The sequence below is a fragment of the Rattus rattus genome, chromosome 11, assembly GCF_011064425.1.
Source record: "Rattus rattus isolate New Zealand chromosome 11, Rrattus_CSIRO_v1, whole genome shotgun sequence".
NCBI lineage: Eukaryota > Metazoa > Chordata > Mammalia > Rodentia > Muridae > Rattus > Rattus rattus.
The window spans coordinates 57,296,558-57,368,646 of record NC_046164.1 but is presented as its reverse complement, the minus strand read 5'-3'; the positions used below and the strand labels follow the sequence as shown (position 1 = coordinate 57,368,646).

General features: G+C 37.9%; 1 pseudogene; it reads left to right on the top strand.

Moving 5' to 3' along the window:
• Positions 1–27,933: 27,933 nt before the first annotated feature.
• Positions 27,934–53,361, top strand: LOC116912010 (annotated as a pseudogene).
• The last annotated feature ends 18,728 nt before the right edge of the window (positions 53,362–72,089 follow it).

Below are 72,089 nucleotides of genomic sequence, written 5' to 3'. Positions count from 1 at the left end.
CTCATGTAACAGTAATAACTGAGGTGACAAGGATGAATGCAGAGTTCAGAGAAAAGATGTACCTATGAAGGAAGCAAATAAATGTCGCTCTAGAAGCAAAAGCAGACAAGTGGGCCCAGGTAGAAGCTATGGGAGAGGTCCATGGGGACTTTAGCAAATGCTGTCTCAGAAGAATCAAGGTAAAGAGGTTAATGGCTCATTGTACCAAACACAGAAAGATTACCATCCACTGGCTTATATTTGGGCCCTATGGCCAATTTGTCGTATTGGTTAATGCATGGGTCTGGATACATATAGAGAGACCCAATAGGAATCTGGTTTTTTTTTAGTATTTTTTTTCCTTAAAAACCAGTAGGGAAGAGAAAACAATACTTAACGGCATTTTCAAGTGCAACACAGGACCTCCATTGAAAGCTTATAGTCACAACATAAATATCATATTAGGTTTGTTGTCTCAGATCACCATTGCTTACATTTACATGACTAAAGGGAAAAAAATAAGAAGTTTATCTTAATTAGTCTGTTGGGGTAGCCTTCAAGTTTTAATTAGGAGAAGGACAGACTGGTCGCCTACATCTCATATTTTCCCAACATTCTGTTTTCTCTCAGTGCATTTTCAGTGACAGAAGATGAGGCCATGGCCTTAGATATGAATATAATTAGGGTATTTAACAAATAGATAGCCAATAGAGAATGACTTACTAGCTTAGCTAGTATATTTAGCCACATAGTCTGTGGAATAAGTTATAAACTTCCTATACTGTTACATCCTACCCAAGGCAATTCAACAAGTGCTAGTGGTGTGGCAGTGTATAATTGAGGTGGCTCCTGTTTTCTTGGCATCAATGAGCCCCTAGGATTTGCAGAAAGTAGAAAAACAGTTATCAGATCTCACACTGAGTGGAAAAGCTGTTCATCATTGGAATGCAATTAAAAAAATCAGGCACAAGTGAAACCAGTCAGATTATCTAGCACAGAGTCTCATCACAGCTGCATCTGAAGGAAGAGCAAAGGAAGAAAAACATATGAAACTATGTTATGCTGGGGATGGGAAGAGGGAAAACGGCTCATCACCAAGGGAGAGAACACACTTCATCTAGGACACGGTAACAGCTTAGTGTCCCATGCAGGTTTTTTTGGGGGAAAGATAAGAGAGAAAATGAATTGGCTCAGAAAATATTCTACCACAAGGTACTGGGCTGTTATGGAGGCAGGACCCACTTCACAAAGGCTATCTGAAAGCCACTGAGAGAGTTGGCTTTTCTTTCTTAACACTGGGGAGACTGTGGAAATCATTGAACAGTTGTATACAGAACATCAAATTGTAGTTTAGAGACGCCATTGCGACTGTTGCATAGAAAATAGGTTGGGGTAGAATATTTCCACCTCCTCCAACTTTCTCAGGATGATGGCTTCCGCAGGTAGGCAAACAGCAACTATTCTAGATATTCAGAAGAACCTGCAGCTACCATATAAACCATGAATAAACATATTTGCCCAATGCCCAATACCTCACTGTCATGCCTCAGATCAAAACCAACACCCTGATCTTCCTGCCTGATGCATTCACAGTCAGCCTTTGTTCTTGCCTTGCTTCAATCTATTATGTAGAGACAATGGTCAGAGCAAATCCTTTTAAAATGCCATCAAATCATAAGCTTTATTTGCTGTAAACTCTCCAATAGGTCTTAATGTTTAAGAAATGTTTTATTTTGCTCTGTTTTGACCTTTTTATCATCTTATTGGTATTTAGTCTCTTTTTACTTTTCATCTTTCTGTGGAGGTATTTTTGTTTTGTTTTGTTTTTTTTTGGAGAGAGAGAGAGAGAGAGAGAGAGAGAGAGAGAGAGAGAGAGAGAGAGAGAGAGAGAGAGAGAGAGAGAGAGAGAAAGTTGTGTATAGAGAGGTAGGTGAGAAGATCTGGATGGATTGAGAGAAGGGAAAACATCAAAGCATATTGTAAAACACCAATTAATAAAAAGAAGCAGCAAAAACAAATCCAAGAGTCACTTTCAATGGGTTGTGAGATTTGTTTTTTTAATGACAACTGTCTGGTTTCATTTCCTATTACTCTGCATTCCTCACTCTGGCCACACAGATTTCTTTCCTCACTGGGACTTGCTCATACTGGGCAGGCTTATATTTCAGGTCTTTAGACATATTAATCTATTTACTTTGAATTTAGTAAGCCTAGAAGGTACATTATTCAAAATTACAGTCTTCTATTTCTAAGACATCTCTGTCAAATTTCTCCTCTTTTCTCCCTTACCACAGTGATATAGAGGTCACCTCATTTCCCCTCATTGGCTTCTTTTCATGTGACTGTAAATGTCATTAGAAAAAAATGTCATCTTCATTCAAAGTTTCCTGCATCAGAGGACAAACCTGACATGCAGCAAGGTTTGTTTGTTTGTTTGTTTGTTTGTTTGTTTTTTCCGCTGATGATGGTGAAAAAGTATCTCCTCAAAGTATTAAATATTAATTTTCAAAATTACACACCTTTCTACCTGTAATTAACAACAATAGAGGTAATGAGTTACTCTTAAATATTCTATATCAAAATGTAAATAAATAAAGTAATTCCAAATTACCTCTAAGGGGGGGCATAATTTAATTTCATGAGAAATTGATTTAGAGGAAACTAGACTAAGTATGAAGTAACTGAAGTTTTTGCACTGCTAAAATCATGATTAATTTGTCCTGCCCGGAGGGTGGGTGCTGAAGTGGAGAACACCTGACGTTTCTAAGTTCTGAGAGATAGGAGAGGAATTTCCCATTGTTGCTGATGGAGCTGCGTTGCTCTGCCTAACTGAGGGATGAGAAAGGTAGGGGTTAAAATGCCATCTTTCCAGCTGCTCGCTCCCTCTTTGCCTTTCAGGGGCTGTGAGCAAAAAGGGAATGAAGTAGGGAAATAAGAGCCTGCGAATACACAGAAACCTTAAGAAATGATGACAAGAATTTATGCAATGCCTTCTTTGTTCAAGATAAAGTGGTGACGAAAGCCCTCATGTAGATCCCTTTATCTGTGAGGATTGCTCTTTGTGTAGGGTATTATCTTTGCCTACCAGTAATAAGGAAACTGAGAGATTTAAAGATGCTTTTTTTCCCCCGAAAAGCACTTGTTGGAGTTGGGATCTAATTGAATCTGAAGTCTGGGACATGTCTTACTTGCCTGTTTGTTTTATCACTTCCCTTTCCTTTGGCCACCAAGTGAAAGGCTCTCCTCAGAAGTGATTTGACCAATGCTAATTTTGCTTCCAAGTTCCTTAAAACCCTTGATAACAGGCTGTCTGCATGTGAGAGTTAGAAGCAGGAGCAAGGGGCTCTCACAGCACATTTAACAAATGAAGTCGGAGAGAGGATAGGTTTCTGTCTTCTCTGAAGAGATGAATAGATGGTATTGTTGGTTCCTTCCACTTATTTTGTGTTGCATCTTTGCAGAAGGTACGGGGCTGTAGTTTTCCTCTACTCGGAAGAGCAACAGCAGCACAGCTTTCCTTCACACAGAGTAGATGCTGAGTCCCACGGCCAATTTCTCATCTCACACACTACAGCCTTCACAGAGCGCTCTGTAAGCTCAAAGTATGACTGTAAACACACCATGCAAAGCAAACTACAATTTTTATGAGATAAATCTGGGGCTATGGGTTTTCAGAAATTTGTATTCTTGTCTAAGGATAGGCTGGCAAAGCCAGCAAGGGGATTGGAGGGTATGTACTGATGTTTGCAGTGTTCTTCAAGAAGAAGAAGAAGAAGAAGAAGAAGAAGAAGAAGAAGAAGAAGAAGAAGAAGAAGAAGAAGAAGAAGAAGAAGAAGAAGAAGAAGAAGAAGAAGAAGAAGAAGAAGAAGAAGAAATGCATTCGCTATTAGACAAGACATGATGCTTCAGAATGCATTTATCTACAGGAGTACATTGCAAATTATAACATCAGCAACACATGCACACGTTCACAGTGCGAATCACTGGTCATTCCAGACTTGCAAATCAAACTTTCAGGGACCAGCATAGCAATTCGTGCTTCAGTAGAGATATGGGTGACAGCAGCGCAAGGTGAGTTACAGAAATGTAAAGAAAAGCGATAGGACTACACTTATCCCCAGAGGCACAGGCATCAGGTGGTAGGGACATATCTTGGGATAAATCATTTGACATCTTCGGCTTTCATGTTGTTGTCTGTAAAATAAATCAGTAAATCTAACTTATTCCTGAATTTTTCAAGCTAACACAAGAACATACCATTCACTTACATTACTTACACTGCTATAAATGCCCCCTTCCTGTGAAAGACTCAGTGGTCACTGACTTGACTATTCCCTCCTAATTAGTGAAATAACAACTGACTGTCACCTCTGTTCATACATACTGTCCTGAGTTTGAAATATTTTCAATCTACTGATGTCCAATAGTTGCAATTGTGCCTACTTTAATACTAAAGAAGCTAATGCACAAAGATAGTTAATGATAGTTATAAGGTAGGAATCTGGGGTGGATTATTAGTCCATGTCCTTTCTGGTCTGCAGTCTCTTTTCAGGGCTGGTAGCTCTTATAATGAAAACAGAAAATAACCCTGTGGTCCACAAGGTGGGGCTAGGAAGGACTCATTTCTAAGCTCATTGTGTTTGTGTGTTTGCTTTTTAAGTATAGAAAGCAATTACTTTGAATACATTTAACACATGCATTGATTTCGTATAAAAGCCACTTTACCTGGGAAGGATCAATAAACAACAAGGCTTGTATATGTACTACACCGCTGTTTTATTGACAACTCTGAAATGTGCTGTTCCTAGAGAAAGGACGCAGAACACAGAAGCAGGAGAGAATTTGGAGAATATTTAGCTTAAAGATCTTGTTGGCAAACAGAAATTTAGAACCACAGTAGCGGAGTGAATTTTACAAGGACATACAGTTTTTACTAGGTTAGTGGTAGAAAAGTGATTCCAAGGTATGCGATTTCCCATAGAAATGGGTGCTGCTGCTGTTGCTATCTGACTAAATAAAACATGCATTGCTTTTCACAAGCAGCCACATCTAGGACTATATGAATGCATCCTCTAGGGACATAGTGTGCCCCGGAGTCCTAAATGGTAAACAAGGATCATTCCCTTAATAAAGTTAAGACTGGAATTCCGATAGAGGTGATACCTAATGAAAGACATGGACTTCAGAGGTCTATGATGTATTTGGGGGAGCTGTTAGAAATTCCATAACACTGAGAATGAATCAGTTCAAGTGAGTGAGTGGTTACAAATGAGGCTGCTTAGATAATGAGATGCCAATCATACCTGCCAGATGTGTCATTCACTGGCATCTAAAACTCAGCAGACATTACTAAAGAATTCATGAAGTCAAGTGACATGTGTATTTGGTTCCTCTGGCTACAGGATCCATTTAAAAAGTGAGGTACATCATCACAAACTAAAGACATGACAAGGTTTAGATTTGTAACATTCTGGGTAACAGAAGATAATGCCTGTTCTCATAGTCAACTAAACCAAAAAGAGTAAAGAGGGGAAACTCAAGAAAAAAATTTTTGAAGTCTGAAATAACTACAACTTAGTTAAACAACAAAAGGTCTAAAGATGACTCCAAAACTCATTGCTTGGTTGGTTAACTGATGGACAAACTAGAAGAAGGAAGAAAGCATTTGGGCATACAGAAACAGTGAGCCTAGCATGATGTTTATCTCATCATAATTGTTGGGATATCTAGAGAGTTTACCACGGCATTGTGTCCACATCATGAGAAAGTCCATAATGGCCCAAGGCAGGAATGTAGTTGACCAAAAGTAGAATACTGCACAGCTACCAAAGAGAAACCCACAAGTAAAAGTGAAGGGGAACTGAGAAGTTGAGAAGAGAGGGAGAACATGTGTCAAAAAACTGGGGAAGAAGAGCAACTCCTCCACATTTGCTGAGAACAAGAAAAGAGGGGGACCCCCTGCAAGTGAAAAGTCAACATCAGGCTTCCAACATGAGTACTGTGGGTGCAAACAAACAGGGAGATGCAAACTATTACACGGGATGCCAGATGTAAAATTTAAATTGGGAGTTTCTGTTTGATGGAATTTTAGAATGTTAAGTATTAATGGTGGACTATGTAAAAGTGAATGGCATAAGCATAAATGTGAAAACATTGGAGAGGAATCACGGATTAAATGAATGGAGAACACTATAACAACTTTGGAAATAGAGGGATCACCGAAGTGTTACTTGTCTCTGGCTTAGCAATATGTTATTGGCACATATTAAAGACAAATACACAAATCCTCCCATATTAACTGTAGCTCTTTTGTGGAAATTAATCATATACTATAGTGGACTGTTCCATGCACAACACCAGCAGCTCTGTGATTTCATTAACTACAGATCAGCTATCTTGAATGATTTGATGATTTTCTTCGGATATCAATCTGGTCATATGAAGTGGTTCAGTGTGTAGCCATTAGAAGCCATATGCTCCCAGTCATTTGTCTGGTAATTTATTCTTTCCTAAAATATCCAGGAGAATATGCCCATTACTGATACATACATGATTTACATGAAGCTAATAAATGCCTTGAGATTATCCAGTTTTCCACTTATCAAAGTATATTCTGAATAAATACCGGGATGACTAATCCCAGCAAGCATGAATTCTTTCAATCCTGACTACTGAATTGATAAATGGTTGGTAATTTATTAATATTTACTAAATAAAGTTCATGACACATTGTATCTCTAGTTATCTGTCTAGTCCTTTTTTTTAAGTATATAACCTACTAGAAGGATCAGATCAAATAATCTCTCAAATTACTAGAATTGGATGAGTTTGGTGAATTTCTCAACAAATATTATTTGGCAAACTTTCTTTCAAAATGAAGTGATCAAATTTGGGGAAGCTGGCATCTGGAAATTTTTGTGTGACTTCATGTGTGAAGGAGTAACAGGTCCTGTGATGGGTGCCCTGGGTACTGTCTTATTTGACCATGACAGCTTTTTCAGAATACTATATATTTCTCCTGATGCTTTAATTTTCCTGAAATTTTCATGCAGCCTTTAATGACCTACATTTGAATATAATGCTCATACCCACCCACCCTGTCAAAAGTGTTGATATCGATATGATTGCAGAAGAAAGCCTTAGAAGGGGATAACCAAGGTATAGAGAAGTGAAGTATCTCTTAATGGTTCATAAAGGTGAATTAGGAATGGCAATATTTAAGTCCAGAGCAACAGACTTGAAAGTTAGTCAGGGGTGAACCTTTGTTTAGCAGAACTTAACACAGAACTATTCAAGATTCTGGAATATTGCAGTAGGGCAAACAGTCAGGCCTCTGAATGCACGAAGCTTGGCTTCCAAGCAACATGCACATTTAGAAGTCAACTGGAAGACAAATACAGATGCTCTACTAAAGCTTTAACCAATAGATAGAGTAACACAGTAGAGACGAGTTGAGGAGCTGCTTCTTTGAGAACAAGCCTGCCCCAGGAAATAACATGTCTATTTATCCAACACTTATAAAATATGGCTATAGCAAATACCATGTGAGGGAAGAGGAGGAGCTGGAAAAGCCCTGTGATGGGGAAAGGAGAAGAACTTGCTCTTTCTTTTCTAGTCATGAATCAGACACTCCTCAGGTTAGCTGGAAATATTTCCCTCCAGGAGTTCCTAATCTACACAAACGCTACAGAGATGTTCAATGGTGAGGGTGCGTGGATGGAGATGGGCGATGGAGATGGGTAATGGATTATACAATAGATTGAAGATGGGGTGATTGATGTGGGCAGAATGAGCATGTGGACCAAGGAGGTACAAGCTGGCCTGGGTCTGAAAAGAAAGTGGGATTTTGCCTGGGACATGGTGAGCCAAGTACTAAGGGTGAGTGAGGAGCGTGAGGCATGGTGTGGTGTGGGGGCTGAAGAAGCCTAGTGTAGTCAGATGGTGCAGGGGCAAGTCTAAGCTAGTTAGAGTTCAGAAGGCAGAGAAACAGCGAGCACTCTCAATGATACATAACGAGAGTCAGCTTGAAGAGTCCTCACAACCAAGTCTTCTTCCCATTTCCATGCTAACATCAAAGTGAATACTCCATGTGATTTTCCTGGGAGTGCCATCAAAGGCTTCTTGATACAAAGGGTGAATATTCCTCTGATTTAAGGCCAGGACTTTGGAAGAAAGTACTAGAATGAATAGTAAAATTTCTAATAAATATAAATAACAAGAGTAACAATTCTGCCTTTTAAAAACATTCTTCCCCCTTTTTTTTTTTTTTTGGACTTTTTTTTATTGGATTATTTTATTTACATTTCAAATGTTATCCCCTTTCCCAGTTTCTTCTCCAGAAACCCACTATCTCCTTCTGCTTCTATGAGGGTGCTCCCCACCCACCCACCACCCCTCCCTCCCACCCATTCCTCCCACCTCCCCACCCTGACATCCCCTACAATGGGGCATTGAGCCTTTACAGGACAAAGGGCCTCTCCTCCCACTGATGCCCGACAAGGTCATCCTCTGCTAGATATGTGGCTGGAGCCATGGGTCTGTCCATGTGTACTCTTTGGATGGTAGTTTAGTCCCTGGGAGCTACGGTTGGTTGATATTGTTGTTCTTATAGGTTGCAAACCCCTTCAGCTCCTTCAGTCCTGTAATTCTTTCATTCTTAAGTGATTAAAACTTTCTAGTGATGAGGATTTGAGAATTTGGCTTCCAAAGATGCCTGGCTGGAACCAATGAACAAATGTTCTTGCTATAGAAGACTCAAAAGGTTAAGTGAGTTTTCTGGAAGACCACATATATCTCATAGGAAAAAAATTCCATGAAAGAACAATGAACTGATAAGAACTCGTCTTAGAAGTAACAGTTGCCATATCCCAGGTTTTGGGGAAGGTCATTGTGCAAGGGTAACTGTTGAAAGAAACACATCATTATGTATCCTGGATCTAAACCGTGATGGAAAGACTTGAACTTACTGGTACCTTGAACACGCTTCAGTAATTATCTCAGAAGGAAACAGTAGTGCCAAAGGGAGGTCGTGATTCTCTACAGCCCTTGGAAACAGTAAATGGGAAGTAATCTAACCATGAAACCAACCGTGAGTCATCCTTGACTGGCTATTCCAAAATGACACCTGAAACTGGCTTGTTTGTTCCATAAACCTTAGTTGAGCAAAGCTGCCCTCCAAGGGACCAGGGGTTTGCCAGCGAGCAGTTGGTTTAATTGGAGCTCTTCTGTTTTTGTTCCTAATGAGTCTCTCACTTCATAGCCTGCTCCTAGTCTGAAATAAATGTGCCCCCCTGTCTAGAATGATTAAGAACCCGTTTAAGCATATTGTGGCTGTCAAAATATTTCCACCAAGCAGTACTGCTCAGAAATGAGGCTTCGAGGTAAGATTAGAATGCAACAAACTGTTGATCACTTTAGCATAAATAGAAAAATAGTCATGTCTAGATATCCTCCTGCTACTTAGGATTGCTTCTCTCCAGCACCTACGATCCTTTTTATTTTCCATGTCGAACATTGAAAGATGGTTTGGGGAGTCCCTTACATCTTAAGAGCATTTGGTTGTAAGAAGGGTATTGCATTTGCCAGCGAGTTTGTCAGTGTTGTAAAAAGTCTTGGTTAGAACACAGGTTATTTACAAAATTAATAATAGTATGGATTATAATAAGTATAAAATGATCTTGTAGTTATGGGAGTTTCCCCCTTTATAAACTATAATAGTCAGAGAATACTGCGTGAAGGAACACTAAATGACTTAGTATTTCTGCGGCACTTTGGATTCAGACATTAACATTCCTTTCATCTTTTCCCCAAAACCAGAATCTCAAGATGTCCGATATCTGCCTTGTACATTTTGCCAAATATCTACTATATTGCATGCACAGACATGTACATGTACACACACACACACACACACACACACACACACACGAACATGGATACACACGGACACAGACACACATGGACACAAACAGTAGCATCTTTCAGAAGGGATGGAGGAGTAGATCATAATAAACCAGGCTAGGTAAGGTAATTCATTCCCTGATCTGATTTGCACAATTGAAAATCTGACCAGGGCTGGAGAGATGGCTCAGGGGTTAAGAGCACTGACTGCTCTTCCAGAGGTCCTGAGTTCAAATCCCAGCAACCACATGGTGGCTCACAACCATCAATAATGGGATCTGATACCCTCTTCTGGTTTGTCTAAAGAGAGTTACAGTATACTTATAATAATAAATAAATAAATAAATAAATCTTTTAACAAAAGAAACAAAGAAAATCTGACCAAACATATGGAATGTTGTAGAAGACACAAGCTGTTACTTTTACATATATCATGATCTAAGAGGTGGGTTTCGGATACATGTGGATCAATTAATAGCAAATTGGCAAATACTGGGTAACATGTATTTGTTAAACAAACGACCGAAGTTCTGAGACAGTTGCACTGTTCTGTGGGTTAGTTTCAATGCATTCTACCCTGAGCCCAACTATGCATGAAAACAGCTATCGAGCAGAATTTTCCAGATTTTACTTGTCCTTGGAGAATTTCCTTATTTTCCTGTGTGAGACACTGATCTCTACTTATTTACTGTACACATAGAGAATCACAATCACATATATTCCCTTTTGTAGATTTGCAAGATGCATTTCTCTGTATTATATTTCACTGAAGTCTATGTGCTTCTTGCTATATGCCTTCCCAAATGTATTTTACTCCAGCTTCATCCCCAGAAGGCACCGCTGTTTCTGTCTGCTTTTCTTCCTATGAGTGGAAATACATCTTTATGGATAGTTAGCAAAACTGTAGACAAAATCGCTGGACTATATATTTTGAGAAACCTACAGTGCATTCTAACTCTGGCCTCTTTAGCAACTGCTTTGCCTCGGTATGATCTCAAGCCAAGGGAATACTAAGGGTTGCTTTTCAAACGAAATAATAATCTTTGATGTTCAAAGAAAGACACGATTCTCTGGCTCACGGCTGGATTCCTAGGAAGTTACAGGTATATACCAACTACAGACTTTGACACAGAAGGGCAATCATAGTCACTTCCCTGCTGCTTCTTATACACATCTGTGTCACTTATGAAGAATACAGGTCTTGAAGAAATCAGAAACCCTAAGGGACACAGAGCTCACTATTACTACAAAGAAAAGGCAATGGACATTTCTATGATGGGCTATTATAGGAATATGTCTACACTGCCCTGCTCTTTACAGGAAGCATATACGTGTGGCTATAAATGGATGTGCGTGATTTAAAATTTTGTAATGCAAGAGACATTACACTTGCAAGTGAAAAACAGTGCACTTCGCATCAATTCCTGGAGGAGCTGTACACTTAATCCAATGATCCTACTGAAGTGCATAGCATCCTGTGAAATTCCCAATGGCAAGTGATACAGAATTCGCAGTGCATTCTTTTCAATGTTCACTGTCAGGAAAATCCCTGACCTTTACATGATAGATTTGGTTTGGGGAAATAGTAAAAATTGAATTTGGAAAAAAGTTTTGCAAGCTTATCACACAAGAGAATTCTGCTTTTGGAGCAAAACTGGGAAAGATCATGGACTAATGAGATTGCCAGGTTTACAAAACACCATGTTCTGAGGTCAATTACAATGCAGATGAGGTGGACCGCTCTACACTGGCTACCAGCATAAAGCACACTGTGTGCACATTAGAATGAGAACATGTGAAACATAGCCTTTGTATACTTTTTTTCTTTTAAGTTTACGTGCTTTTGTTTTTATTTTATGTCTGTATATATGACCGGTTTTATTTTAACTTTTTTGTTTATAATATTTACTTTCTTAATGTAGTTATAGTTTACTTTATGCATCTTATAGCACTCATTTTTATTTTTCTTACAATTCAGGTTATGACTTTATTATTTACTTGTGTGTTTGACTGCTTCTCCTCTTCTTTTGTTTACTGGAGATTACAGTGTATAATCTAACAGTTCCTCTCACATCAATGTTTCCATGTTTTTCTTTTTTCTTTAACTTACATTTACTTTTTTTGTCTTCTGCTAGCCTATTGTCTTTGAAAAACACTGTCTGAAAAAAACAAGTTAAACTAGACGATGCAAAGTTAATAAATTAGAAGATAAATATGGTCAGTCTTAGACAGATTTTTATTTAAAAATAACAAGAATTTTAGATTTGTATTAATTCTATCCTTTTCAACATTCTTGAAAACAGTATTAAAATGCCTTTTGCTTATATCATATTGTATTTCATACAACCTTAGCTTAATATGTAACTAATTTATTTTAATAACCATCTTTAAATGAAATGTGTAGCAACAATAAATACACAGAAAGGAATAATTGGGCAAAAGATGAATAATAACTTTGATTATAATTAGGAATATCTAAGGGAACAGGAATAATATTCAGTCACTTCAGTAAATGAAAATAATTGGTTTCTCTGCTCTCTTGTAAAGCACATTAACTCCGCACTGCTATTCTTCCTCATTAACTGTAGAAAGGCCACTTCTACCATATGTATGTCTGTCCTGGTTCCATTACAAGAGATGTGTTTGCTCTCCTTAGGAGTCTCAAGATGTCAGTAGATTCTTGTTCTTGAAATGTCTTCTGATCTGTCTTAATTGTAACCATGCTGTTCTCAAATTGCCATTGTTCTGCCAGCCTTTTAAATGCTTAGGATACTCAGACCACGGGAGCGCTTCCATCAGAACTTTTCCTATTCTCATGTATGGCATTATTTTGGGCCAACTTTGGGAAAACAACACTTCTCATCACAACAGCTTGGCATACTTGCATTGCACCTGCTTCTGAATTATAAATGGTCATTTATAATTCAAATTTATAGAAAATGTTCTCAGTCACCAAATCTATATACACACATGTGCCTCTGCTGAATGCTTGTATTTCTTGGTTAGGTACTAAAGCATATTTATAATGTGAAGTTCGTTTTCCCTCTGTCTTCAAGCCTACAAAACTCAGCCTAATGAGGCCTTAAAGAAGAATCACTGGTCACATTAAAATCTTCTTTCCAAAGCATTGTTGAGTATTCCCTTCCTAGTCTATCTCTTGATTCAGCAGATGTCCCTTTGGATGTGTTAACACGTTTGCTTATTACATTGAGAATCTAATTTAAGAATTTTGCTTCAATGGTATAACTGTAAAAAAATAAAATTAAATTAAAAAAAAACACTGAATGAATTGTCACCTAGCTAGTTTATCATGAAAGAAGTCTAAATTGGTCTCAACATTGTTTTCAGACACAATGATAAATAGTATAATATAAGCAAAGGAGGCTATTATTCAGTCTCTAAAATGGATTTCATTCTAAAAGTATTATAATAAGGAAGAATGACTAAAATGTACACTAAGTGAATATGTTAGAAACTTAACGCCAAATATACTAAATATGGACTTTTTAAAAATGTCTGGGATTCTTAGAATAAACACCCATCAAGGCAGAGAGAAGAATTGTAGTTATCATGGGGTAGAAATAGTGAAAATGAACTTTACTTTGAGTTATTTTAATGAGAGCTACTCGATATTGTCACTCTGTCTGTACTTAATGTCACTAAATATGCTTAAAATGACTAAAATGATCCATTTTATGTTGTAGGTAGTTTTCCAAATAAAAATAATTGAAATGATACACTATTTCCTGCTTCATCTACTGTGCTCCAGGAGCATGCCACCCATAACACTTGCATTTGCTCCACAGAGCACATCCACAATTACCTGACACCTCACTGCCTCTCTAATCCTTTGTACCAGAAGAAAATGTATGCTCAGTATTTCTAGCTCTCCATCCACATGATGCCCCCTCTGTATATCCCCAAACCGATCTGAGTTGATTGTCCTATAAACAAAAGCCAAGTCTCAAAATCCCTACTGTTTGACTATGGCATCTGACGTGCCATAGGCTTTTCAAAATTACTAAAGATATGAGATCATGACAATCAGACATCTTTAATGTGTAAAATATTAAGTTTGGAAAGGATATTAACATTTACTTAAATTAATAAGGAAAATGCTGTCTTAACAGGATAGCCAAAAAGGTGCCTTGTAGAGGTCTAGTTTCCACTTCAATTCACTAAGGGTTATTTGTTTTAGGTTTTATGGCATTGATTTTGTTGTTTTATAAAGCCATGGGACAGTGAGAGCTGAGTCACACCATTCATCACGCTGGTCTTTTCTAGACTTCCAACAGTCTTAAAACATGTCATCATGCCTTAAAAAAAAAAAAACATGTCATCGCTTTTGCTCTGCCATGGACTACTTTCTTAAAATTCTACCTCTAAATGGCTAACCTACATGATTTTCTCCGTTAGGTCACAGTTCCAATGCATTGGCTATAGGTTACTTTAGTACACTAAAAACAACAAATTCTGGCTTGGTAGGATGGTTCAGACTGTAAAGTGTTTGCAGCCCAAGACTGAAGAGTTGATGTCACATTACCCAGCATCTATACTAAAGGCTGGGTGAGGCAGAGCACACATGTGACTCCAGTGCTAGGGATGACATCGGGATGGGTGACAAATATAGTCAGATCCCTGGAAATCTATGGCTACTCAGTTGAATTTGTGAGCTTCAGATTCAATGATATGAACGTGTGTGCATATTGTTATTTTAACGTGTTAAGCTGTGTTAGATTGATATCCCTGAGGGTCCTGCTCTTTTCTGAAGAAGTAGAGGAGTGAGTGAATCTGGGGAGCGGGAGGTTGTGGGAGTGGTGACTGGGAGCAGTGGAGGGAGGGAAAGCTAAAGTTGCGTTGTAATATATGAAAGAAGAATACATTTTTAAAAATTAGATGGGGAATGTCAGAGTAACACACTTGTGGATGACAGTCTCTGGTTTCCACATGTATATGCACCTATACATACAAAAACATATGTGTATACATTATTAAAGCAAAAAACCCTCTAAGGTTTTTATATACATATATATAATATTAATAATATATGTAATATTTAACATCCTCTCAGAGATTATTTTTAATGGTATAACTGACCTTCTGCAAACAGAACTCTGGCTCTTTTGCAATGTGTAGGGGAAAGGGGTGTGGCTGTTTATCTACCCTCATTTATATTCCCTTACTTCTTAATGGTTCTCAAGCATCAGCACACTCACATACTCATAGAGTATTGTATGACTGCATATGCTGACTCCTTCTGTGGTGGTCTATACAGTTTACCCTTGGAAACTCAATGTATTTCATACAGTCATAAAATTAGAAGATGAGATGCTTGTAAATATGCAACAGCATATGTCCCTGCACAAACATGTTGCTGATTAAAACATAGCTGCTATATTTGTTTTTTAACTGTGGCCATGTCCCCTACAAATTCATCTGGGGAGCGAACAAACAAAAGGCTTATCTGAAGAGAAGATAGGATTCGTCTTAGGGTTAGCTTGGTTCCTAAGCTCCTGGCAGGACTGTCATTATACTACATAGTGGTTGAAATCACATCCACCAACTTCCCATTCTCATCTTTCACTTAAGATGAGATTTATGTCATAGTTCGGATACTTGAATCCAGACCTACATCCAATTCCCTTTGATGTCTACTTCTTTGAGAAATGCTTGTACCACTTAAGTTGCTTTGGGACTTTCTTCTTGCAAGACTTCAAGGGACAGATGGTATAAAAAGAATTACCTAAATTATTCTAAATATTAGACCTATATCAAACAGAACTTGTTCATAGAAGTTTAAGAGATAGTTAGTTCTTAACCCAGACATCATTAAATCAATTTATGAATCATTAGCTTATTAGGGCTTCCAAAAGTATCCCAGACTGAGTTTCCCAAAATCTAAACTTATTACTCTCCTGTTCCTTACTCTACTGAAAAGCAGAATTCTAAAATCAAGGTGTTGCCATGATGGTTGATTTCATGTGAGGCCTCTTTTCTTGGCTTATGGATGTCTATCTTCCCTTTGTATCGATGCAGTCTTAATTGCTTCTTCCCTTCCCTGCATTCGCCCTCCATCCATCACTTTCTATCCTTCTTTGTCCTTAAGTTTCTATTTTGTAAGGATTCCAGCCACATTGGATTAGTACGTAGTTTGTAGGTACTATTTTATTTTGTAGTTATTATTTTACCTTCATGTCCTTTAAAGACCTCTTTTCTTCAAAATATAGTTACACTTTAAATTGCTGAAAACTAGGACTTCATTTTTTGGCTTTGTGATAGCATATCTCAGCCCAATAATGCTGACCAAACACCTGATGACCAGGAGCTTGACCTATTTAAACTTTACCTATTTAGGCAATACTTTCTGTCATAACTTTGTCCAAGTTAAATAAAATTACATACACAATTACATGTACTTGAGAAGCAATGATTATAACATTTTAACACTATCTTCACAATCTATAATAATAATTGCTCATTAATTTGTTTAATACTAACAAGTATATGAGTTTTACTTCCAGATATATACTCCACAAGTATATAAAGTGGACTTATATGATCAAGTTGAGTCAGAAATGGAGAAGGACTTTAAAATTCATGCTTATGAAGTGCTTATTATGTGCTCCTGAGCCCATTATACATACTTACACATATAAGGTACAAATGTATAATTCTGAGGTAAATTTGACATTAATACGTGTGGTTCACCATTGAGATAATTTTAAAAATCATAATAGAGATGCTTTGTATTTTTTATTAGTAGTATGCAAGGTTGTGTGCATCTGTTCAAGCACATGTATGCCGTGGTGAGTGAAGGATGATTAGAGGACCACCTTGAGTGGTACTTATCCCTTTCCATCTTGTTTGATAGAAGATATGTTACAGGTGTGTGTGTGTGTGTGTGTGTGTGTGTGTGTGTGTGTGTGTGTGTGTGTGTGTGTTATGGTGGCCACCTCTACATGGGTTTGGGGATTCAAATTCAGAGTGTTGTGGTTGTCCTACAAATACTTTTCTACGTGAGCCAGCCATCATCTACCTTGCCCTCGAAGTGTTTTGAAGCACATCCCGCCTTGCTGTTTTGCATACACAGCTCTAGCACAGGGTCTAACGCACTCAGGTAGAATATGGGCTTGACCCTTGTGGATTGTTGACCTGGAAAATGATGAAGTTCAGGACATGGGATGAAAGTGTACGGATTCTGCTTTCCCGACTCTTCAAAAAGCACACTGTCTGATTCTAAATTCACTGAAGGACACGTAGGTTTCTTTATCTTTTCCTCCTTGAGAAACACTGCCCTTTCCTGCTTCCCCTGACCCAAATCGCTTTCCCTTACAATCATCTAAGGCTGCTCTGCATTCCACCACATGACAGGAAGTAAGGAAATAACGTCTTACATGACGTGACATACATATTGTGCAGTCATTTTTGAACATGTACTAGATAATATTCCCTGATCTATCCATAAGTAGAGAAGTAACCCTGAACTCTGAATTTACCAAAACACTCGTTATTGACCCACCCCCAAAGGATGTGAGCTCTAGTGTGCACGGAGAGGTTCCATAGTGTTATGACCCCTCGCCCAAGGGAGTTGTTGAGATTTTAAAGGAAATGTCAGTAATCTGGTATTTCAGAAAGTAAAGCAGGTTTCAAACTTGCATTGATTTATTTTTTATCTTCAAGACTTGGTTGAGCGGAAACAATTATGATTAATCCTTCCACTTGGTTATGAAAAGACTGAGTGAATACAATCAAATTTTAAAAACGAATAAAATGTCCTTTGTGATTGAGTGGCAAATCCAGAGGAACTGGGAAGAACTCACAACTTGTCTTCCAGGGAACTGCATTATTGGAGTCTGTCAGGGTCTGTGATCACTAAGACATTTTAACTTGTTAAAATCTGCTTAAGTTTCTCAATTAACAGAAATTGGGCTTCTCATTTTCTCAGTCTTATGAAATCTCTGTCCATGGAGGAATACAGCACAATCCCTCACTCTGGTATTTTCATATAAGCATGTTCAGGCAATGAACTTTTTACTTCTACATGCATCTCAAAACAGCATATGTTTTCATATTAAATATTATATAACACTTAGTCACAATTAACCATTCACCTGATGCTTTAAAAATCTGTCTGTGAAAAGTCATATTTAGGAAGCTAAGACTTGTGTATTTTCAAGGTAGTGTTGATCTTTTGGTTCAAAGAGGTGGATGACTCACATATATTTGTACATCTAACCACTGAGCAATCTCCTGAGATGACAGTCTTTATTTTCATGTATGCATCTTGGCAACCTTTTACTTCACTGTGACCTATCATAATCTTGTGTTACAGGATCCATAGGTCATGTTAGATAGGAAATACACCTTACAAAAGCATTCAGTTGGAAATAATGTTCAAACCTTTAGCACTTCCAAAACAGTTTTTAATTTTTAAACATACATGTATAATGAATGAACAGAAACATCTATTGCTGAAAAAGATATCCACAGAAGCATAAGTCTGTGGTTAAACCATTTGAGCAGCAAAGTTGGATTCAGTTTTTGACGCACACCAACACTTCACATATGTAATAATGCACTAAACAAAATGTAATGGATAGTACATTAGATCCTTCTGAAGTTATCATACATGAATTCTAATATTTACTTTTCCATGGAAAAGTTAAAAGCTATAAGGTTTGAGTGAACATTGATAGCCTTTAGTGTCTTGTATTTATTCCTTGATTTCCTTTTCATACAATTATGATAAAAATGTGAATAGGTAAATGAATGTCTCAGGAACTGTAAGTCTAAAATAGTTACTCGGACATTAATGAGCAGCATTATAATTACGTACAAAGATCTAAAGGGAATCATGCTCATAGGATGAAAGGAAGAAAAGAGTCCAGAACGTTGGCATAGCAGCATTTCAGCATTCATTACTAAGATGAACACATTGGATTAAAGAGCGCCACAGAGAAATAGGTTGAAACATATAATCAAACATGTACCCCAAACAGCGAAAGATTCTCTAACATGAAAAGACAAACACACCAAATGGCTGTATTCCTTTTAAAATTATGTATGCGATAAGAGATTTGTATCAAAAATATATAAAAGTTTTCTGTTGCAATAATAAAAAGATACATAGCTCAACTTAAAAATGGAGAAAAGTAAGCCTGGAGATTCGGCTCAAGAGTTAAGACAATCTTGTGCTGTCAGGAGCACTAAATCATGTAGTTCACGACTGCTTGCAACTCCAGCTTCAGAGAGATTAAGTACCTCTCCATATACACAACAATGTAGGCATACCCCTAAACAAACACACAGGAGTACACAGGACTAAATAAAATGAAGATAAATATTAAAAGACATGGAGACATGATTTCTTTTTAAACTATATAAAGCGAAAGGCAAGCGTGTGGGAAGGTGTTCACCATATTTATAAGTAACTAGGCAATCACTAGTCAAAACAAGCAAGTGCTGCACACCCACAAAGATGTCTTGAAGTAATTCCAGGAAAACAAGTGCTCAAGATGAGGCTTGTGGAGGAAAATAGACCTCATGTGCTGTTCCCGGGTGGTAGACTGCCTTAGGAAGGAGCTTGGTTGTCAATTCCCAATTAAACATAGATAGAAATAGGGGTACCAAGCATATATGATGTTGTATCATGATTTCTGTTTTACAGTTTCAATTCAAGCAAAAAATAATGTTTTTATTTTCCTTTGCAATGTCATTAAACAGTGCGATGACCTTTTAACTATCAATCTGTAAGCTCTGTAGCCAGTCAACTGTCAGACAGATTCTCTGTTCACCTGATAAATGTTTACGGGTCTGAGAAAAGTCATACCCGACTCCTGATTTCCTTCCAAACCATCTATGAGACACTGAATTATGTACAGTACTATGTTTTACAAAGCCATTTTATTCTTGGAAATTTGGCAAACCTTGAATAATATTTTGTCATTCTCAGTCAACTTAGTCATCTAGGAAAAGTTTTGGCAGATAGGATATATTTCTAATGAAAGCTCTGTATGTGAACACATTTTCTAAAGATGTTGCTTAAGTTCTGATCACAATTTTGTTATTATTTTCACCAACTGTCTATACTTAGGCAAAGTAGACAGTTTTCTTTAGTGGTTCTTCAAATTTTCACCCTTAACCTCTGATATTTAGTGAATGTCAAGCTACTTAATGCAAGGTTGTTTTCTGGTCTCTGCAATAAGATTCTATTGTTACTGACCTTAGACTGGCATAAAGAAAAAATTTTATCTCAAATCATATTAAACATAGTCTTAGATTCAGCAAGCAGTTATTTTTCTTAAAGTGCCCACCTTGCATAGTTTCTTTAATCTATTTTTCATGAATGTTCAAGGACCATGCTATAATTTATATACCCTTATGTAAACATTTTATTTGTTCCAAGATTTTTTATTTAAATTTTATACATGAGAATTTGCTGAGTATTGCACTCACATAATTTCCATCCTCCCTTAATCTAACTCCAACTCCAACTCCTCTAACATTACTCTATCTCTCTCCATCTCTATCAAATTTATAACCTCGTGATCATTACTCCTTCTGTCTCTCCTTTCTCTTTTTCCATCTCTCTGTCTGTCTATCCCTCTGACTCTCTGTTTCTGTCACACAAACACACACACACACACACACACACACACACACACACATACACACACAGAAACACACCAAGTCCATTTGTCATTGTTCTTACATACATATGTTTTAGGCTGAACACTTGGGTCTGGGAAATTGTTCAGAATATCAGAATGTTTGTCCCCTGGAGAGGCTGATGTACCTCTCTCAAAAGCTACTGACTACTACCTACAGCTCTTCACCTAGGAATGGAGCCTTGTGGAAATTTCTCCACCCATATTTCATCTCATCTGGTGTTGTCATTACTTAAATCTTGTTTAGGTAACAATACTTGATATTCCATGGGTTCACAGTTCCTTCCAAGACTAGAAGACATCATCTAACAACAGGTGTCTTTTTACAATCTATCCATCCAGATTTTAAGAGTGAAAATAATAGCGATTTAATTTTATTATGAAACATTATTTTGCTTTAACATTTAGAGCTCAATTAGTGACCATAATGAGAACCAAGTGTAAACTAAAAAGAGATTCATTGGGGATTCCAAAGAACTTTTACATTAAGAATGTAAGCAATGGAGTAGCTCAAGAGTTAGTGCTACAATTATAGGATAAGACAATCACCAACTTTGCCAGGAACAGATTCTACATCTAAATATAAGGGTTCAGTGAGGAACTTAAACCAACGTAGACAGAATTGCTGAGGAAATCAAGGGGACACCTTTATGACATAGTACACACAGACTAAAAATAAAATATAGTTATTTCTGATCAGTTTCTTCTTTCCTCCCATCATTTAATATCTGTTCTTATGTTTCTTCTTTAAGCCTGGCCTAGGATAACAGATACAACTCTAGATAAAAAATAGTATGATCTTTGACATCATAAAGTTAGGCCCTAAAAGGTGAGAAAGTATTAGTAATGGGCTTAAAAAGAAAGGAAGTTGCCTTCTGGTCTGAACCAGTACCTGAGCAGACACACCCAGTCCCAAAATACCAAGAGGATGCCCAACTCCAGGCTCTAACACTCCCAGGATCAGAAGTGAGGAAGCCACAACATCTGCTCCAACACCCAGAATAACTGGGTCCCCCAGGATCCAGGGATGCAGGAACCCCTGCCCAGCCAGGGGCACAGGTCCCTTCCAGTCTGAGCTAGTGCCCTGAGCAGACCTTGGGCATTGTTTTTCACCCACTCCCACAACACTCAGAGGAAACCTGACTCCCAGGTGCTCTGAAACACCCAGGATCAGAGTAGAGGCCACAACTTCTGCCGCAACACCGGGAGTAACTGGGAGCCTCAGGATCCAGGGATGCAGGAATCCTCAACCAGCCAGTGGCATGCATTCCTTCCTGTCTAAGCAGTACCCTGAGCAGACCTTGGATACTGGCTCTGCATCAAGTACCACAACATCTAGAGGAAGTTGGACTCCCAGGTGCCCTAACACACCCAGGATCAGAGGTGCTCTGAAATGTCCAGCATCACAGGGTCACAGAGGAAGCTCAACTGCTAGGAGATTGGACTTAACCAGGACCTCAGGATCACAGGGTCACAGAATCATAGGTTCACAGAGACAGCTGGACACTGAGGAGATCAGACACAACCAGGATCACAGGAAGGACAGGCTGCCATCAGAGACAGCAAGGGTAGATAACACTAGAGATAACCAGATGGCTAGAGGCAGGATCAAGAACAAAAGCAACAGAAACCAAGGCTACTTCGTATATTCAGAATCCAGTTGTCCTACTACAGCAAGTCCTGGGTCCTCCATAACAACGGAAAAGCAAGGTTTGGAATTAAAAATTCCATCTCATGTTAATGATAGAGGACTTTAGGAAGGACAAATAATTCCCTTAAAAACATAAAAGACAACACAGGTAAACAGGGAGAAGCCTTTAAGAGGAAACACAAAAAAAATCCCTTAAAGAATTACAGGAAAACACAACCAAACAGGTGTAATGAATTGAGCAAAACCATCCAGGATCTAAAAATGGAAATAGAAACAATAAAGAAATCACAAAGGGAGACAACCTTGAAGATAGAAAACCTAGGAAAGAGATCAGGAGTCAGAGATGCAAACATCACCAAAAGAATACAAGAGATAGAAGAGAGACTCTCAAGTACAACAGACACCATAGAAAACATTGACACAACAGTCAAAGAAGATGCAAAGTTATCAAAAAAGACAAGGAATGACACTTTATATTCATCAAAGGAAAAATCTACAAAGATTAACTACTTTCAATTCTGAACATCTATGCTCCAAATGCAAGGGCACCCACATTCATAAAAGATACCTTACTTAAGCTCAAAGCACACATAGCAGCTCGCACAACAATAGTGGGAGACTTTACCACCCCACTCTCATCAATGGACAGAAACTAAACAGAGATACAGTCAAACTAATAGAGTTATGAACCAAATGGATTTAACAGATATCTGTAGAACATTTCCTCCTAAAACAAAAGAATACACCCCCTTCTCAGCACCTCATGGTACCTTCTCAAAAACTGATGATATAATTGGTCACAAAACAGGCCTCAACAGATACAAGAAGATTAAAATAATCTCATGCGCTATCAGATCAACATGGACTAAGGCTGGTTTTCAACAACAACAAAAACAACAGGAAGCCCACATATACATGGAAGCTGAGCAACGATCTATTCAATGATAACTTGGATAAGGAAGAAATAGAAAGAAATTAAGGACTCTTAAGAATTTATTGAAAATGAAGGCACAACATACAAAATCTTAGGGGACACAATGAAAACAGTGCTAAGAGGAAAACTCATAGCTCTGAGTGCCTCCAAAAAGAAACTGGAAAGAACATATACTTGCAGCTTGACAGCACACCTGAAAGCTCTAGAACAAAAAAGAAGCAAATGCACCCAAGAGGAGTAGACAGCAGAAATAATCAAACACAGGGCTGAAATCAACCAAGTAGAAAAGAAAAGAACTAACAAAGAATCAACAAAACAAGGAGCTGGTTCTTTGAGAAAATCAACAAGATAGATAAACAGTTAACCAGACTAACCAGAGGGCACAGAGACAGTATCCAAATGAACAAAATCAGAAATGAAAAGGGAGACATACAACAGAATCTGAGGAAATTCAGAATATCATCAGATTCTACTATAAAAGCCTATACTCAACAAAACTGGAAAATCTAAAGGAAATGAACAATTTTCTAGACAGATACCAGGTACCAAAGTTAAATCAGGATCAGTTAAACCATCTAAACAGTCCCATAACCCCTAAAGAAATAGAAGCAGTCATTAAAAGTATCTCCCCACCCAAAGAAAAGCCCAGGACCAGCTGAGTTTAGTGCAGAATTCTATGAGGCCTTCAAAGAAGACCTAATACCAATACTCTTCAAACTCTTCCACAAAGGGAACACTGTCCAATTTGTTCTATGAAATCACCATTACACGTATAGGTAAACCAAACAAAGACCCAAAAAGAAAGAGAACCTCAGTTCAATTTCCCTTATGAATATCGTTACAAAAAATTCTCAATAAAATTCTCATAAACAGAATCCAAGAATAGGGCAAAATGATCAATCATCCATCATGATCAAGTAGGCTTCATGCAGGGATGGTTCAATATATGGAAATCCGTCAATATAATCCACTATAAAAACAAACTCAAAGAGGGGAAACATGATAATCTCTTTAGATGCTAAGAAAGTATTTGAAAAAATTCAATGCCCCATCATGATAAAAGACTTGGAAAGATCAGGAATTCAAGGCCCATGCCTAAACATAGTAAAAGCCATATACAGCAAACCAGTAGCTAACATTAAATGGAGAGAAATTTGAAGCAAACCCACTAAAATCAGGTACTAGACAAGGCTGCCCACTCTCTTCCTATCTATTCAATATAGTATTCAAAGTCCTAGCCAGAGCAATCAAATAACAAAAGGAGGTCAAAAGGATACAAATTGGAAAGGAGGAAGTCAAAATATCACTATTTGCAGATGATATGATAGTATACTTAAGTGTAACCAAAATTTCTTTCAGAGAACTCGTAATCCTAATAAAAACTTCAACAAAGTGACTGGGTATAAAATTAACTCAAATAAATCAGCAGCCTTCCACTACTCAAAGGATAAATAAGCTGAGAAAGAAATTAGGGAAATGACAACCTTCATAATTGTCAGAAATAATATAAAACACCTTGGTGTGACTCTAGCCAAGCAAGTGAAGATTTGTATGACAAGAATTTCAAGTCTCTGAAGAAAGAAATCAAAGATCTCAGATGATTGAAAGACCTCCCATGCTCATCAATTGGCAGGATTAATATAGTAAAAATGGCCATCTTGCAGAAAGTGATTTACAGGTTCAATGCAATCCCCATCAAAATTTCAACTCAATTGTTCATAGAGATAGAAAGAGAAATTTGCAAAATCATTTGGAATACCAAAAAACCCAGGATAGCAAAAACTGTCCTCAACAATAAAAGAACTTCTGGGGAAATCACCATACCTGACCTCAAGCAGTATTACAGAGCAATCATGATAAAAACTGTATGGTATTAGTAAAGAGACAGGCACATAGATCAGTGGAACAGAATTGAAGACCCAGAAATGAACCCACACACCTATGGTCACTTGATCTTTGACAAAGGAGGTAAAACTTACCATCCAGTAGAAAAAAGACAGCATTTTCAACAAATGGTGCTGGTTCAACAGGAGGACAGCAGGTAGAAGAGTGCAAATTGATCCATTCATATCTCTTTGCACAAAGCTCAAGTCCAAGTGGATCAAGGACCTCCACATAAAACCAGATACACTCAAACTAATAGAAGAGAAAGTGGGGAAGCATCTCGAACACATGGGCATAGGGGAAAATTTCCTGAAGAAAACACCAATGCCTTATGCTCCAAGATCAAGATTTGACAAATGGGATCTCATAAAACTGCAAAACTTCTGCAAGGCAAAGGACACTGTCAACAGGACAAAATGGAAACCAACAGATTGGGGAAAGATTCTTTACCAATCTTACATCTGATAGAAGGCTTATATCCAAAATATACAAAGAACTCAAGAAGATACATTCCAGAGAATCAAATAACCCTATTAAAAATTTGGATAGAGAGCTAAGCAAAGAATTCTCAACTGAGGAATATTGAATGGCCAAGAATCACCTTAAAAAAGTTCAACATCTTTAGTCATCAGGGAAATGCAAATCAAAACTACCCTGAGACTCCATCTGATACCAGTCAGAGTAAGATCAAAAACTCAGGTGGCAGAAAATGCTGGCAGGATGTGGAGAAAGAAGAGCACTCCTCCATTGTTGGTGGGATTGCAAGCCTGTACAACCACTCTGGAAATCAGTTTGGAGATTCTTCAGAAAATTGGACATAGAACTACCCGAGGACCCAGCTATACCACTCCTGTGTATATAACCATATGATACTTTAACATATAATAAGGACACATGTTCCCCTATGTTCATAGCAGCCTTATTTATAATAGACAGAAGTTGGAAAGAACCCAGATGTCCTTCAACAGAGGAATGGATACAGAAAATGTGATACATTTACACAATGGAGTACTACTTAGCTACTAAAAACAATGACTTCATAAAATTCTTAGGCAAATGGGTGGAACTAGAAAATATCATCCTGTGTTAGATACCCAATCACAAAAGAACACACATGATACATACTCAACTGATAAGTGGATATTAGCCCCAAAGCTTGGAACGCCGAAGATACAATTTACAGACCACATGAAGCTCAAGAGGAAGAAGGACAAAAGTGTGGATGCTTCAGAACTTTTTAGAAGGGGGAACAAAATACTCACAGGAGGGATATGGAGATAAAGTGTGGAGCAGAGACTGAAGGAACATCCATCCAGAAACTGCCACACATGGGGATATATCCCACATGCCATTACCAAATCCAGTTACTAGTGGGGATGCCAAGAGGTGCATGCTGACAGGAGTCTGATAGAGTTGTCTCCTGAGAGGCTCTGCCAAAGCCTGACAAATGCAAAGGTAGATGCCCACAGACAACCATTGGAAGAGAACACGGTCTCCAGTGGAGGAAGTAGAGAAAGGCTATGGCTACTGAGGGGGTTTGCAATCCTGTTGGAAGAACAATATCAACCAACCAGACCACCCCAGAGCTCCCAGGGTCTAAACCACCAACCAAAGAATATACATGGAGGGGGATGGAGTTTCCTCCATCTTGTCGTCTCTCACCATTCTGTGTCTCCTGCTTGGATTCACTAGAAGTTGCTAGTGAATCCAGGAAGGGAGAGAGGTGCAAGCATTTCTTCCTCTGCTTCAGGAGCACTGTAGCCTTCCAGTTCTCACAGTGGCTTTGCTCATTCTGATGCTCTCCAACCAGAATCCTGCTGTATGGTGCCTTGTACATAGACCCTGCTCTTGTTATTGTCTCTGAGTGCCTTGAGATGAACTGGATCCTGGCAATCCATTTTGTTAAATATTGTTCAGAATATTACAATTATTGACAGGCCAACCTGAAGAAAAACAACTTAGGAAATAGAGTGGCATGGGCAAATTTCCCAGAATGGCAGAGAGCGGCAAGTCATGGATGGATGAGTGTGCATGGGCACTGAGTACAGACAGCATGCCAAGGCACAGGAGAGCTCCTCAAGAGCTGTACATGGAAAATGTATGAGCCATGTTAATTTTGCCATTATTATAGGAGATTTTCTCTAAGTATTAAGGCTGGGTGTGCCTTGATCAGACTTAGATTTTACAAGATTATCCTGACTGTCCCAAAGTGGGTCAGTCAAAAGTGGATTTGGCCTGGTTAGTTTTCTGGAATTTTCTGATCTCTTTGAAATGGTGATGATGGTCAAAAGGAATAAAGTGTTAACAAAGGAGGTTACATCAAAGGTAAACATTAGGGTGGTTTAGATTGCCAGAAAAGCAGCTCTTGTCAAGTGACAATGCTCAGATCTCAAAAATCTCAAAAGACAAAATGTCTTCTTACCAATATAATTAAATTAAGGATTGATAGGACCTGGAGTATCTATCTCCTTAAAGTTCTCTTGCTTCACCAAGTAGCAGAGCGACTGGATTTGAAAAGTAAATCCTTTAAGATGGTAATTAATTGTTTAGCATGCAAGAAGCCCTGGTTTCTGTTTGGATTCAACCTCCAGGCTAGTGGGGGTGGTGGGCGGGAGCGACAGGAATAGAAAAAGAAAAGAAAAACAAACAGCTCAAAATGGGGGGGTGGAGGGGGGGAGGAAATGGATAATTAAGATTATCAAAGGTCAGAGGGCGGATCTTTATTTACTGGTGTCCCAAAACAAAGAGAAAGTGGCTGGAGATGTGCTCTTACAGGATATGCCCTTTATGGACTCTACTAGAAGGGAGACCTGTGTTTTAGATGATTCTGAAGCAACCAGGTGAGCCCAAGGCAATCAGAAATCCTTATGCAGAAAGAGGGAGGAGGAATGTGAGAGACCTGTAGGAAATGGGGTGCGATGGTTGAAGCAGAGGCTGTCAGCACAGAAAGTCTTCCTGAGCTCAGTGTGATGTTTAGCTTTCTGGAGTCCGGAGGTTAAAACAAAAACAGAATCTAACTAGGTTCTCTTTCTCAGACTCCAAAAGGTATCTATCCTTTTTGACACCTTGACTCTCATCTACTGCACAACCCTCCTCCACCTCTTAAGTCTACTTCTTATTTTGGATGTTCAGAACCAGAAAACTGGCAGGAAGGGAGAGGTATTAGTAGGGGCTACTTCGTACACCAATAGGAATCTGATAAGAAAAGTTTGCTTGTGTGCACAGTACTTGAGGCACACAGGTAACATCAGATAATGGGGCTGAATGTGAAAGACCCAGGTTGCTTTTACATATCTTTCCTCCCTCCAGCCACTTCCAGGTTCACTCCATCAACTCCTCAATTCCCCACCCCCCATGTTCCCCAGACAAGTTGATAGCCTATTTTTCTTTGAAAATGTATGTGTGTGTGTGTGTAAAATATATGTGTACATGTATTCAGAAGTATAAGTAAAATATGTTGAGTCCATTTTTTGGTTTGTGTGTAAGTGGTTTTAGGGCTGACACTGCTATTGGACAATCAAGGGGCCTTGTCCTAGGGAGAAACTTGTGGTCTTTCCAGGAGTTATTAGTTGCCCGCAGTTCTTGGCTAGGCTCCTGAGAGATTACTTTTTTCCTGTTAATAGGTCTTAATTCAAATTAGGCAGCCATTGATTACTACCCACATGTGATTGCGATGTATCATGTATCACATGTTTACAGATATGTTGCCATGCTGGTTGTTGTGGATTGTAGGTATTACAGCTGGGTAGGACTCTGATTGTTTCCCTCCCCTGGAGGCATGCATTGTATTCTCTAGACTGTAAGAAGGAGGCTTTAGGTTAGATCCAGCTTGAATCCTCCTAGTTCCATGTCCCATGTGTAGGCAGTGTCCTAAGCAGTAGGTCCCACCTTTATCCCCAAGGGAACCTTTGGTTATATTGTTGGGGTAGTCACTTGGACTACCCTGACCAACTATTCAAAAGGAGGTTTTCTATTGGAAAGTCTTGTGTTTATGAGAGCCCTGAGCTGTACAAGACACTTTTCTGATGCTCAGGTTCGATGCCAATGCTTGCCCTCAGAGTATTTGACAGGCAGTCTGATCAGATCTTCAGTGCATTATTTGGAGAACTTAATCTTCCATTCAATACCAAGTCATCTATGCTGGAAACTGCTTTCACTGCTCTTTGCTTTGAAATGCTTAAATTGAGCTTCTCTTTTGAAGAATATCTTCAGTAGGTAAATGGCTGCTTGTCAATATGGAGTTCTTTTCATCGAAATAAAGCATAAGAGTTTGATTCTGTTTTCAATAGCCCACCGAAACATCTCCTACCACCTACGGCACATACTTAGCAGTAGGTTTCTGATTCTTCATAAGCTCCTGATCCCAAAAATCCAAAAGAAAAACAAAGACCAAACCAACAAAACAAACAAATAAAAATCCCCAATAAATAAAAAGTTTTGCCTACTTTAAATATTTCAGGACTTCAACAGCTTGCTAATCACGTAACATAACTACCTTATCAACCTTGATGAAAACATGCAGATTTTGTTGTAAAGGCCATTTCAAAAGCTCAAGAAAGTATAACTGTTACTAGCTTGAAGTGTTTGTGGACTAGAATTTGTGTGATTGAAACTGGATTGAAAGGAAACACTATTATTTCTTTACTGTAACCCAAAATAATGTAGGTTTCAACCAACCATTTTTCTTGACTTGCTATGAAAATCTTTCAAGGTGGTTTTGTGTATGGCTACCATTGTACAAGGTCCTGTCTGTCAGTGTCCTTCTTGCTTCTGCTGCTGATGGCTATCTTTGGGCTTTAGTTTTGAATTCTGATAGATAACGTGAAAGTTAACTGATGGCATATGGCTGCATACGCTAAAATTTAAATAGGTGAGTGCTTTTAACTTAAGAGATGCAAATGTGAGTCTGCTTTTGCTGTGGAATCTGCAAGGAAACCTTGTCCTCACTGGACAACTCTCCATTTGTACACACGTGTCAATCAAGAGATGCAGTGCCTTGGGATGATTCATCTTTAGGGTCCTCTGAGATACCAATCAACTTTATACCACCTAAATGATTTGTAATGTGGCCCCATCTACAACAGTAACTCTATTGTGAATGAAGTCTATGTCACCACTCTGAGGCATTGCCTGAATAGCTTTTATTGTAAAGCTCACAGTAGAAAAGGTTTTAGGCACTGAGGACTAAAGGGGTGTGTTAAAATTAGTGAGTCCTACAACTGCAGCACGAAATCAACAACAGTCTATAAATGAGTGAAAAAAGCTGAGTTTCAGTGAAATTAACTAAAATTAATTGAAATAGGTAAGGAGCCCACGGAACATTCTCAGCATTTCATGCAGAGAACAATGTTTAAGATGTAAGATTGAAAACATGAAAGAAAAGAGGTGGCAGGAAAATTCCAGATGGGCCTACATCCTCTGGCCTTCTGGAAACTCTGGGGGTAATTCCACTCCTCAATGAAAACAAATCAAAAAGTAAGCCTTTTCTCTTATTTCTGTCTTGAGGATACCTGATTAGCTCCTGTACCTCAGAGTTTTTATTTGTGCTGAGCTTAAAAGCTGTGAACAGCCAATCAAGAACGAGGGATGAAGGTATTGTCTGGAGAGCGGGAGAATATATCAATATTACCGTCGGTGTACTTTGCTTTTGAACCAAGGGATCTGCACAGGTTTACTTGGTAAGGGTCCATTATTGGCACTTTCATTATAACCTCCTAACATTAAGTCTATTCAAAAGAGGCAACTATAAGAAATATTTTCTCAAGGTTGACTCTAGCATGCTAGAAACTGATCAAGAAATGAATTTTTATGCTCATAAAAAATTATATTCTGTTTTGGGGAGTCCAAAATAACCTGCAAGAGATAGCTGTTTCATGCTTGACATTTTTGTAGTTTCTGAGATGATTATGTACAAAGTTTAAAACGATTTGTATGCCTATTGGTTTAGAAACTACTGTTTTGTGATGATGTTATTTAATTAATAGATTGTGCAACCCATACAAGCATTATAGATCTGACAGAAGACGACTTGGGGTAAATCAACAAGATCCTTTCCATTAGAAGTAATCAAATAGGAACAAATAATCCCATTATGGTGTACAGATTTTATAATAGATGGGATTTTAAGGGAATAGTTTCAAGTTGGAAATGCTGGCTCATTCCTTCAATTTCAGCACTCAGGAGGCAGAGGCAGGCAAATCTCTGAGGTCAGGGCCAACCCTGTCTACAGAGCAAGTTTTAGGACAGCCAGGGCTCACAGAAATTCTCCCTGTTGAAAAAGGTCTATGAAAATGAAACTTCCTTGAAAGATTTCTTTAAGAAGTCAAGGAGATGTGGTTGAAGCCTCAATTGTTTGTACCACAATAAGCAGTATAATGGATGTATATTATATCTTCCAAGAATCAGCTACCTCTGGGTTATCTGTTGCTTAACCTATATCAATGTATGCCATATGTGTAGGTGATATGTTGAAGAGTTGGTCCTAGGAAGTGAAGAAGGTCCCTGGGTGTGGGCATCAGAAACTGTTTACAGTTTCTGAATCCAGCAATGACGTCACCACTAGTCGACAAGGACCCTCTTGTGTCTGTTGCTATGGCAACCACCACATTCCCCACATGCTGTGCTATTGTGGTTACATCATGGCCGGAATAAAAGGCAGAGACCCCAACCCCTTTGTCCCCTTTCTTTTTCCTTCTTTCTCCCTTCTTCTTCCTCTTCTCCCGCTTCTCTCCAATAAACCTCTTCTCCTGGAGCTGTCCTTGCCTGGTGTGATCTGTCTGGATACAAGCCACCTTCTAACACAACACTGGGGCTCTCACTTTAGAAGAGATTGCTGTTGTTCTCATGGGAACTAGGTAGCTCATGTAATTTCAGGGTGTAATATCTATCCCTATCTCTCTCTATCTCTATCTATACCATCTATAGATCTATTCGTGAGCCATTCGTTTTATTTCTTGTCCCATATGTGATCTTTCCTCCTTGTGCTCTCACCATGGTGCCATCTGCAATGCATCTATGCTGCTAAAGGAGTCCTCAGAAGAGAGATGTCACAGTCAACTCTTCCACTTTTGATTTTCAGCCTCCAAAATTAAGTAGAACTGTTTTCACAAAGACTCTAGCCCCTAACATTGGGGGTGGGGTTATAATGACAACAGAGAGTGGACTGGTGCACAGCCTCTTGGGGCAACGAGAGGGACTGGAACCAGATGTCAGGACACCAAACTCTATTCTGCTCTGGCTTCCCATTTGGAAATATCTATTAGTACCCATTTCATATGGGACATTTCCTTTAAAGACAAGCGTTCAACTATTAATGACAATAAGTAAAACAATCCAGAGCTGTTGCTTTCTTCTTTTAAGACTTTTTATATTTGCTAAAATCAGATTTTAACAAACCAAATGAGAACACCATTTTCCGCTCTCCTCAGCTCCTCTCTGATATCCCTCAAGAGGTCTAAAATGTGCTTGTTTATGGTACAATTTACAGGTAATATTCAATAAAAGAACAGAAACCCTGCCCCCCTATGTTTCTGTTCATGAGGAATAACCTTCCAGTGTAGATTTTGAGCATGATTAATAAGACATTTTTTAAAAGTCAGCCACCATGTACTTATTAAGAAATTGGCCCTCTGGGGACAAAAAGATACCTTTACTAAATGTTCATTTTCTACTGTCTCTTGGCCTTAAGAGCACAAGCCTTGTTCCATTTCTTCAAGTGACTTGTAGCTTTTTCTCAGATGTTAAAACTGAATCTCTTAAAGAGGAATGGAGTCAAAAGAAAAGCAATGAAAAGCCAGATGGAGCATTAAGGTAAAAGACAGAGGAGCCCAAGGATGTTAGCCCTGAGGCATGAAAGGTCTGGTAAGTGCTTAATGCAAATTTACTGAGTGAATATATTACTGATGTACCTATTACAGAACCCTATACTGAGCTCTTCTATAAAGGGGATTTTGAAATGAGCACCATAAGGCTTAAACATTGGACCAATACAGACTTACATAACAATTTTCAAAAAGTGTGTCTAGTGACAAACTAAAGCAATAAGCAGGTGTTTTGCTTGCATGAAAAACCACAGTTGAAAATATTTATATGTATTTATTGTGTGCAAGTGCTGAAGAAAACTGCATATGGTCTCTCTGGCAAAAATCAAGTGGGCTCATGTTAAAAATAACTCCTGTCTGTATGGCAAATGTTATAAACACATACTTGACTGACATGATAAAAAAATGTAATTCCATTTCGTTTTCTTGTAATTACTATTTTAAATATTTGCAAGGCTCTCTCTCTCTCTCTCTCTCTCTCTCTCTCTCTCTCTCTCTCTCTCTCTCTCATGCCTGCTTCCCTCGGTGTGTGTGTGGTATGTGGGGTGTGTGTGTGTGTGTGTGTGTGTGTGTGTGTGTGTGTGTCTGTGTCTGTGTCTGTGTCTGTGTCTGGGTTATTTTAAATGTGAAGCCTAACCAGTAGACAGAGGGGAGAGAAGAGACAGTTTTCACAGGCTCCAAGTTGGGTCCATTCTGGCCCACTCCCCTCACTGGAATTCTGGCACAGTATGGAAGCCAAGGGGGAAGCCACGCTATCCTGAAGCTTCATCAGAAACATCATTTATACTTGTTTACAGATCAATGTTAAAAACAAACCAGCCTGAAGGGATTAGCTGTCTGAATGAATGACATTTTCCTCTTTAATGACACAAGCTGCATTGAGAATGTTTTCTCAGATCCACAGACTGTTTCAATTTCATTTCCATTCTCAAATGCAGGATGCCCAAGACTAGAATGGCCTTTAGCGCCAGCCAAAATTTCTAACTACCGAAGTTCAAGGGAGCCCTGGTCTTTTCCCTGAAAGGCTTTCCAGTGTTTTCCAAGGTTGAATTCTAGGTTTCTGAGGACAGCCCCAGTAATTCCCAGCAGAACTGATGGGTTTTCCTTTTTCATGCACCAGTGGCAGGGTCCATTAATTTTCAGGCGCTGTATAAACCCCATGTGGGATCCGAAGTGTTTGTGGAGATTACATACTAGGGAAAGGGTTACTGAATGAATTAAAAGTAAATGTCACTTTCTCAAACTCAGGCCTGGTAAACACAGCTTGGGGAAATATTTCCTTTTGCTTGAGCTTGGACCCTTGAAGGTAGGCAATGTGGTACTTTCAGACGGGATTAGGTCTGAAATGTTATATGACTGGTCCGCTGGTTTGGACCTGTCGGATCAGTTCACTAAGTGGTTCTTTCTCACTCTCTGTCCATTTATGGAGCCCAAAGGCAGTCTGCAATGTAAGAGACACACAGGGCACTTTATAGTCCAACAAGATCAATAGGACAACCCAGTAAGGGCCCAAAGCAATTTCCTCCCATTCTCTTCAACTTGCAATTACATCTGCTGCTAATGGCCATGAGTCTGGACAGCAGTTACTGAAAGTTCCTAGGGTTCAGTGTTTTATGGGAGGGAATCTAGCTTTGTTTCTTATCTAAATTGCCAGACTATTCTTGTTTTCATCTTGAATACCCTAGAGAACTGTTGTCACGCTCTTGATTTTGACAGAAATGATAGTTCAGATGCACCAAGTTGGTCACGGAAATACCGAAGTAAATTTTATGGCACGACTCTAATCATTTAAAGTGCAAAGTACAGCTGTTGATCACATAATTATGCTGTGTAACAGTAGCAGTAACAAACAGTAACTACTGTGGCTGTGCCAGCCCTAACGTGCCAATGAAATTTACAACAGTCTAACCCCATAGTACGAGCCCATTCCTTTGGGCCCAGCACACCCTCATTGGTGGTGATGTCTAGCTCTGGAAAAGTAGAAAATTTTCAATCTAGGACCCAAAAGCATCACAACTGAGAGGCCAACCCACAAGGGAAAACTCACAGAAAAAAAAAGAAAAACAAAGTGAAAATTAGTGCAGTTTTCAGAACAATATAGTTGGGCAAACCAGGGAATTCTGTCCAGTTCTCCTTTGGACCATGCTGTCAAGAATAATAACCCATTACCTCTTCCAGCATTTGCTTCCTCTAAGATCTTCCTGACTCATGTGACTGACTCACCTCTGCCCCAACACCTCTTGGATTCTTGTAGCTTCTGAATCGAGAGTTAGAAGACCAGAGGTTCCTGACAGTTGATTGCTTACTGTGTCTTATAGCTGTATTGATTAATTAGGTGAGAAAGGCTTGAAGCCTAACTCTCTGGCTTAAAGCCATGTCCAAAGAAATCTGAAGTGCAGTAACTCCTTTCTGCAGATGGGCCTGGGCCAGAGACATTGAAAAACTTCCTTACTTAGCTTTCTTCCCTTCCTCATTTCTAGCTCTACTGCCATCCCACTATTTCCTCCCTTCTGCTGGGAACTGTCTTTAATAAGTCACTTGCTTGGGCATTCTTGTTTGAGAGTCTGCTTAGGACACAGTGTACCATATGCCATCTATTACCCATGTCATATTTGTGTACACGTACAGTGTATTTAACCTGTACAACAGTCCTCCAAGAAAATTGTATGTCAGAAAGTGTAGACAACCTGTTCTGTCTCATGGAGTCAAGGGGTAGTAGAAGCATGTGTCTCTTCTAGGAAGGGGAGAAGGAAGAGGGAGGATAGATAACGAATACATACAGTGATACTAGAAAATAACATGTATTACTCTAGCGTGGAAAGGTGGCTATTGTTTACAGTTTGTTTATGAAGAACAAGAAAAACAACTCTGAAATCTCCAAACACAAAGAAATGCATTTCTTTATAGGAGCTGAAAATGTTTGCAGATTGCACATATGTTACTAATCTACCACACCTCATTCCACAAATATAATCATTTTGTGCTAAGGATATTCAAAAATTGGACTTTAATGTATAGAATATAATACAGTCTCATTCTCAAAATTAACAGCACACATATGTGTGCCTCTTGAATCCACAGCTTGACCTTCCTCTTTTTAAAAAAAATATATTTTTTTTTAATTTCCATTCCAAATGTTGCCCCCCCTTCCTGGTCCCTCCTCCCAGAAATCTTCACCCCATCTCCCTCCCCCAACTTGCCCTTTGAATCATTACATTTACACTCAGAACTGGCAGGGACACACAGTCCAGAAATGCTGCTGAGAAAACATCACACATAAAGGGAATGGTTTACTGCTAAGTAGGCTATGTACAAATGCTGAATTCTTACCAAAACAATTTGTCACTTTAAGGAGGCAAAACTAAACATACCTTATATTCTGTATTCACTGAGGAATAATAGATTAAGCATTAAATGGCTCTTAATCTTGACCTTGGAAGCAAAATAAGTTTTAAAGAATGCTGTATGAGTCATCCTATGCACATTTTTGAAATATAGTACTTGTGTTTGAAGTGCCTAGATTCGCTGTAACACGGTCTTCACTGGAGACAAATCTTGCAAACAGTAAATCAATAAAATCACTCTTTGTGCCCACTGAGGAAGCTAAGATGCTTGGCAGCAAATGACAAAGGTCTAACAAACCTTCAGCTAAGATTTTTTATAGCGAGTTAGTGCAAATTAAAGACCTCAAATGGAGAGAATTATTGTTAGCTGTTAGCTTGATCCTTCTCATTAGGAATTTCCACTGGGCTTCCTTCACACAATTAGCTTCATAAAGTAGCCCTGAAAACAAACAAAAGAGCCCTTTTCTCAACTTTCTTATAAAATATTACTTTCCAATTGCCATTGCATTTGCCCCAAAGATTCCATTCTCTTTTGATTTAACTTTATTAGCTTTGGAGAATGGGGATTCATGGATGTCACAGGCTCAGGTGGATTCATGGATGTCACTAACACTAGAATCATTGCCAACAGTCCCATGGGGCCGTCACTTTGTCTTCCTTTCTGGACCTTCCAGGGTAGATAGATAAACAAGGCCTACGTTCCAAGCTTATTTTGTATTGAAGAACATTATCTGCAGTTAGTAACATCAATGAAGGGATAGAATTAAGGTCGTTAAGGTCTGCGTAGCACTGCACACACAATTGGAGAAGTTTCTCAAATGGGTATAGATTATCATAAAACAGAGTCATATCTTCTAACACTATTTTCAAAATCCAGTCAAGTCATATACATTAATGCATATATCAATGATGATAGAGACTTTAAAGTGCAATATCTCAAATTACATGAAGTTTTTATCAAATGGTATTTATTTTAATATAACAAATATTTTTAGATGCTGAGTGCAATTTTAATTTTGAAACAACCTATATTGTAAAAAAATAAAAAAAATTATAGCTGAGACAAAACAAATCAATTCTCTATACCCTTTGTTCTCTGCAGCTTGTATTTTTCAAGTATTAGCCCCAAGGAACTCTTTAGCTTCTACTGCAAAGTTTGCAGTGAGGCTTTCTAGTCATATATGTAATATCTGTAAATGCAAACAATTTAAACTATACAGCTATCACACAGATTATAGAGACAGCTGACTCTCAGTTAATACGCGCGTGCGCGTGTGTGTGTCTGTGTGTGTGTGTGTGTGTGTATGTGTGTAGTGTGTATATGTGTGTGTGAATGCATATAAGAGCAATTTTATGTCTTTTCTTTGCCATGTATACTTCATGAACATCTTGTCTATCATGTTGAATTATCAATAATTATATGAACTTTCTTCCTACTCTTTTACTGCCTAAAATATTCTAGTTTTTCAAGCACATTCATATGTAAAATTATAAATTCATATTTTAAAAAAGTAATTCCACAAGATAGTGTCAAATTAAAGTAATAGTACTTTAATTATAGTGCAAGTAAGAGGAGAAGGTTCTCTCAAATAAGCTGTTGCTCACAATTCAGAATCCCCGCATCTGGAGAATACAGAAATATAATTTCATCTCTTGTATATAACAATATAAATATGACAACTCAGATTTGTCAGCCAGTGCTTTGATGAAATCAGTATGGAGCAGAAGGGCTTAGTCAGCAGCATTTTCCCCTCATGTCTGCTTACTTGTTTGAATTAGAAGAAACAAAAACATTGGTAAATAGTGGGGCCTGAGAAAGGTACAGTGAAAGAAATGTTTGTGTTTGCATCACTAAGGGTTCTGGTGAATCCAGATCTGTTACAAAAATGGGGAATTTATGGAGTAGGCTGATTGGTCTGTTCTTGCTCAGTATTTGAGTAGTCTGGAACTTTGAGTACCGGGGGGGGGCATATAGTCTATTTCTCTCTTTTACTACATTGTAGAAAATATTTAGCAGGCAGTAACTGGAAGAGCTGATAAGCATGAGGAGAGCGACACAGACAAGGAAGGAAGTTCTACTAGTCTTCATCATGTTCATACTCCTGTAATGTGGGACTAGATTATAATTTAACAGATTTGGTTGAAGGGAAACAAATGAAATGACATGTTCGGGTTAAGGGTCTGCTCTATTTTCTACTTATATCTTAAAAACACACTGAAGAATTCCCCAGAGTCAATGGTGCTGTATAAAGTCTTCATATGTCCCAAATTACTTTTAATTATCAATGATCCTTCTTATCATGTGTAGTTTTATGCATGTTCGTATGAATGCTATGTGTTGTATGTGCTATGTATGTATGTATGCCTCCATAGCATGTATGTGGAGGTCATAAAATAACTTTCAGGAGTCAGTTCTTTCCTTCCACTGTGGGTCAGGAGGACTGGATTCATCCTTCAAGCTTATAGGGCAAGCACTTTGAGTGAGCACTCCTGCTGCTGGCCCAGACATTTATTTTCACATACATAAATAATATTGTCAAAAATGCACCCTCATGTACCAAGAATTCTGCCAACTATTTGTGAAAAGTACTTCACTAACAACTCCTGTGCATGTGAAGAAATGAAGGCACAAAACCAACTTGGAGAAACATACTTCAAATTTATGGGATGCAGAAACCCCTGTATCTCACTATTATACTATGTTTTCTGAATATTTTATTTTAGTTTCCAGCAGCATCCCATCGTGGCTGATTTAGAATTATGGTTTATATAGATATTTACATGTCAGAATTCTGGAGAAGAAGCTTCTCCAGTGTTCTAACAGCTATTGCCCACTCTAGTGCCCAATGAATGCTCTATCGTGGGTTTCCCAAAACTGGACAATTTCAAGTCTTTGTTGGAACCTACAGATCCTCCTAGAGGTCGGTAACAGCTTTCTGCTCATGCTGTCCTTGTCATATCTCCACAACAGTGTCTCATGTCACTGCAATAGGATTCATATACCAATTTAGTAATAAATATTAATGTGGATTTTAGTTTTTTCAAACTGTTTTTTCATTCTGGCTCTTTTCTCTCTTTTACAAATATGAAATAGTCCTACTAAAATCAGGGACTAGACAAGGATGCCCACTCTCTCCCTACATATTCAATATAGTACTCAAAGTCATAGCCAGAGCAATCAGACAATGAAAGGAGGTCAAAGGGATACAAATTAGAAAGGAAGAAGTCAATATTTGCAGATGATATGATAGTATACTTGTGTCCCCAAAATTTCCACCAGAGAAGCCTTAATCCTGGTAAATGACTTCAGCAAAGTGGCTGGATATAAAATTAACTCAAACAAAGCAGTACCTTCCTCTATTCAAAGGATAAACAGGCTGAAAAAGAAATTAGGGAAATGACATCCTTCTCAATAATCATAAATAATATAAAATACCTTGGTGTGACTCTAACAAAGCAAGTGAAAGATCTGTATGACAAGAACTTCAAGTCTCTGAAGAAAGTAATCAAAGAAAATCTCAGAAGATGGAAAGATCTCCCATGCTCAGGGACTGGCAGGATTAATACTGTAAAAATGGCCATCTGTGGAAAGCAATCTACAGACTCAATGCAACCCCCATCAAAATTTCAAATCAATTCTTAATAGAGTTAGATAGAGCAATTTGCAAATTCATTTGGAATAACAAAAACCCCAGGATAACAAAAACTATCCTCAACAATAAAAGAACTTCTGGGGGAACCACCATCCCTAACCTCCAGCTATATTACAGAGCAATAGTGATAAAAATTGTATGGTATTGGTACAGAGTTAAGTAGGTAGATCACTGGAATAGAATTGAAGATCCAAAAATGAACCCACAAACCTGTGGTCACTTGATCTTTGACAAAGGAACTAAAACCATCCAGTAGAAAAAAGACAGCATTTTCAACAAAGATTGCTGGTTCAATGGGCAGTCAGCATGTAGAAGAATGCAAATTGATCCATTCATATCTCTTTGCACAAAGCTCAAGTCCAAGTGGATCAAGGACCTCTGCATAAAACCAGATACACTGAAACTAATGGATGAGAAAGTTTGAAAGAGCCTTGAGCCATGGTCGCAGGGGAAAATTTCCTGAACAGAATACCGATGGTTTATGCTATGCTCTAAGATCAAGAATCAACAAATGGGAATTCATAAAATTGCAAAGCTTCTATAAGGCAATTCTGTAAGGCAAAAGACACTGTCAATAGGACAAAATGGCAACCAACAGATTGAAAAAAGATCTTTACCAATCCTACCATCCAGTAGAGGGTTAATATCCAATATATACAAAGAACTCAAGAAGTTACACTATAAAGAACTCAATAACCCTATTAAAAATGGGAAACAGAGATAAACAAAAAATTCTCAACTGAGGAATATCCAATGGCCTAGAAGTACCTAAAGAAATGTTCAACATCCTTAGTCATCAGGGAAATGCAAATCAAAACAAATTTGGGACTCCACCCCACACCAGTCAGAATGGCTAAGATAAAAAACTCAGGTGACAGCAGATGCTGGCAAGGATGTGGAGAAAGAGGAACACTCCTCCATTGTTGGTGGGATTGCAAGCTGGCACAACCACTGTGGAAATCAGTCTGGCGGTTTCTCAGAAAACTGGACATAGTACTACTTGAGGACCCAACTATACCTCTCTTGGGCATATACCCAAAAGATGCTCCAACATATAACAAGTTCACATGCTCCACTATGTTCATAGCAGCCTTATTTATAATAGCCAGAAGCTGGAAAGAATCCAGATGCCCTTCAACAGAGGAATGGATATAGAAAATGTGGTACATTTACACAATAGAGTATTACTCAGCCATTCAAAACAATGACTTTATGAAATTCTTAGGCAAATGGATGGAGCTAGAAAATATCATTCTGAGTGAGGTAACCCTGTCACAAAATAACACACATGGTATTCACTTATTGATAAGTGGATATTAGTCCAACACTTCGAATACCCAAGATACAATTCACAGACCATATAAAGTTGAAGAAGAAGGAAGACCAAAGTATGGATCTGTCAGTCCTTCTTAAAAGGGGAAACACAATACTCATAGGAGATAGAGGGCAGGAGGGACTTGGGAAGAAGGGTGGAGGGAGAGAGGGATAAAGGGAGGGAGGATTAGGTATGGGAGGAGACTGGGATGATATACAGAGGATCAGGTATTTGAATTGAGGTGTGTAGCAATGGGGGATGGGGAACTAGAGGTAGCCAATAGTAAGACCCAGAAGCCAGGAAAGCAGGAGGCTCTCAGGACCCATTTGGGTGGCATTAGCTGAAATACCCAACAAAGGTGAGAGACAACCTGTAGAGACCATATCTAGAGGTTAGGCAAGGACCCCAGTTGGGGAAATTGGGCTACCTACTCATCTCCAAATTTTTAATCCAGAATTTCTCTTGTCTAAAGGAAATCCAGGGACAAGGAGTGGAGTAGAGACTGATGGAAATGCCATCCAGAAACTGCCCCACCTGGGGATCCATCCCATATACAGACACCAAACTCAGACACTATTGTGGATGCTAAGAAGTGCATGCTGACAGGAGCCTGTTATCTCTCTCTCCTAAGAGCCTCTGCCAGAACCTGACAAATACAGAGGCAGATTCAGGCAGTCAGCCATTGGACTCAGCATGGGGACCCCAATGGAGGAGTTAGGGAAAGGACCAAAGGAGCTGAAGGGGTTTGCAACCCCATAGGAAGAACAACAATATCCACCAACCAGACCCCCCAGAGCTCCCAGGGTAAACCACCAACCAAAGAGTACACATGGAGGGACCCATGGCTCCAGCTGCATATGTAGCAGAAGTTGGCCTTGTAGGGCATCAAAGGGAGGAGAAGCCCTTGTCCTGTGAAGGCTTGATGCCCCAGTGTAGGGCAATTCCAGGGAGGGGAGGCAAAAATAAGTGTGTGGGTAGGGGAGCTCCCTTATAGAAGAAGGGGAAAGTGGGATGGGATAGGGGGTTTCCAGAGGAGACACCTGGAAAGGGATAACATTTGAAATGTAAATAAATAAAATATCCAATTAAAAAATATAGACCTTCCCACAAATGCTAGCAAAGTTCCAACATTACCTTCTAGTATATATATCAGATTTTCCTATCAAGTTAAGAGCATCTTTGTCTTTCTTTTCTTTTCTTTCATTATAAAACAAATCTGATAAAACTTTGGTTCCTCTGTCTGGGACACACCTTCATCTCCCCATATTTTTAATAATGCTTAGCTAGCTAGAGAGTGCCTAGGTCAAAGGATACTTGTGTTATCACAACTTAGATTCAGGAGTTCACATCTCCAGTATCAGGATGGTTATCACGATCCAGCCTTCTATTTTCAGTGTTGATGCATGAGACGGCACACATGGAAGGGACTCGTGATGGATATGGCAAAACAAGCAACCTTGGTCATTCACTAGAAGATGTTTTTGCATTTTCCATAGACATCAATGAAATTTTTTAATTTTTTATGCATTTTTGAAATAGTGTTTTATTTTTTACTTTCTGCTTCTCTATGAACAAGAGTGTATATATCACCATTTAAGGAAAATGAAACTTTATACTTTGGTATTATAAATTACTGAATTCTAGATTCATCTGATAGAAACAAGCATCCTACCTCTGTGATGGCTTCCTGATGCCCAAGATGGCTGAACCCTCAGTGTCTGTGTATATCACTTTCACTGGGATCTAGCATTCTAATAGCATCTTCTTGCTCTACTCCATGCCTCTCACACCCTTCTAGAACATGCTGACTTTGCTTTGGTACCTTGTCTTCTCCCCACACAAATCTTGTGATCCCTCCTTATTTATGTTTGCCACTCTACTTGTGTGTCTGCTTTGACACTTTGTCAGTTGGAAACATTTTTCAGTGAATGCAGTCATAATCGATCATACAATCCAATAGGATTATCCAATATTCTCCCCTGAGCTCTGATTGGTTCTGCTACATAAATAATTCCCATAGAAATAATGACACTATCAAATTTAACTGTCATTTCTTAGGGAAAGATAAAGCCTAAAGATTTTCTTGCTAGATATGAATTATAAAAGAATATATTTCAAAATAATATATCATCTATCTATCTATCTATCTATCTATCTATCTATCTATCTATCTATCTATCTATCTATCATTTATCTATCTATCTAGTCTGTATCTAGGTAAAAATAAAACAGAGTAGCTGACTGGCTGTATATACTTCACAACAAAGAGCATATGGAGACAATCACTATTACTGAAGGTAATAGTCTGTGAACTAAACCATAAACACTGATTTGCCTTCACCGAATCTATGGAAAGAAAAGGTTGTGGTCCTACACCTTTTGTTAAATGATTAACAAAGAAAGCATTGTATAAATATTTATTATTTCACATCCTAATTAGCATACACACAATTATACCTTAATACCAAAATTGTGATTGGCAACCTTATCAACTATATCTCAAAGAAGCTTATTGAACACAAGTCTAACCTCTTTAAAGCGTGCTACAGCTTCTTGTTAGAAGGAAACACAGACAACACATTTGTAATGAATCTAAAGGTCATTTTAATGAGTAAGATTAATAAATCAAACATAAAGTTAGGAAAAATCTTGAACTAAATAAATGGTGTTAAAGATACTCATCTGTAATAGAAAAAGCAAAACAACACTAGCAAGTCCATCACCTTGTCTGCTCTTCCTTGGAATGACTGTTCTGGGCAGGCATCATATATGCCACTTTGTTCATGGCTCCAAATAGCTTCCTAAGTAAGCATCATGTTGGATTGGAAGTAACAATGTGCTTTTACAAGTAACCAAGTGCACATATATGGGGTCTGTGAATAGTAAGGGCAATAGTTTACACAGAAAGGTCAGGAAGACTGCTGTTATTAAAATGATTTGGGTATCTTTGGATTGCTATGATTATAGGAGGATTACATTAGTTCTCAGAAAGAGTGGTTTTAGAAGAGTTGTAGCCATCAGCATAAGTTGTGCTGTACATATTTCAAAGTCAGAGAGAAAAAAATTCTTCTCCTCAAGCTTACTGGTATTTTTCCATGATGACATGGAAAATGTCAGGCACCCAATCAAGTCTAGATGCACATATGGCTTCTACCACTTACAGTCATGGCTTTCTCATCGAGACACAGAAGATCGTAATTACACGTTCCTTATCTGTGTTAAGTCCTTTACTGTGAATTGTTTATTAGCACACGGTATCTCCTCTCTCCACTGAAATGCCTTGAAAGTCCCTGTGAGTGTGTTCCCTGGTACAATGCTTCTCAAATATTCCTGGCACTGATATTTGCCTGACATTCTGTTAAAATGCAGAATGATACAGAAAGTTTCTGGGATAATGTGTGAGATAACTCAATATACTGTACTTCCAACATCCTTTATACTGCTGAGGCTATGGGTTCTTGAATGCACTTTGAATGACAAAATCGCACATTATTAAAAATAACTCATCCTTTACATATCAGAAGTTCTGCTTTATTCAAAGTATTTTCTTCTTCCATTCTCCACAAGCATTTATTTACAGACCAAAGTTCTCATTTCCAAGTAAAATTGGACTCAGGCAACAGAAATGGAGAATCATAGCAAAAATTGCTGCTAATTCTCCTAGTTTCCTATGCAAGATTCTTTTTGATCCCACTGAGGATAGATAATATCTAAGTTTAGATGAAGGGCATATCTAATAACTATTCTTAGCACACCTGACATGAAGCAGACGCTCTCAAGTGCATATTTTAATTCATAGAGTAATAGAACTGTGGGAAAATGGGCAGAGAAATTTCAAGTAGAAAAACATGAACAAAGTATTACAACATAATTTTCATTTCAAATTGAAATGGTATCTATAAATTATTATGTTTTCACGTGCTAGGCATACTATTGTCCAAGTAGTGAAATACCCTGGAAATGAGTAATTATAGGAATAATTAGATAAGTGTCCCTGCCTGTGATGCTGTAAGATACTGATTTTCTTTTAAGCTTTTAAATGGAAAATCTTTAAACAACAGATCAGGACATTTTGACATGCCATGGTTGGCAAAGTACTTTTGTGAGTGTAGAATACTTCTAGACCCCTTTTCAGACATAATTGTGGTGACTAAAATTCTCTCAACGATGAGAAATGTTTTTTTTTACACTATTTTGAATGCATTGTAAAAAAATAGAGAACAGGGCACAGCATGATCATAACTTTCAGGAGGAAAGCAGTGCTGTTCACTGCGTTCTGAGGAAGGAAGAGAATCTGAGATAAGAAGGTGACTGGGATGATATCACAGATGCAAAGTTTATCTGCTTCTCTGAGACACCAGTGTCTTGGTGGCTGTTTCGAGAAGTGGGCTGAAACAGTGCAGGCTGTTGAGTATTTCTATTTTGTTGAAGTTTATTATGAAATATTGATCTCTTTCTCTACTCAGCTTTTGCCCTATCTCTGAAGATACCAATTCTTTTATGCCTTGACATTTCTGTTTTGAGTTTCTTCAGACTCAGTGGTAAACAACCAAGAAGAAAGGAAGATTCAGACTTTTAAGTAAGGTCAGGGAATATTCTGTTTGGAATAGGAGAAAATCTTTGCAAGGGAGAGAGGTAGATTGAAGAAGAGTACGTTACTAATTTATTAAAGACAGTAATATCTCTACATTTTACTTTCACTTTCAGCCTGTTCTAAGATAAGATGCATCCCCACCTGTTACCCTTAGACCATGGGCACAAAAAGAGGGAAGCATGACTATGATGTCACAGAGATCTTGTGACTCTGATAACACTCACCACTCATGTAAAGGGTTTCATGGAGATCATGTCTACAGGAATGGTTATTATAAACTAACAATTCTAACTGAATTTGACTACCCTTTTTATGACAGGCATTTTGATAAACTATGTACACACATAATTTATGTATCTTACAGCAATGCAGCCAAGGAAACCATTATTCCTTTTGCCACATGATGAAATTCCTTCTAGAAGAAATCAACAGCAAGTTTCTTATCTCAAAAATAGCAGGCATGGAAGTCAAGTTGTTGGCTTTTTTTTTTTTTTTTTTTTTTTTTTTTTTTTTGGTTGGAGGCTCTCGACTCTCTGCAAATAGGTATCGTGACAATCAATGCTAGAAAGTTACTTAAAGATATCATACCTGGTAAAAAGTTTCAAAGACTTTGTTTTCAATCTGTCACTTTGTCAGTCTCATTTTACCAACCAAAACAATAGCCAAGTATTATTCTCAGCTATCAAATGACAAAGAGCTTATACTAATTTGACCATTGATTTCCTATAAGTGCAGCCAGCATAGTCTGCCTTTCAAATTCTCTTTTAACAGTTAATTTTTATTATTATACTTTGTCACTTGTCTTTAAAGCTTCCTTAACTCTCTTTTAATTAGTACCCTTTTTTATTGTGCAAAGTAAAGCATAAGTGACAATAGCAATCAACATTGATAGCTCTAATACATCTTGGAACAACATTTTTTTTTTCTTTTGCATCCCATCTCAGAAGTCAGTTTTCTTTTTCTTTTCTTTTTTCATTTTCCTTATTTTTCAATTGCTTATTTTTTTAATTTACATTTCAAATGTCATCTTTCCTGGTTTCCAATCCAAAAACCCCCTATCTCATCCCCCTCCCCCTTCTTCTATGAGAGTGTTTCCCCAACCAACCACCCACCCCTTCCAGCCTCCCAACCCTGACATTCCCTTACACTGGGGGTCAGCCTTTGCAGGACCAAAGCTTCTCCTCCCACTGGTGCCCAACAACACCATCCTTTTCTACATATGCAGCTGGAGCCATGGGTCTGTCTATGCATACTCTTTGGATGGTGGTTTAGTCCCTGGAAGCTCTGGTTGGTTGGTATAGTTGTTCTCATGGGGCTGCAAACCACTTCAGCTCCTTCAATCCTTTCTCTAAATCCTCCAATGGGCACCTCTTTCTAGAAGACATTTTTAAAATTTCTATCCAACATGATAGTTTCTGTATTATTGTAATTAGCCATATTAGTCAGATTAAGCAATTCTTCTCCTTTCTGAAGAAATGACGAAGCTTTCTCTCTTGGTGGGATATCAGAACAATGGCATTTTCCTCCTTTTACCTTAGTTTGATCATGCATTCACTGCAATGTAATTAGGAAACTCAAAACTAAAGGAAGAGGAGAGGTGAAAATGGTCCCGAATCTCCTTGACCTGGATATGACACACATCACCTTTATCTTTTAGTCCATCGAATAGAACTGCAATCAGATGACTCTAAATAATCACAAACACAAATGACTGGATATTTAAAAATAGTTTTTTTCTGCTTCCCCTCTCATACTGTCCTGATGATCCCTTTATGTTGTGACAGAGTTTGTTTCATTTGCTGTATTAACAAAATAAAATAGTATAGTATCTGAAACATAGTAGGTACTCTGTATGTAGTTGTTGAGTGAAGAAAAACTCAAGATACATTTCAGGTGGTTCAACAATTTTTTTATGATTATTTCACTGAAAAGTGACCTGTGTGTCTCTTGCAATTTATCCTAATGAAAGATGATAGAACTATGAAAATGATGTGCTTAAGAAACCAACAGTGTTCAATATCTTCTTGGTGCATCATTATGAGATAACAAAAACAGTTTAATCTCAAAGCAGCCATGTAGTAAAGAGCACAGCCAACTATTTGGAGTAGAGGAATGGAATGGGGGAAGAAAGAAAAGACCTAAGTAGGAGGTAGGGTAGAGGGGAAAGAAGAGAGGGAGGTGGGTGGATAGAAATGTGGATAAATTTAACTAATAGCAAAAGTTAACTATAGGCTTTTAAAAATTGTGCTTAATAGATGGAAATGATGTGTAAACAGCATGCTTCTTAGCAATTTACTCCTATTTTTTGTGTTTTGCATCCTCTCTTGAAGTGGAAAATAAGGGGTCCAGAATGAGGACCCCAAGTGACTAGATGTTAAAGAGACCAAAGGCAGAATCATTGTATAGGAGTAATTAAATTTCCTGATGCTTTACCAAGATGTATTCCCATAGAGTTGTTAATGAAACATATGTATGTGTATATATTCCCTCAACTGCCATCTCTTTGAGAAAATAGCTCCCAGGGTTACTGTCTAAATGAATGTTGCCTATTTGAGACTGCCACCTCTCACATCAGGAATGCAGTTTCTCCCCTCGGAATTGTATTTATTTCCATGCATTAGCTCCTTTGCCAATCTGGAAGCTCCTCTAGGAGTGACACCCATGTTTTATTCAGGTTTGTTTCTCTGTGAGGCTTAGCTCTTGGGCCTGACTCCTTTGAACACCCCAAAACAAACATGTCATTTTTCTTTCACTTATTTTCACATCTATGCCCTCTTCTAAGACAGACCTTTGCGAGTCACTTCACAGTTTAAAAGAGAATACATTTAAACTGTGATAGAGAAGTACAGTGAGTGACAAGCCCAACAGCACAAAGGAACAAAGTGAAATAGTTTCTGTAGTAGAACTTGATGCATTTTTCTGTGTAACTTTGAACTTGCATTTGCTTTTATTATTGATAATTTTAAACACACCCTAAAGTAATGTTTCCCTGATTACATTATTACCTATCATTAGACACTGGGCAAAAGGAATCAGACTGTAGAGGTAAATGGAACTCCTTGTATTAAATCTTAAAAGACATGGGTTCTATCCAAATACTACTTTTTCTCATAACAAATACTGTTTGATCATTCTCAGACTAACAGTGAGAACAAATCAACTTATCACTCAACTTTTAAATGTTCTTGACCCCAAAAACAACTTAAACAACAAACCACAAAATAGCCCAAGCAGAGTCGTCTGCCTATGGCATTCAAGAGTGTACTGCAAATTTGCAGAGACACCTGGAAGACTTAAGGCTGCTCTAGCTTGAGAAAGTTTTAAATGAAAATTGCACACGTTTGAGAAAGGTACAAACCACTACGTTTTTATGGGATGGAGAAAGTTTAGGCTTTATGGTTCTTGCAAGTTCCAAATAGTCTGGCTTCAGGTCAGAATGTCTCTGCAAAATTGTGGAAGCTTTAGGACTATGAGATGGCTTTGAATGTAAAGGTGCTATGCAGGTGAGATGCCCACCACACACCCAATAGACAATCATAATAAATATAAACAAATAAATACGGGCCTTGTTTAGATTGGGAATAGAGAATTACTTGGATCCGAGGTCTAATGAACTTTGTGAAACAGCTGCACAAGGGACTCTTCTAAATCACTTGTTGGAATGTAAATGACACAAGTCACTAGGGGTGTAAGTGCAGATATAACCACAGTGAGGTTTGCACATCCATATCTATTGAGGCATTATTCACAAGAGCCAAGTGATGGAGTAAATCTAAATGGTCATCAACATATGAACAGATAGAAAGCAGTATGTATTGTAAAAATGGAATGTGGCTCACTATAATGAAATATTATTTACATGAAAATAGGACCATCAAACGAAATGAAATAAGCCAGACATATTCTCCAATATCTTTACTATTTAGAACTTACATTATATAGTTAGGTTATAGTTATGGATATATGTATCCATAGTTACATACATCAAAGTAGAAGGGAAACTCTGTGAAGAGGAAGGATTAGCAGGACTGGGGAGCAGAACAGAGTGGAGAGTGGCTGAGTGGATACAGTTAAGGCACACGATATAGAAACCAAAATGTCATTTCGAAACCTATCATTTTGAATTGAATAATATAGTGAGTTTTTAATTTGATTTGCTTTTTTTTATAAAATTCCTCATCTCATTTTTCCTGTTCAATTTTCCTTGGTCCTACTCTGAAATATTAAATTGCCATCATGCCCTACATTTTTAGATACATTGTGTCATTTTATACAACAGTTTGTAATTGAGAATTTTGCTAAGGTCCTTTTCAGGGAATTTTATTTGTTCTCTTAACCTTTAGATCTTAAATAATTTAATCTAGAATGTGTACACACAGCCAAAATGTCAATGGAATTGTTTTCCAGGAACCTCAACAGAAATTCTTGACTTATGATGAAAATATGTGTGTAAGGACTCCTGGGTTTAGGGCCAATGACTGTCTTCTTCTGCTCAAACAAAGAAGTGGCTTATTGTATTTGAGGGATTCTGACTTTCTATACCATTGAGCTTATATTCATTAAAATTGTGCTAAATAGTTATACTTAAGACTTTAAGGAAGTATGAAATGTTGCATTCTAAGTCAATAGGATGACATTCAATAAGAGAATGAAGTGAATTAATTCACTTCCAGATATTAGAATATTAGAATATTAGTCAACACTAAATACTGACCTAATAGGCTATAAAGAACTCTAAACCATTTCTATGTGTCTTCAATTAAGCAGTTCCATATAATTCCTAGTACACAAGTTTATGAAACATGTACACACACATGTGTGCATGCACATGCACGGGTGCACACACACGCACGCACACACAGACACACACAGACACACACACACACACACACACACACACACACACACAAAGCCCAGTGGTTTCCAATATTTGATGGAATTAGGGACTTGTAAGGGAGGAGGGGCTCTGTAGGGCAGTGAATATACTCCATCCTCAATTATGATTTAATGGCTGATAAAGTTCATTAAACATTTAACATAAGTCACAGATCATGCAAAGGCATGAAAAGACCTTCACATGGACATGGGCTGTATTGTTTTAGTGGAAGATCATCAAGTGTTAGTAGACTCAACTGATTGATAGGTAAAAGTAATACTGTAGACAGTTGCATATGCATAAAAAAATACATGAGAAGTTTCTCTGTTTTCCTGTCAGTCTAAAATAGCTCAAAACTGAAGTGAGTCTTAAGAACACAGAACACAAAGTCAAAGACGAAGATGGAGCAAGGTTTCATTGCTATGTAGTCAGGGACTGAAAGCAAACTTTTGTCTACGGCCTAAATCTCACTAATCATTCTCCTTCACCGTCTTTGAAACAAATGGGTATCATTTGGTGTGCAAAGATGATATCTTATAATTTTTATAGCTTCTCATTATCAAATCCATCACTTAATAGTTTCTTCTCAGTCTTGTTTCTTGTCTTTACAAATGCAAGTTGTCTATCTCCATATTGAAGCCTTTCTTCCTAGTGCCATGCTTTGTCTCTAACACATACAGGGCATTCCATACTATACTTGTCCAAGGTTCTCTTTAAGGCTGATATTTTATCCAATGTCTCTATGTCTTTATTCTCTGACTGAATTACTTGTTTGTTTACTCACTTAGGCACCTTGCAGGCAATTAACTCTTACCATACACTATTGTGTTTGAAGAGACCATAAAATAAGATTCTTTCTACCTTTCTACACCTTACTATATGCATGTGATACACATGGGTGAACAAGGATGATAGTTTGGACTACTAGAGATGAAACCCACAAAGCCTTTTGTTCTTGTTATGCTTGCTTGGTTTTCTACTACTAGTTTTATAGACAATGTATCTATATGCCAATTTTTAAAAACATGTGACTATGAGAAGGTTACTAGACTATTGGGTTTAAATGATGTCATGAAGTAGAGTCTTCCTACTAAGATAAAAAGAAGTCTATCAGAGTCTCCTAGCTTGTGCAGCTTGGGTGGAACACATTCAGTGCAGTGAAAAAAATCAGATGTAGAAATAATTACTTTCCCAAAGAAGTATATAAAAGAAGAAAGAAGACAGGAAGTATATAAAAGAAGAAAGAAGTATATAAAAGAAGAAAGAAGAAGGTACAGTTGAAATACAATATGCTGAAGAATTTCTAATCAAACTAGAATCTAAAGTGGCTCAATTGGGCACTTCTCAGTGACCCTTGTTACTAAAGAATTTTTATAAGTTAAACATAAGGACAACACACATTCCTTATGGTTTAATTCCTCTAAAGAGGGAGATTGGGGACTATGTCAGGACAGGATTTTATTAATCTTGACAGTAACAGTCTTCCCATGAGGTAGTAGCCTGGTTCTGAAAAATACTTTGGGTATGAAAGACAGGCCACAGTGGGACATTGGATCCCAAAGTGACTGGTTGTTTGTGTTCATTGAAGGAGCCATGCATTTGATAAAATCACAGCAGAGTTCAGGCAAAGAGTGAGTGGGAACTGTCTGGCTGCATGGTGCTATTGAAGGGGGCACGCAAATGCCCAGTTTCAGCAACCCCCCCCTTATTGTGGCAGTAAAGAGGCAGCTTTGAGTTAGGACTACCTAAGATAGTGAAATGATGGAATATGATTCTTAAAGATTAGGGATCTTTTGAGAGACCTATGAAGCTGTCACCTACATTTGGACTCTAAGTATACACCTTGCTAAAAGTTGGTGGTCAGATGCAGGACTTAGAGGGTACATTCTGGAGTCACAGGTAAGAAGAACTACATGGCAACAATGAATTATGTACTTGATGTTCACTGGCTGTATGATAACCATAAGGATGAGAATTACTTGCAGCATTGTTATTTACCTGTTGGAAAAGCTGTTGACATCTTATAAACAGAAGGTTATAAAAGATAATGCAATGAGTGAATCTTCTGTGGGGCCAAGAACGTGCTTCCAGGTATTCTCTGATATGAGGAAACATTGAGTACAACCAGAAGATTGTACTCATTACCACCAAGGGGAAGCCATCTGTATGACTATCGTATCAATGACTACAGTGATAATTTCTCTGTGTGACCCTGGTATAGTAGCCAAGAAAAAGAGAGTGATCATGGAGAGACCCATTTATCCTCACAAGTGGGGTTTAGGTTCAAGGGTCAGCCAGAAGATGATGAGGATCAAGCAGGATCTTCTGAAAAGGCATGGCAAACCCACAGACAACAACCCTGCAACCTGGAAATAGGATTGTGTTGACTATAGTGATTCTGGCAAGAACATGCTTGTTGCTGAAGCCGTACAAGCCCCTCAGGTAGATGCTGAAGCAGTGAAAATCATAAAGTGGAAGAGGGAGAGCGAGAGTGAAAGTGACGAGATGCCGCCAGCAGTTTCCCAGGTGAAGGAGCAGAAGGAGGAGGTGGAGAAGGAGGAGGAGGTGGAGGAGGAGGAAGAGGAGGAGGAGGAGGAAGAGGGAGAGGAGGAAGAGGAGGGGGAGGAGGAAAAGCAAAAAAGTGAGCTAGCAAGAGGGAATGAGCTGGAGATGAGGACAGCAACGCCACCAAAAAGAAAAAGAAGAAGAAAGTAAACGTGATGGAAGAGATATCTGAATATTAAGGTCCCTTCTTGAAGCATTATGTCCAGCTAGGAGGAGAAATGAAAGCCTTATTGAAAAAAAACTTTTTGTTTAGGGAGTAGAAAAGAAGTCCCAAAGAGAGTAGAGTCCTGGTACACTTTGTATGTCACCTGTGAACTCAGTAGTTAGTTAGTGTGGTCATCTCATCCTGTCCTGTCCTGTTTTAAGGAAATGAGAGATAAAAGCAGGTTTTTGCCATCAACCCCTCTGGTTGCTTGAGTGGTGAAGCCACACCCTTAGATACAGCACTGCCCTAGTAACTGTCTGCAGCTGTTTGCTAGTGACCATTTTAGACAATGCCAAAGATAGTCCTTTCCCAGTTTGCCTTTTAAAAATGTTTTTAAAAATTATATCTGCTAAATAAGATGGTATAAAACCTGTGAATAAAAGAAGAATTTGAACCACGTTCACAGGCAAATTCTTCTCTCCAGTGTCCTATGAGGGCTACTCTATTGTGGTATCGGGTATCTGGTATCACTTTGCTGGCCTGGTGGTGTCCACGGTGTTTAGGCTAGTACTCTGCATTGTTGGGTACACCAGGATTTATCCAACTCCATCTGGCTGGGTGTTTGTTGTGAAAGCCAAAGCAATCCTATACCTTCCTGTTTTAATGTTTGTTTTCCTTTGAAGAATGGAATTGTTCATTGCTGGGAGAATGTAATTTGTAGCCTATAAAAAGTATTTTTGTTAGATTTATAAATTGGTAATAATCTTGGACTGGCAGAGCAATCATGAAAACATTTTTATGCAAATCTGGGAATCTTTTTTTTTTTAAAAAAAAGAATCTTATTTTTCTCCCTACTCCCATTTTCTTCTCGTACATGACTTTCCCTACTATCTGTACCTTGTAAAATGCATCTTATGAAGACAAAGCCTACCATCAGCAAAGCCTAGCCATCTTGCCTCACATCCTCAGATCTCTGAGCATCCAGAGCTGTAAGAAATAACTAGCTATTTCTTAATCTAGTCTAATCTAGTGTGTCTGATATTGTTATACCAACCAGTTACGATTAAGATGCATAATGACCCAAAATAAACATGGTAAAATTTTGGAAATATTTATTGTTTGGCTATTGATTTTCATGTGCAGTTGGTACTACAGTTTTAATGAGAGTTTCCTGCATTTCGCAAATGTTATAACTGTTAGAACTTTGAGAAGCCAGTTAAGAGCCTGTGATAGATAATTTTTAAGTATATGTCTACGTTGTCCATACAGAACTGTCTCAGTGACTCAAGGAAAGCAGGTAGTTCCACCATGAAGAAGTATAATAACTTTATTTTTGGCATTTATTTTAGGAAGCACTGCCAATGACTTTTCACAGTTCATTGTCTATTAAGATATCCATTGTTAGCATAAAATGCTGCCACAATCATTATTTTTTTAAATCCTTCTCAGCACAATACTTTAAAACAGTATTTGACTACTTCAAAAATTTTCCCAAGTGAACATGGACTTAAATCCACTTTTCATAAAAGCAGAGATTAGTCATTGTTTCTTGTAATCATACTCAGAATGAGTCAAATAATTCCATCTCCATTTGAAAGAGTCTTTTTCTGCAAGGTTGAAAGTTACCTTAACTTCTTTTCAAATGTCTCAAAAGTAACTCATAGCACAGTGCTTATCTTAGAAGGGAGAATTATCTGTTTTATTAGCTCCCTAGGCTGCTGTTTCATGGAAAATGTCTCACTCCTGACTAATGCGTTACAGTCTATTGTATGACAAGCCCTGGATAAGAGAAACAATGATACTAGTGAAAATACATGAAGGCATCCAATGTGGAGGTTATCATAACTTGCACACATTGAGTATCGGTATTTTGTTAAAAAGCACATTTTAGAAGTTTCCTATTGTCACTCAAATAAGGAAGAAGGACTTAAAGAATGTCAAGCCGCACGTACTTGTCATTGGAGCTCACCACACACATTTATACATAGGTTTAGAATGGAGCACAGACAAAGAGTAGTCCACAAGGCATTCCAGCAGAAGTATAGAGGAAGTCGTGAGGTTGGATAAAGGAACGGCAGTGTTGAAGGCTGATGACAGACTTGGTATTTAAAAGCTCACACCTAAGAAGATGCTTAGGGTTGCAAAGGAGGGAAAATTATCCAGTGTATTAAATGCAGATGCCAGACATCTAGAGAAATAATCAGAAAGTAAGACCTATGAAAATATGACTGATCTGGAAAAATAAATAAAACCTACTCATTTGGTTCTTTTTGGAGGTTCCCTTTCCTTTTCATTACATATTCTTTTAGTCTTTTACCATAATTTTTAGAGAATTAAACAAGTGAAGGTACTGACTAGACTTTGTGGGATAGAGAATTGGCCAAAATCTGGCTTTTGTTCTATGAAACTCATTTTGTCCTTAACTTGCAATATAACATACATTTATTTAGTTAAATATGTTCAATGAGGTTTTTGTGGTCATAACTATTTTCTTTCTCACAGGGAAGATGCATAATTACAGTGAGAATTCAAACGACCACTACAGTCCTCTCATTCAGACTTCTCTAGCTTCTCTAGCTCTCTCTCAGAAGTGCCCGAGTCTCAGTGTTCTGTTTGCTACCGAGGCTACCAGCTTAAATTTTTGCAGCAAGAGCAGGGTGCAGTCTCTGAAGCCTCAGATAAGAACTCTGACTTGCACACGTGTCTCAGCTGATTACTAAGAGGCTAAATCATTCCAATTCATAGTTTAGCATGGATGAATAATAGACTGTGAAGGATTTTTCTGTCCGTATCTTGCGGCTCAACTTGGGATTGTAGTTTCCCTACATAATTAAGGCTATAAATTACTGTTTTATTTTGAGATGAAACATGAACATCTTACAGAAAACTAAAAAAGCAGCTCTGCTAAGGTGCATAAGTCTGTCAGAGTCCTGAACTAAGGAAAATGTGCTGCAGGGTTCAGCATCTTACAAACATTTGTGCAGATTTTAAAGTACAGAGTAAAGCTAGACAGAGATTCTTGTCCAATAACAATACCACCTTCTCCTCTCTTATAAAAGGTGTGTAAAGAATATTATGGTTAGTGTCTGCTAAAGAATTTCCATAAACAAGAATGATTTAGCATCATGGAGACTCCACCTTTTTCTTTTCTTCCTCTTCTTTTTTTTTTTTTTTTTTTTTTCTGTCTAGGAAATGTCTAGAGAAAGAGTGATTGAGTAGATTGTGGAACCACTAGATGGGATGAAGGCAACTTCTAGAAGTATTGCTTGATCAAACAGTGATCACTAATTCACAAACATTTGTTTGGACACTGTAAGAGTAAAAATGTTTGTTGCCATGATAAGAATTAGCTTCACCCTTGCAGACACAATTAAAAGTCAGAATGTCTTACAAAAAGTAGGGAGACATATGGTAACAGCAAATTTGCACCAACATAATAAGACTATTAAAAGATAAGCATGTCTTTAAGATGATTGAATGGAATGCCTTGTAACATTTTTCCCAGGAGCGGAAATTACATTTCCAAAGGAATGAGTGCTTGTGGCAAGATGTTACACTATAAGTAGATGAATGACCAGACACCTCTCCATCTTCATCTGCTTAGAGAATGGCATGTTGTAATCAAGGTTTGGTGTTTCATATGAATACTAATACTAAGCAAACGGCCATCTGAAGTATGTTCAGTGCTTCCAATACATGTCACAAGGCTCTGTTATCCAGAATTGTTAAAGAAGAAAACATTTACTAACTTCATCTCCTCTTATATATTCATAATTTCTCTACCATTCAAAATCAACACAAAATGTTAATATGATACATAGGCAGGATATTTAGTTTCTCAGTTTCAGAAAGAAAGAGCAAGTTGGTGATCTAGCCTCAACCAGATTGGTAAGAACAGAGGAATGGAGAACCAACAGGACACAAAGAGATTAGCTACATAGATAATCTTACGTAGTTGTTCCTTCACTACAACATGGTCATGTCTTGTAATTCCATGGTAAATTAAAAACATATAAAGTAAAAAAAATCTGTTAACATATCTTACCCATGGAGCAAGCATCATGGTTTGGCTATCTTGTTTGCTGCTGTAGAAGGTAAATTATTTTTCCTCTGTGATTACTTAACTGAACAGGACCTGTGACTTATTACCTTTATTCCAACATCTGAGAGGGTGCTACCAGACATCGCTAGTAGTTTTGGAAATTGAAGCAGAGTTTCTAGTGATTGTTTATTGATTTCACCTCACTATGGAATCAGTGACATTGAACCATTATGATATGGGGACCATATCCGGGCTATTAACTACTTCAAAGCTTTGCTACCCCTGAAATACACTGAGAAGTGATTTTTTTTTATTTTATTTGCTATGTGTATCCTTTCAAATTCATGTTTTGAAGCCCCTAAGTGATCACCTTCATTACCTTAAAACGTGCTCATGTTTAGTGATAAGATTATAAAGATGTAATTAAGTTGTACAAAATGCCTGCAGGTTAAGCCCTTCCCCAATGATTAGCATCCTTATAAGGTGAAGGGATTAGGGCACAAACAACATAAACAAGGAAACTATCTGAGCACATGGAAGGGACACCAATATTTAAAAGTTAAGAGCAGCCTACAGAGAGGTGAATACTGTTGACATTCCAGTTTTAGACTTTCTGCTTCCACAATTGTAAGAGAATACATTTCTATCTCTTAAGCCACCCAGTCAAGAAAATACACACTACACGGTCTATTTTAACCCATGCAACTCAATTATTTAAACATCATTGCCCATTTACATAGTGACCTAACTTTTGCTACCCAGATGGCAAATGATTTTAATCATTCCAGTTCTTAAGTGAAATTTAAAATAACAGAAAAGGAATATTTCATTTCTTCATTTATTAGTTCCTTGTATGGTATATATCACAATAAAATATTTTCCATTAATTATGGTTGAACTTTGCTCTCCAAATTTTATCTCATAGTCCAAGCCAGCCCCCAGTGTTGATGGCTTAGGGAGGCTTGAGGTGATTGGATAAACATGTAGAAGCGACAGTCTCCTTTACTCAGGCTACTGATTCCAAAGCTGATCTTAGTCAGAAGCATCCTCACAAATATACTGACCTAATGTCGGAGCACTTCGTATGTTAGTCAAGTTTATTCTAATAAATAAACTTCCTGACTGCTGCTATCATATGAAGAGTCAATTTAGACAAGACAGGCAAGCAGATAGGGCAGGAGGGAAGATCTGGAGAGCATATGTAATTAATGCTTGGAGCTTCCAGAAGTTAGAAATGGGTTGCAGAATAAGTTCTACTTCTTAGCCTTCAGAGAGCACAATTAAAATCATATGTTAGCATACTCTATTCACATGGCCTAACAGGTAATTAAGCTATTCTGTTATGACAAGACAACATAATATTCCAGGGTGAACTTCAACCTTAACTCTGGAGTGTGTAACTGACGCTTGCCTCTTGTCATTTGAGGTTAAGGGAGTCAGGCCAGTAGTTCATTGGCTCCTTCCTTGATCTCTCTTCATATGGTTGATGTTAACTTGTGAGCCCATTCCTTCAATCTACATTTCTCAAGTATCTTGACATACCTTGTTGAATTATATCATAAAGACAATGATAAATACCACTGACCAGACCAGTTGATGACATTTAGGAAGATATCAGACAGTGACCTCACTCAGTCTGTTTCAATAATAATAATAATGATAATAATAATAATAATAATAATAAGCAGCTTACATCTCACCTTTCTAAACTTCCTAACATTCATACCAACACCTCCATGTTAGAAAGCTGTAATTGAATAAAGCCTTGGAAATAATCTTCTTATGCTGTTTAATTTTTTATTTCCCTTTCAAGGATTGCCACTAAAACAGCCATTTTTCTCCCTTGTCTTGCTAATCTGACAATTTCTTCCTGACAGCCTCTCATCAGGGGGATTTATTATCACGCTGCTGCGTTGCTCATTCAGTACAAACATTTCAAGGCTGAAATTAGAAACACTGACAAGAAGTGTGGTCTTTAGTTAATGATTTATGCTTCTGCTTTGGAAAATGAAATGCCTATTACATATATTGTACTGAAGAGTGACTTCCAAACTTTCTGTTGGAGCTCTCAGAAGAAATGCTTTATGATTATTGCTCAATAAAAATGATGCTTTGGCATTTCGATTCTCTTCATCCACCAAAAAAAGAAAAGGCTATAAAAATATATTACAACTATTAATTGTATATGGATAAGAATCTGGCAAGCAGGGGATTTGTCACTAGATCTGTGGTTTGGATGAGAGGACATCTTATGCTATAGATGCCCAAGCTATAAAACCTGATTCTATTGTATTTACATCTGTTGCTGTTTTAATAAAACTATCCAGAAAGGAACTTAAAAAGAAAGGGACTGACATTGAAACCCAAGTACTCGGCAATTGTTTGCTGACATTATTGACTACTGCCCAGTTACTCATCATTGGTCGTAGAAGTGAGGGCAGCGAGATTAAGAAACCTCTTTTCTCCTGATCTAGAACCACCTGTGCCTTGAGGGACAAAGAAGACAGCATAGGTGGAAATGTGTTGAAAAGTATTAAACGTTGAGCAAATAAAAGAGTAATTTGTCAGTGACAGTATCTGTCATTTAGTGCCAAAATGTAGGATAGGCTTTCTTTGGAATATCAAAATAGTTTAAAATTATTTTTAAATAATAGAAATTTATTAACTCCTTTAGAGGTTCAGGTGATATATTTTCCTACCTCATCCTGAAATTCCTCCAAGATCCACCTTCTCCTCATAACTTCCACTGATCTTGAAGTAGTTTCTGGTCTTCTGGGACTTAAAGTCTCTCAGCGCGCTTCTCTTGAGATGTTTCCTGACCTTTGGTGTAGAGGTTGTGTTTGTGTTGTAAATGTATTATTTGAGGGTGTGCACCGCATGAGCAATGGGATTTTACAGTTTTAGCTTAAAGAGCCTTATGTGTTTGCATTGTCATGGGCTAATCGTTCAGTTGCACACGTGCCCAGGTGTGCTACAAATGCCTCCAAGTGTTGTCCACTTTGTTTTGAGCACTTCTTCCCAGCTGATTAACAGGAAAGTATTTTTTTTTCCGGAGCTGGGGACCGAACCCAGGGCAAGTGCTCTACCACTGAGCTAAATCCTTAACCCATGAAAGTATTTTTATTTCTCAAGTACAATATCTTCTTTTTTTTTAAATGTCTGCCCTTAATGTCAATGCTGTTGTTGTTGTTTGTTTCTGACTTCTATGTGATCCTCCAGTAATGTTTTATGATACATTTGAAGCAGAACTCATAGTGGGAAAGCTTGTTTTAAAAAAAAAAAACTTAATGTCTCTAATCTACAAAACTCGAAATTTTATTCAAGAGGGAATCATGAAAATGTGCCTAGTCACATACTAGGCACAGGTGTGACCGGGCATCAGAAATTTGCAATTTGTGCATCCAGATATTAGCAGAAAACACTAATGTGGTTTTTTTTTTTGCCTTTTGATTTCTTTGTTTTTTAATTGAATTATTAAAAATATATTCTCACATTATATCAGATTACTCTTCCTAGTTCCTCCTCACATCCCCTCTCATCAAAATCCACACTTTTCCTTTCTCTCATTAGAAAGGCAGAGGATTCCAAGAGAGATAATAATAAACTATAACAAAATAAAATACAACAATATAAGGCAAAACCTATCATATCACAGTTGGACAAGACAAATGAAAAGAATGAAAACAGCCCAAGAGAAGGCACAAGAATCGGAGACTCACTCATTTGTACACTCACGCATACCATAAAAACAGTGCACTGAAAGCCATGATATTTACATAAGGGACCTGGTGCTGTCCCATGCAGGCCCTGTGCATGCGGGTTCAGCCTCTGTGACTTCATAGCTTTGCTTGCGTTGATTTAAAGGCTTTGCTTTTTGTTGTCCTCCATACCCTCTGTCTTACTCCCTTTCTATACTTTGTGAACCCTGATTGGAGACTTGATTAAGACATCCCACTTCAGGGCTGTGTGTTCCCCGCATTCTCTCTCTCTCTCTCTCTCTCTCTCTCTCTCTCTCTCTCTCTCTCTCTCTCTCTCTCCGTGTTTATAATAAGGAGACCACTAATTGGTTAAAGAGTGACTATATTTGACAATACCTGTTTTCCCTGCTAAAGTTGCCTTAATTTATAGTTCAAAGTAATCATTCTGGTGTTTCAAATGCTAACCAACATAATTGCTTTAATTCCATATTAATTGATCACCCAAGGCACTGCTAAAGAATAATTCTCTCCCAGCCCTATAAATATACATACTTTGACTATCCTAGCTTTGCAACATGCTGACTTCACAATATAGCAAGAGTCAAAATTTGATATAAGCAATGACTTAATACTGTCAGCCTTATGAGAAAATAACCAGGAGCCAATTATCAGGCTAATATACTTTGTGAAAAATCTATATAACTTCCACATTTATTTTAAAAATCGTAAAAGAAAACACCAGTGAGTTAGAATTACATTTCAAGCACTGAAGTTCTACAAAGTATGAATATACATTAATTTGTTCAAGCAGAACCCAGTAAGAATGATAATGTATTTAACACGAGTGATCTTTAGGGGTTAGATAGCATTTATTTGCTAAGATGCTCAGGTGTGAAATTCTTTTTTTTAAAACTATGTAAGAAAGATAATTATGTAGGAATACAGGTGTTAATTAAAACCTCATTTTATATTTTATAGAATCTAAAGTATATAAAAACATCACTCCCTGTTCCATCGTTTATGCCCATGGACAATTTATAGAATAAACTATATTACCAGAATGCTATCAACAATCTCTTTTATTGGACCCTGTTAAAATGGATCCAAACTTCCTAGGTTGTGAGGGGCAGAAATTTATCTGTAGCTTCCACTTGTCCAGTGCAATTTACTTCCTTGGACAGTAAACAAAATAAATATGATTTACTTAGTCACCAAAATACAAATGTCTAGTCTCAGGTCTATTCTCATTAGTTTAAGTATTCTCAGCTTCATCAGCTTTCATGAAACACAGCTATGCATTACTCCCTGCTGAGTGTGCACTGAGCACGATTAACTTTATGGTTTCCAGGACCTTCAAATCAGGGCCATTGAGGATCATATCAGGAAGTTTTGTTTGAAATGGTTTTAAGTGTCTTTCGTGAAACTATAATTTTGTTTAAATTTATTAATAGTACTTTGAATGTTAATTCAGAAATCCTTAGAATACATCCTTGTGGAGACGGGGGAAGAGTGTTGGGGCAGGGGGAAGGAGGTATGGGATATGGAATGCTCAGGGGTTGGACTGGGAGGGGAATAAAATCTGGAGTGTAAAAACAAACAAAGAAACAAATAAATAAATTAAATCCTTAGAATAGGATATATTATTACACACATTATGACACACACACACACGCACATATCATTGGCTATTATTCCACACTCCATGTCTCTTTCATTCTGTTATGAGGTCACAATTGACCATGGTGCTCTTTGTGTATGGTATGATTGATGGAGAACTGAGTGGGACTGATCCTCATTTCCTATCTCCTTGGTGACACTAATGTCTTATGACAACCATCGCTTACCTAGACAATATACAAAGGTTTTGATATCATCATGCAGTTCCACATACCTCTTGCTGAGTTATGACTCATCAATATTCTTTCAAGTCAATATCGATCAGTGTTCCAAGTCATCACCTATTCCAAACGTCCCAACTTCCCATGTAAGGAAAATAAACTGTCCACACTGCCTTCCATGATCTCTGTAATCTCTCTTCTAACCCTTCTGACATTCCTAATCCTCCAATCTCAATTGTCCTTCTGTGAGAATGATCACCAAAGCAGGTTCCACCCACCTCAGAGTGTAAAAACATTTCCTGGTGTAGACTTCAAAGTTTGAGGACATGTAGCTGCGTGGCCTGCTTCTTCATGGTCTTCGGGCCTTATTTTATGAATAACTTTCTCAATGAAGCTATTCTTGACTTCCAGATATGAAGATAATTCTCTCAACACTTTCTATTATACTACATTATTTTACACGTACTAATAGTTGTTGATAACTGATAACATGATAAATGGTTGGTTTTGGTTTATTTTCCTAATGTGTTAAGACCATCAAGAGCCATAATCTTAATGACTTATTTAGAAAATGACACACACACATGTTTGCGAGTGAACGCATGCATGCATATGTACAGCAAAACACCATCAGAGTATTTAAAACAGTTTGTGTCTGCATTGAATTAAACAATGTGTATTTATAGTAGAGAGCCTTGGGACAAGTTGAGCAAGTTTCTATATCTGAAGTTATATATCTAAAACAAAAATCACACTGAAATGGTTCTTTCCTCTGAAGGTAATTATAAAGACTAGGCAACATACTTAATGTAAACTGAATAACTTCTACATTAATGTTTCAAATGTTAAAAATTCACCTTATATTTTTAGCATTTTCATAGGCACATTGAAGATTCATATAAAATCTAAACTAAATAATATTAAAGTTATAACTATAAATAAGCCTCTGCACATGTTCACTGCTGGGAAGTCTCAGTCTTTCATGGTCATCTTTGGGGAGCCAGCTATAGTATCTAATACTGGTCAACATCATTGGTCATAATGAAGAGGCTAGCACCTGCCTGGCAACCGTACCAGCTGAGGCTTGCTTCTTGCCCTTGTCTGATGAGCCAAGAGTTAGGATTGTCTTGCTGTATGCACTTGGCTGGAGTAGAGCAGTCACTGTTTAAACCTTTGTGGTCTTCCTTACCTGCCAGTTTTGGTCCTTTGGCCACAGGTTGCCAAACTTCATTTTAGGTGCACTCGAGTTACTGGGATTCTCCCTAATCTGATATTTGATCTGTGGACCATAGATGGGCTTTCTTCTATAGTACTTTCAGATTCTTCTTAGATTTGATATGTAGCATATAAAGTAGGAAAATGCCTACATATTCCCAGAAGTAGGGAAAAGTGTCCTTTTTGTTTATTTCAGTTTCCTTATTCCGCTTTAATGGAATTTAAGAAAAGGCCCCAAATAACCTCATTCTACTTATGAATGAGTAAGAGACTCAAGTACCCACTCTTACTGTAGCAGTTCATGGTACATAGGAAAGAAATGTTTATATCAAATGTATAGAAATTTGAATGGATGTTTCTCTTACTATGAATAAAATGGCTGCATAAATTAATGGTACCTGGTATATACTATATCAAGATAATTAAGACATTGTGTGCTCAGTTTACCTCAACTGTACATTTCTTTACATTTCATGAGGACATGTCAACTTTCCATGAGATATTTCCAATGTTTGACAGGACGATGAGTTTTGATTTTTGTAATATTTGGCTGTCTTTGTACCACTTAAAATTTCTAGGTATTTTCCACAACATTTCCCCAAGTTACGCCTGATGTTTGGCTGTGGGAACTGCATCTGTTTCCGTGATCTGCTAGGTGAATCCTCTCAGAAGACGGTAATGCTAGGTTCCTGTTGTGTTTTGGACCCCAGACAAGGGATTGAAGTACATGTCAAGGCAGAACTGGCCTTCAGGTTCTCCCAGTATCCTTACTCCTACCTGGTATGTCAAGCAAGCCCCCTACTTGGAACTTTTCAGCCCAGGGGTTGGGCTGTCTTTCCCCTAGGACTCTTCCCTTTATAATTAGGACATTTTAGTTTCTCTTTCTGCTTCCCCCTTTGCCTGTTTTCTAGGTGCACTCACTTTCTCTCTCTTACTCTTTCTTCTCCCTTCAGTCTCCTTTCCCATGGCGACTTCCCTAGCATCCTTCACTTGAGCAAGTGAACTTGCCCAGCTGATATATATATATATATATATATATATATATATATATATATATATATGCTTGAATCAGTTCGTTTCACTAGCAGAGAAAGAATTTGTCAACTCCTGTCTGGAAGTATGAGAATGTCATTAATATTGACAGGGGGTGGGGTATGCTCTCTCTCATGACATTGGTCTCAATTTGGGCAAGTTGTTTAACTATTCTGTTCCCTTTGTATCCCTGAATATCCTGTAGTCAGGACAAATGGATCAGGGAGGAAGGATTAAAGGAACCATAGGGGTTAAGGACACCACAAAAAATGTTTGTAAAAGTAAATAAGAGAAAAGTTATACCATGTACATAATTCATCCAAATAAACACTGCATAAATGTACATTTAAAGAAAAAGACTCAGAGAAACATAACAGTGAGCTGTGAAGAAAGCTAGTTAGTGAAGCGCTTGGCTGTGTGCCCTAGAAAATGGGTTAATACTCAGAACGTGAGGTAGCAGAAAAGTCAGGTGTCCTGGCAGCTGCTTGTAATCTCAGCATTGAAGAGAAGACAGGTGGATTGCTGGAGCTCTCTGGCCAACCTGACCTAATCAGAGAGTTTCAACCAGTGAGTAAACCTTATGGAAAACCGAGTGAACCCATTGATTTGAAATAAATGCTACTGTGCTATTGGAACAGCCTAAGAAGTAGCACAGTAACATCATTGCTGTGTTCAATGCCCTCCAGGGAAAAGCTCTAAGGTATTATTATGTAGTATTAAGTAAATTGTTTTAATTTTAGAAAATTATAGGCATTAATTTCCAAATCTGTGGAACAATGATGACAGCGTCTACTATGACCAGAGCTCCTTACTGTAAGGAGTAAGAAGTTAGTGTGTGTGCCAGCATTTCATAAAACATTGAGCTGCTTTTCTTAATGGATTTGCTGGTTTTGATTCTTATATTTATACATGTTTGCATGCATGGGGGTGTGCATGTGCTTGGTGTGTGTGTGTGTGTGTGTGTGTGTGTGTGTGTGTGTGTGTTTGTGTGTAGGTCAGATGTTGGGCAGAGGTTTTCCTTAGTAACTACTTTACTTTTCAAGACAGGCGACCACATTTGGCTAGACTCAGAGAGTGAAGAACTCCAGAAACCTTCTGTTCCTGCTTCCCTGTGCTAGGATTATAAACATACGCCCTGCCTTGTTTTTCCATTGCTGCTGAAGAGCAAGCCAAGCACGCAGATTTGTGTATCAAGAACCTTACTGCACCAACTCTTCAGTCTTGGTTATTTAATGTAAACATAGCTGGTATCCTTAGCACAGTCCTTACTCTCATAGTTAAGAACATCCTCTCTTTTCCCACCAAATGAGAAACAATAGAACAAGAAAAGTGTCTAAAGTAGGAAATATATGTAATCACAAATATAAGCAAGGGAAATATCATAAATTGGACACATTAAGGAAATGACATAACTGGAGTATTCCGAGCAGCACACGGCTGACGGCAAGCCTGTTGAACATAGGTTGCATTTATGTTTACCTAGCACAAAGGAGCAAACTAACCAATCTGATATAGCAGTTCGGTCACTCTTTACATCCCGTGATAGAATTTCAAAGGAACAGGAAGAAAAACTAAAGTAGTCATAGATCTTGGTGTGAAAGTTTTATAATTATATTTAATATTCTATGTGTTTTAGATACTTGGCATGAAAAAAAAAAAAAAGAACAGAAAAGGTCAGGTTTTGCTTTTAATTTCATCGCAACAGTAAACATCTGTTCCTACCAGGCCATTTTCCCCAAACATACCCAATGCCTGTTGTTTTCCTAATTCCCTTCATTGCCTCCTACCCAGTGTGCAGCATCTCCCAATATCCTTGCCTCCCCCACGAACACGCTCTGACAATCCCAGCCTACTCTGTTCTTGTTCTCTGATATCACATGGCCCTTGTTGCCTCTGTCACAAAATTAGGCATTTAATTACATATTGCCTTGAATTGCTTTCTAGTTTTGGCTACCTTCTTTTCCATACTAGGTTATGAGTCCTCAGAAAAGACCCAGTTTTCAGGGCTTTCTATGTCTTTGTAGAAAAGATAGGGTCATAATTATATTCAGAGGAAAGAAAACCAAATTCCTACATGACTTTTCTGGGCTCATCATAACTTTTAAAAGAAGGATATTGAAGAAAGCTAGAGACCGTGAGCACCAGAAATTCCCAGATGAATTACTCCAAAATACATCATGCAATGCACCTGGGCTCTGACAGCTACAAAGGAATCCTGCTGGCAGAGTGAAGAGGAGAGGCAAATTAAAAGTCTATCCTTAATAGCAACCACAGGCTTAGAATTTAGAGTTTCCCATCGCCATCTATTAAGTAGGTTAGTTAAAATAGATTAGAGTTTTAGTAAAGTGCTTACTTAAGTTACAGTTACTCTAGCCATTTGATTTTTCCTATCCTCAGTAAAGGAATTGAAATGACTATTCATTCTGCAGGTGCTTGGCTTTACTAATGTGAGTCTCTATCCTAAAGGGTTCATTCTGGAGGTTATATCTTTACTGCAAGTATAGGTGGACCCACGCAAGTCTATGAAAAGTTTCTGTTTAGGAATTATATAAATCCCTTAAAAAAACTGTTTAAAAGTAAACACATTTGGGAAAGTTTACTTAGGCCCACAAACTTGCCTGCCATCTACTTCAGCCTTTTGGCTTTTAGGTAGAGACTTTGATCATCACAAATAAACAGCTTGTTTTCACAAATTTCTTTACATAAGTTTATTTACTAATTCGTGATCTCATTGCATAGTTTTCACTCAACTATCTGTGAGGGTTGGAATAAACTCCTCAAAACATTCCTCACATTTCACTATTTAAGTGTCAAAGTCAAGCTCTGAATAAGGTCCTCACTAGTCATGTGCATTAGCAAATCCAAAAGCTTCTAAGGGCCTGTCTTAGTTAGGGTTTTACTGCTGTGAACGGACACCATGACCAAGGCAACTCTTACAAAAATAAACCATTTAGTTGGGGCTGGCATACAAGGTCAGAGATTCAGTCCAGTATCATTAAGGCAGGAATGTAACAGTGTCCAAGCAGGCAAGATGCAGGAGGAATTGAGGACTCTACATCTTCTTCTGAAGACGGCTAGTGGAAGACTGACTTCCAGGTGCTAGGGGTAGGACCTTAAAGCCCACGCCCATAATGACACACCTACTCCAATAAGGTTACACCTACTTCAAGAAGGAAGTGGTCTCCTAATAATGCCACTCCCTGGGCCAAGCATATACAAGCATCCAAGCATCACAGGACCCTAATTTTCTGCTGGATTAATGGACAGAGCAACCTGTTTCTCAGAGTTTCTGAAAGAATGAATTAGTATATATAATGAATATACAGACCATACTTCAGAAAAACAAATAAGATTATGGGGTACAAATTCAAAATTAGAAAGTAATTTTGTTTTATTGTATAATATTCCTCTATATTATAATTATCACCATTATGAAGCTCATATTTTAAGGAAGGCACACTTATTATTTGAAATGTAATAGAGTTTTAAGTAGCTGTAGCTGATATTAACACAAAGGAACATACTTCACAAGTCTTAGGTACCACAAGTGTCCCTATAAGAGAGGAGTCACAAAATTCACTGGTGAATCCTTAAAGGTTTATTGAATGAGTTAAGTGTTTTGATACATTTCAAACCTCTTATCCATGTGGCTTAACACTAAACATTGCTGATGCATATTGTTGTGTCTGTGATCATGTCAACTCCAACCAATTTTTTCATAAAGCTGTTTGAAAATCCTTTTGCTGCCTTTCTGAACAATGACTCTATTCTGTAGAACTACTAGAAATGTTATCTGTATGACTTATCTGTATTTTATACTTTAGTTTTTTAACTCATCTCTAATATATTACATCCCAACCACAGTCCCCTACTCTCTCCCAGATCCATTCTCCAATATCTCCCCTTTGAAATGAGCTGGCCTCCCAGCAGAATCAACCAAATAGGGCATAACAAGCCCCAATAAGACCAGGTACATACCATCACATCAAAGCTGGACAAGGCAACCCAGTTGGATGAATAGGGTCTCATGAGTAGGCAAAAGAGTCATGGACAAGCCTACTCCCACTGTTAGGATTTCCATAAGAATATCAAGCCATAACATATATACAAAGACCTAGCTCAGATCCCTAAAGACTCTCTGATCTCTGTGCGTTCTCATGTGTCCACATCAGTTATTTCTATGGGCTGTGTTTCCTCGCATGTCCCTGACTCCTCTGGTTTGTCTGTGGTATTCTGTGTCTTCTCCTATAAGTTGATTGATGAAATCTCTCTGGTTTCTTTTAAGACAATTCTGCTATGATCTAGGCCCTAGGCCCAGCACACTCTGCAAGGAGGACAAACTGAAGGTTGAATGTTTTGTCACTGGGTTAGTTTCCCAAGTCCTTCACTGAGGCCTTGCATGGTTACAGAAGATGGTGGTTCAAGCCCTGTGTCTCTTATTATTTGGAGTCTTTGCTAGGGTTTCTCCTGTGGATTGATGGTATTTCCATTGCACTAGGTTTCCACCTTGTCCCCAAACTTCCCCAATTCCAGTTGTTTGTAACTTTGTTTTTATATAATAACTTTGGGTATAGTAACTCTTAGAACACAAGCTATGGCAAGGAGTTATCTGAATGTGTCTGACTGTTTATTTTTATCTCTATTAATTAGGCCCTTCCCATATAGTCTGGGTCAATGTTTTATCTAGCGCTAATTGCTCGATAAACACATTTTTCTTGTGCTAATGTTGTATTCAACTTTCACTAATTTCCTGAAACACACTAAATCACCCTCCATTCAGTCAAGCAACTAGAGTCAATCAAACCCTAAAAGACAGCCATTTCATTTGCAGCACAGCTTCTCTACAAGCATTTAGTGGAATTCAGCTTCTTTCTACTTGCTTTCTGGCATTCAATACAAATTTAAATCTCGTGTCAGGTACAGTCTGCCTTTTAGATCACCAGATGATAATTTTTCACACCGTCAACTCTGAAGGTTATCTCTGATTAAAAACATGGTGCACTGTAGGGAATAAATCTCGATGCTGCGTACACAGAAAAATACAGCTAGCATTTCTGATATTCTGAATTGCCCAGTTATGTTATGGTATGTGATTGTAAAGGGTTGGCTTTACAAATAGGTCTTCTCTGATAAGATCCAGTTAATTACTCCTTCACAAATGGAATAGAGATAAAAATTAAACGTAATTTACATAAAATTCAGTGTTTTACATCTTAATATTAATATACTAATTAGGGGTCTGGTTTTTCTTTTGTATACACTAGTTAGTCACAAACTATTATTGTTGTGAGATCATTAGCTCATGGCATAATGAATGAAAACCAATTAAGGCCAAATTTCATTAAGTTATATTTTGAAAATAATCTCCAAATAGTCCCCAAGTTTTTGTTTGTTTGTTTGTTGAGAATTATAGAAGTTGATCATTGTCAAAGAGGGAGAACTAAATCTTCCAAATAACATGATCCCTTTGTGTTTGTTCTAAGACGGAAACAATCTGCTTTTAATCTTTCTTATGAAAATTTGTATACACTGAGTGAGTCACAATTTAGTTAAGCAGATCTCTGAATCTTGAGAGAGTCATTAAGAAATCTACACACAAATAGAATCACACATGGCTTGTACATTAAGATATTGCACATAGTTATTCAAAGGACTGCTGATTTTGCAATCTTCAAAGCTCAGTGTCAACTGAAAAGATCATTCATTTCTGATGTTGTTAATTCTACGTTTGAAGACTTATTCTCTGTTGAAAAGGCAGATTGATCTTGAAATACAGGTCTATGGCTCCATTCTCTTTAGTGGATCTGCATTGGTCAGACCAATGAAGACATTCACTTTCTGAGATTTGTTTAGCTTTTGGCATGAGGGATTTCTTTTTAATTTCTCTTTTGCTGTGTCAGATATAACTTTAGTGATTTTTTCTCATGCTGATGTTTTAAGTATTTAAAGAAAAACAAGACAAACACACGAGAGTCTCCTAAGACTCCACAAGTTCCATTTGAAAATGCATTAGGCAAACACTCCCGTTTCCCCTGGATGCTGTCATTAGGGTACTCAAGCAAAGAAAGCAGCTAGGAGTAAAAGTACCACAGAGACTTTCCAGAAAGACTCTGACGCAACCTTTGTTTCATATTTTAAAAAGATATATGATACCAAATGAGCCCTCATTAAGAGAGCATTTTATTGATTATAAGCTATGATGTCAAGCGCTCTAATGTAAAACCAACAACTTGCTCTAGTTCAGCCAAATAGCAGGCATCTGTCTCAGAGTAGACTCACTTCCTCTTTTCTAAGATGCTCAAGGATTTACTATGTCTGGGGCAGGAGGCAGAAGTAGTAAAGACACAGAGGGGAAAGAAGATGATTGCATACAGGCATTATCAGAAATTATGAACAGTGGGTAAGCCTGTATCACTAATGCAGTTAGAGGCAAGGGTGGCCCTAAATCTGGTCTTTGTAAGGAGAATTTGTTCATAGTAGCCATCTGTGTTAACTGAAGAACTCTGAGGGTAGTGACTGTGGAGAACTACTGCAGGCTACACTTGACATTAGGCAGTGCCCACATGTGCACGCGCGTGCGTGCGTGCGTGTGTGTGTGTGTGTGTGTGTGTGTTTGTCTTTATAAAGCATATCATATTAAAGTTATTCAAGTGGTATAGGTGTTGATTTTGTTGGCTCCATAGTCTATCATTATTCCACTTTCTATGGCTTTTTTTTTACATTCATCTCTATTTTTCTCTTTTCCCTATTTTAGAAATAAAACATATATTGAGAGTGTTCTTAAACTAATCATTATTGAAGAGTTATGGTTTGATTTGCCTATCTTTCTATTTTACTTTCACACATGTCCCAAACTAGAAGTATAATTAGATTTTCCTCTGGTAATCTACTGAACTGAGTTTCAAAACATACCCAGGGCTTACTTCCCAGAAGCTAT